At 43.0% G+C, this 71,649-nt stretch overlaps 3 protein-coding genes, 1 long non-coding RNA gene and 1 pseudogene across 5 annotated transcripts; 2 read left to right on the top strand and 3 right to left on the bottom strand.

Moving 5' to 3' along the window:
• Positions 1 to 13,515: 13,515 nt before the first annotated feature.
• Positions 13,516 to 22,213, bottom strand: LOC133901860 (protein ENDOSPERM DEFECTIVE 1-like). 2 transcript variants are annotated; one of them, XM_062343395.1, is made up of 6 exons: positions 21,113 to 22,211; positions 20,880 to 20,999; positions 15,713 to 15,829; positions 15,518 to 15,607; positions 14,050 to 14,157; positions 13,516 to 13,920 (listed from the first exon to the last, which is right to left on the bottom strand). In XM_062343395.1, the coding sequence occupies exons 1-6, from the start codon at positions 22,064 to 22,066 to the stop codon at positions 13,858 to 13,860; spliced, it is 1,452 nt and encodes a 483-aa protein (XP_062199379.1). In that variant the 5' UTR covers positions 22,067 to 22,211; the 3' UTR covers positions 13,516 to 13,857. The 2 variants fall into 2 exon arrangements, with proteins under 2 accessions (XP_062199379.1, XP_062199380.1); XM_062343396.1 differs by lacking the exons at positions 13,516 to 13,920; positions 14,050 to 14,157; positions 15,518 to 15,607 and adding an exon at positions 19,748 to 19,833 and having other exon boundaries at positions 15,712 to 15,829; positions 21,113 to 22,213.
• On the top strand, positions 17,173 to 17,900 carry LOC133901994 (uncharacterized). The gene is made up of 3 exons (XR_009906818.1): positions 17,173 to 17,299; positions 17,385 to 17,683; positions 17,789 to 17,900. It is a non-coding gene; the product is annotated as an uncharacterized LOC133901994 (long non-coding RNA).
• LOC133902258 (uncharacterized) lies at positions 18,034 to 19,255 on the top strand. Its single transcript, XM_062343874.1, has 4 exons — positions 18,034 to 18,369; positions 18,456 to 18,598; positions 18,686 to 18,838; positions 19,105 to 19,255. Exons 1-4 carry the CDS (start codon positions 18,034 to 18,036, stop codon positions 19,253 to 19,255), a joined length of 783 nt encoding a protein of 260 aa, XP_062199858.1.
• Positions 22,214 to 39,683: 17,470 nt separating the features above from the next.
• Positions 39,684 to 45,557, bottom strand: LOC133901497 (probable inactive purple acid phosphatase 27; annotated as a pseudogene).
• Positions 45,558 to 47,622: 2,065 nt separating this feature from the next.
• On the bottom strand, positions 47,623 to 57,040 carry LOC133901356 (sodium/hydrogen exchanger 6-like). The gene is made up of 22 exons (XM_062342706.1): positions 56,573 to 57,040; positions 55,118 to 55,169; positions 54,926 to 54,985; positions 54,750 to 54,774; positions 54,587 to 54,672; positions 54,398 to 54,509; positions 53,270 to 53,332; positions 53,156 to 53,175; positions 52,978 to 53,075; positions 52,107 to 52,135; positions 51,654 to 51,685; positions 51,510 to 51,557; positions 51,374 to 51,434; positions 51,192 to 51,289; positions 51,019 to 51,094; positions 50,901 to 50,920; positions 50,413 to 50,510; positions 50,221 to 50,330; positions 49,761 to 49,838; positions 48,657 to 48,754; positions 48,501 to 48,580; positions 47,623 to 48,016 (listed from the first exon to the last, which is right to left on the bottom strand). Exons 1-22 carry the CDS (start codon positions 56,781 to 56,783, stop codon positions 47,973 to 47,975), a joined length of 1,599 nt encoding a protein of 532 aa, XP_062198690.1. The 5' UTR covers positions 56,784 to 57,040; the 3' UTR covers positions 47,623 to 47,972.
• Positions 57,041 to 71,649: the final 14,609 nt, after the last annotated feature.

The following is a 71,649-nucleotide window of genomic DNA, read 5'->3' as shown; positions in this document are numbered from 1 at the left end:
AAGGATTTGAGCCGATTTGGATGTCTTTTGGTGATAGGGTTGAAAAGTGAAGAACGCCGGAATTCTTCGATTTCCCACCGTTTTCTTCATCACCCGGCGGCCACTAACCTTCACAAGTGTTGTGGGTAAGTCTCTTAGGCTCCCCATAGCAGGAATTCGTGATTCGATTGGTCGATTTTGCAAAAGAGTGAAATTCATGAGTTTTTGTGAGTTTAACCCTAAATTGAGGAATTGGATGAATTTGAGTTAGGAATGGAGTTTCTAAGTTGTTAAATGAGTTCTAGAACCCTTGAACTAGCTCAAACATGTTCCCTTTTGGTTTGGAGAAGATTGCAATTCGTTCCGGGCATTTTTCCCCTCAAAACAGCCCAGTTCTGGAGCTTCCCCGGAGTATCCGGCCTTCCCCGGAGTCTCCGGTGAGCTCCAGCCGAAAATAACAGAGAGGGTGCTGCCGGAGAGTCTCCCGGAGTCTCCGGTACCCCGGAGTATCCGGCCTTCACCGGAGTATCCGGGTGCACTGTTCATCAGTCTCTGCTGAAACTTGTAAAATTCATAATTAATTCATACGAACTCCAAAAATCATGAAACCAATTTTGTTGGTTTCATAATAAACTACTCTATCTATTAAAAATATCCCCAGCAATTTAATATCGAATTAAAATTTTGAGGCTAATTAATTAGGCTTAAGCTTCATTAATTCACCATTAATTCTTTACAGATCCAAAATGGATGAAACCAATTTTGCTAGTCTTCTTATGACTTGTTCTAGTTAGGAAAAATATTTTCCTACATTTTAAAGTACATTTTCATGATATTTCATCATTTGCACCTTGTGGCTTAGATTGTTGCATTTCATTTATGCTTATCATTGCACGCGTTATGTTTCTTAGAACGCGCTGATCCATCGATCCCGGAGACCGAGGTCGATCCCGAGGCGCCGCACCTTTGTGAACCAGTGCATCAAGGCAAGCAACCTATTATGTTTGCATATTGCACCCATTTAATCGAATTGAATGAAGTCTAAAATTGATAAATTATGCTTGTGTATGTTTGCATGTTTAGTGAGTTATTGTCGGGTATAAATGGGTAGATCCTATGTTGAATTGCATATCCTCTACCTTGATATGTTGTTTATCCATACCCTTGTTGCCTTGAATATGTTGTTGTCTAGATTACAAATTAATCGAAATGCTTAGCAATGCATAGGTCTTTCGGTAGAAGTCGAGCGGTGAATGGTTTCATCGTTCGCGAGCATAGGCATTATTTACTGTTGTTATGATCACAATGTTGGAGATTGGTTGGTGATGGTTGTATGAGTGGTGAGTATGAGACGAGATGTGGGCGGTGCTAGGATGGTGTTTTGTCCTGCCCGGATGTGGAGTTCCCCTGGGTAGGCCGGTAGAGGAAGACCGGACACCGTAGACCGCTTGCATCGTTTAAGGCCGATCGTCGGGGTAGTTGGCTTTAGCACTTACCTTACTCACCACATGCCGATCTAATGGTAAGGCGAGCCGAATACCTTCGCAGCTGTGGCTTTGTGGGCGTGGACATCGACGGTGTGAGCGGGCGGGCTTGTAAGCGGTACTAGTTTGCTCCGGGAGTAGTTCTAGTATCGCCGCGCCGAGCGATGCATGCCCCACACGGTTGGGGCTGGTTGGGAAAGGTTGACACGGGTACCCCCTTGTGTGCACTTTAGCGGGTGGCACAAGCCGTATGGTCCCCGAGTCGTGTGGGTCCAGGAGTATCCCCCTGCAGGGTGTATAAACAGTTCGAACTGCCGCGCTCTCGGTCATGAGCATGCTATTGTTTCATTTGCACCCGGTCGTAGAGTTTCGATTGTGGTTGTGGTTGGTTATGTGGGAGATGGGCGAGTTGGTTCTTGGTTACATATATACTCATGTTGGTTCTAGTTTTATGTTTATGTTGGTTACAGTTACCTTTATGTTCAGTTGGTATATGTAGGGTAGAATCATGTTGTTGGTTAAGTTAGTTGCTCACACATAGATGTTTAGATTGCTTACCGCTAATGTTTAACATAACCATATGGCTTTATCCTTGCTAATGGCTCAATGCATAATCCTTGGAGTCGAGCTATGTTTATGTGCTCTATATGGTTTAAGTCTTGCGAGTACCCTTCGTACTCATGCCTGCGTTTCAGGTGCTGCTGTTGAGGAAGAGGCGGTGTTTGGCTACTTTGTGCCTGCCGATCAGGGTGGCGGGCAGGAGTAGCACATTCTACTCCGAACTCGGTGTTCGGGTATGGAGCCTAAGGGCATGTGGCTCCATATCCTTTTGTTGTATAGCTTTTAGTCTTCCGCTGCTTAGTTCTTTTGCTGGTTAGGAGTTGAGCAGATTTTAGTCTCCTCCTAATTCTCTTTTGCTGTAAATTATGATAACTTATTGCATGCTTAAGAACTTGTAATATAATGTTAATTACTCGCTCTTTCTTAAGCTTTGTTGTGATGTACATGTTGGAAAGGCATGTGTTCCGATCTTGGGCACAAAACACGTGCCGGGACTACCGGGATGATATTTTGGTTAATCATCGAGGTTGTGATTATGAATAATGATCCTCCTGGTGATTAATTAGAATATTATTTGGACGGTTCCTCACAGCGTGGTATCAGAGCTTGGTTTAATTAAGTAGCCTAAACACAATTAGAACGTTGTTTAGTAAGTGTGTCAAACCCACTAAGCAACCAACTAAAGTTTACTTATACATTTTCCTGTCAATATGTATGAATCTGCTATATTATGCCCCTAAGTATAACTGCTTGTGAGTTTCGATGTTTGTTGTGGAGAGAAGTGCACGGGAAAGAAACGGTATCTAGGATCGAGCATAGCGTCATTCTCATACTGCATTCATGCATGCATGATCTATATACATGTATTATGGGGGGGCTAGTAAATGATATCCGGCGAATGCTTTTAGGTTATGTTGGAATTTGACGTTTCCCTTTTTTGTTTTGTCGGTACAGTATGGTGAGAACTCGTCGTGAGTCGGATGATCCCGAGGGCTCGAATGAGAATAACCCTCCCCCGCCGCCAACAATGGCGGAAGTGCTCATGCAGATTGAGCAGAACCGCCAGACTAATCAGGCGCTTCTGGAGGCTCTCGTGCGCAACACGACTCCTCATGGAGGGGGTGGAGCCGGGCGCCGAGATGATTTCTCGGATTTCCTGAGGACTCAGCCGCCGGTTTTCTCGCGGGTTGAGGATCCTCTGGATGCCGACCACTGGCTCCGGACTATCGAGCAGAAACTTGCTCTCCTCAGATGCGAGGATCACGAGAAGACGCTCTTCGCCGCCCACCAACTTCAGGGCCCGGCGGGCGCATGGTGGTCCAACTACTTGGCCATGCACCCTGCCAACCACCAGGTGTCTTGGGCGGAGTTCCGCCAGGCATTCCGGGATTTCCACATTCCCAAGGGTCTTATGGAGATCAAGCGACGGGAATTCATGGACCTCAAGCAGGGAGGCCGATCGGTGATGGAATATGTGCAGGTGTTCAACCACCTTGCACAATATGCTCAAGATGAAGTGAGCACTGACGAGCGGAAACAATACCGCTTCATTAACGGTCTCAATTCAAAGATGCAAGACCGGTTGTCGGCGCACGAGTTCGCCGATTTCAACAAACTTGTGAGCACCTCGCTCACGGTGGAGTTCAAGCTCAAGAACCACCAGGAGGAGAAGAAGCGCAAGAGGGGTCCCTCGCCTTCTGTGGGCGGGAGCTTGCAGCGCGCCCGCACGGAGAGTCTACCTCCACCATCTCGCGTGCCGGCATCAAGTGCTCCTCGTCCGATGTGGCTCGTGCAACGCCCGTCGTTCTCAGCTCCACAGGGACAGCCTCCACGACCGACCGCTTCGCAAGTGAGCGTGACTGGTGGCCCTGGCGGCCCATGCTACAACTGCGGCCGTGTCGGCCACTACGCGCGGGATTGCCCCTACCCGAGGTCGGGAGCCGTGGTGACCGCTCCAAGGCCACCACCGGCTCAATCTGGACCACAGTCCTCTCAGGCGACCCACGTCCCCAAGCGTGGCCGAGCACGCCACACCACCGCTGAAGACGTTCACGAGAGTGACACCGTCCTGATGGGTACGTTGATTGTGCATTCACATTCTGTCATAGCTCCAGCAGTTGTTCTTTTCGATTCTGGAGCTTCTCACTGCTTCATAGCGGCAAGTTATACTCAGCGTCATGGGTTGACAGTCAGCACCACCCCTACGCCCTATCTTATAGATGCACCTGGAGCCAAGGTCCTTATTAAGCAATGCGTGTCCAACGCCTCGATAATCATCAATGAGATATCTTTTGGGGCAAATTTGCTAGTGATGAACTCGAAGGGAATAGATATTATATTGGGGATGAACTGGCTCACCAAGAATGAGGCAGTCTTAGGTTGTGCTCAGCGGACAGTTACTCTAAATGGTCCGTCCAACACTCGTATTCAATTGAAGCTTGAGGGTGACAAATCTTGTCTTTTTGCCTTGAAGGCTATCCCCACCGTAGACATGATGAGTATTCCTGTGGTATGGGAATTCCCGGATGTCTTTCCGGATGAGTTGCCAGGAATGCCGCCCGACCGAGCAGTCGAGTTTTCTATTGATCTCGTGCCCGGTGCAGCTCCAATCTCAAAGAGGTCGTATCGGATGCCACCTAATGAATTAGTGGAACTGAAGAAACAATTGAAGGAGTTGCTGGAGAAGGGGTTCATTCGTCCGAGCTCCTCGCCTTGGGGATGCTCGGCACTCTTTGTGAAGAAGAAGGATGGTACCCTACGGATGTGTGTTGATTACCGTCCGTTGAATGAGGTCACTATCAAGAACAAATATCCTCTCCCTAGGATTGATATTCTGTTTGATCAATTGACTGGAGCCCGGGTTTTCTCAAAGATTGACTTAAGACTGGGCTATCATCAAATCAAAGTCCGACCGGAGGATATTCCGAAGACGGCTTTCTCGACTCGCTATGGCTTATATGAATTCACCGTCATGTCCTTCGGATTGACGAATGCACCGGCATTTTTCATGTACTTGATGAACACGGTGTTCATGGAGGAATTGGATAAGTTTGTCGTGGTTTTCATCGACGACATTCTTATATACTCTAAGACTGATGCAGAACATGTTGAGCACCTCCGTATTGTCCTTGGCCGACTCAGAGATCATCAACTTTATGCCAAGTTCAGCAAATGTGAGTTTTGGCTTAGGAAGGTAGCTTTTCTGGGTCATGTTCTATCAGAAAACGGTGTTGCAGTCGACCCGAGCAAGGTGCAGGATGTGCTCAATTGGGTGCAGCCCAAGAATGTCACTGACATCCGGAGTTTTCTCGGACTTGCGGGCTATTACCGCCGGTTCATCGAGAACTTCTCCAAGATTGCCAAGCCAATGACTGAGTTGTTGAAGCAGGGCAACCAGTTCGAGTGGTCAAGTGAGTGTGAGTCCGCCTTTCAGACTTTGAAGAAGTTGCTCACGACCGCTCCAGTTCTCGCTCAGCCCGATATGAGCAAGAGTTTCGATGTTTATTGCGATGCTTCTCGCATGGGCCTCGGATGTGTCCTTATGCAAGAAGGTAGGGTTGTCGCTTATGCCTCACGACAGTTGAAGCGCCACGAGGAGAATTATCCGACACATGACTTAGAGCTTGCTGCTGTCGTGCACGCTCTGAAGATTTGGCGTCATTACTTGTTGGGAAACTTGTGCCGTATCTATACGGATCACAAGAGTTTGAAGTACATCTTCACTCAAGCAGATTTGAATATGAGGCAGCGAAGATGGCTCGAGCTGATTAAGGACTACGAGCTGGAAGTTCATTATCACCCCGGCAAGGCGAATGTGGTCGCCGATGCCTTGAGCCGGAAAGCTCATTGCCATTGTCTTAGGGTCGAGCCCGGAAATTCCACACTTTGTGATGAGTTCCGACGGCTTGGGCTCGAGATGGTCACGGATGGATTCATTGCCAACCTGGAGATCAAATCCACTCTTCTGGATGAGATCAAGGCAGCTCAGAAGGATGACAAAGGCATGGCTCGAATCCGAGAGAAGATGAAGATCGGTCAAGCCTTATGCTTTTCTGGAGATGAGCAGGGCATTCTATGGTTTGGGAACCGTCTCGTGGTTCCGAAGGTTGAGGCTTTGAGAAAGAAGATTCTTGATGAGGCTCATGATTCATTGCTCTCTATTCATCCGGGAAGCACAAAAATGTATCAAGACCTCAAGCCGAGATTTTGGTGGACTCGCATGAAGCGAGAGATCGCTCGATATGTAGCTGAGTGTGATGTCTGCCGAAGAGTGAAGGCCGAGCATCTCAGGCCAGCCGGTACACTTCAGCCTTTGCCCATTCCTTCCTGGAAGTGGGAGGAAATTGGAATGGATTTCATTACCGGCTTGCCGAAGACCTCGAATGGGTACGACTCTATATGGGTGATTGTGGACCGATTTACGAAGTCCGCTCATTTCTTGCCCGTCAAGACCACATTTTCGGCCAAGCAATATGCGGAGTTGTACCTCACCAGGATAGTTTGCCTTCATGGTATTCCGAAGAAGATTGTCTCCGATCGAGGCACGCAATTCACTTCTCATTTCTGGAGGAGCTTCCAAGAGGCTATGGAAACCGAGCTTTTTCACAGCACGGCATATCATCCTCAGACAGACGGTCAAACCGAGAGGGTGAACCAAATTCTAGAAGACATGCTCCGAGCGTGTGTTCTCACTTATGGGAAGAAGTGGGACATATGCCTGCCATTCGCAGAATTCTCCTACAATAACAGCTTCCAAGCTAGTATTGAGATGGCGCCGTTTGAGGCTCTTTATGGCCGGAGATGTCGAACGCCGCTAAATTGGTCCGAATCCGGCGAACGTGCTTATCTAGGTCCGGATTTGGTCAAGGAGGCGGAAGATCATGTTCTAAATATCCGCAAGAGTCTTCTCACGGCTCAATCCCGGCAAAAGAGCTATGCGGATCGTCGTCGCCGAGACCTCGAGTTCGCAATTGGAGATTATGTATACCTCAAGGTTTCACCGCTCAAGGGTGTTCGCCGATTCCAAGTTCGAGGCAAGTTAGCGCCTCGATACGTGGGACCATTCCAGATTGTTGCTCGTCGTGGAGAGGTGGCATATCAACTGGACTTACCTCCGTCTCTCTCCGCCGTGCACAATGTGTTCCATGTGTCACAATTGAAGAAATGTCTCCGAGTCCCAACGGAAGTTGTCGATGTTGCACCCCAAGAGTTGCAACCGGACTTGACATATTGTGAGCGGCCACTCCGTATCTTGGACGAAGCCGAACGCCAGACACGGCGAAGTTCCATCAAATTCATCAAAGTCCAATGGAGCAACCACTCGGAAGACGAGGCAACTTGGGAGCGTGAGGATAAGATCCGCTCCGAGTATCCCGAGCTCTTTGCAGGCTTGGAAAAGTCGTTGTAAATTTTGCACAGTTGGAACATTTCGCATGTATGTGTTCATCACCGTGTTAAATGGAAATGTTCATTGGATCCTATCTCTCACAGCGTGGTTCCTAGACTCATCGTGCTCTTCCCCGACTCGTACCGAATCTCGGGGCGAGATTCCTTTTAAGGGGGGGAGGTTTGTCACGTCCCAAATTCCATAATCACATAATTAAGCATAATTATGCTTCTTAAGCATTATGTTTAATTTTGTGTAATTTTGTTTTATAACTCTAGCGCAATTCGTTTCTTGTCAATCGGATGAGAGAATCGAATTCGGGAGCGAAAAGAATGAATTTCGCAGTCAAAGCGGACTCTTTCCTTACCATGTGGGACCCACCAGCTGGCCGGCCCCACACCTCACTCTCTCTCCCTCACTCGGCTGCCAACTCCACAGCAGCCCCACCTCACTCCCGTGCCTCTCCCGTGCAAGCAAGGGAGCCACCTCCCTCTCTCACTCTCTCAAGCCCCTCTCCCTTTCTCCCTCAAATCCGTGCTCTAGGAGCCGAATCAAGGGTTGAAAAGTGAAGAACGCCGGAATTCTTCGATTTCCCACCGTTTTCTTCATCACCCGGCGGCCACTAACCTTCACAAGTGTTGTGGGTAAGTCTCTTAGGCTCCCCATAGCAGGAATTCGTGATTCGATTGGTCGATTTTGCAAAAGAGTGAAATTCATGAGTTTTTGTGAGTTTAACCCTAAATTGAGGAATTGGATGAATTTGAGTTAGGAATGGAGTTTCTAAGTTGTTAAATGAGTTCTAGAACCCTTGAACTAGCTCAAACATGTTCCCTTTTGGTTTGGAGAAGATTGCAATTCGTTCCGGGCATTTTTCCCCTCAAAACAGCCCAGTTCTGGAGCTTCCCCGGAGTATCCGGCCTTCCCCGGAGTCTCCGGTGAGCTCCAGCCGAAAATAACAGAGAGGGTGCTGCCGGAGAGTCTCCCGGAGTCTCCGGTACCCCGGAGTATCCGGCCTTCACCGGAGTATCCGGGTGCACTGTTCATCAGTCTCTGCTGAAACTTGTAAAATTCATAATTAATTCATACGAACTCCAAAAATCATGAAACCAATTTTGTTGGTTTCATAATAAACTACTCTATCTATTAAAAATATCCCCAGCAATTTAATATCGAATTAAAATTTTGAGGCTAATTAATTAGGCTTAAGCTTCATTAATTCACCATTAATTCTTTACAGATCCAAAATGGATGAAACCAATTTTGCTAGTCTTCTTATGACTTGTTCTAGTTAGGAAAAATATTTTCCTACATTTTAAAGTACATTTTCATGATATTTCATCATTTGCACCTTGTGGCTTAGATTGTTGCATTTCATTTATGCTTATCATTGCACGCGTTATGTTTCTTAGAACGCGCTGATCCATCGATCCCGGAGACCGAGGTCGATCCCGAGGCGCCGCACCTTTGTGAACCAGTGCATCAAGGCAAGCAACCTATTATGTTTGCATATTGCACCCATTTAATCGAATTGAATGAAGTCTAAAATTGATAAATTATGCTTGTGTATGTTTGCATGTTTAGTGAGTTATTGTCGGGTATAAATGGGTAGATCCTATGTTGAATTGCATATCCTCTACCTTGATATGTTGTTTATCCATACCCTTGTTGCCTTGAATATGTTGTTGTCTAGATTACAAATTAATCGAAATGCTTAGCAATGCATAGGTCTTTCGGTAGAAGTCGAGCGGTGAATGGTTTCATCGTTCGCGAGCATAGGCATTATTTACTGTTGTTATGATCACAATGTTGGAGATTGGTTGGTGATGGTTGTATGAGTGGTGAGTATGAGACGAGATGTGGGCGGTGCTAGGATGGTGTTTTGTCCTGCCCGGATGTGGAGTTCCCCTGGGTAGGCCGGTAGAGGAAGACCGGACACCGTAGACCGCTTGCATCGTTTAAGGCCGATCGTCGGGGTAGTTGGCTTTAGCACTTACCTTACTCACCACATGCCGATCTAATGGTAAGGCGAGCCGAATACCTTCGCAGCTGTGGCTTTGTGGGCGTGGACATCGACGGTGTGAGCGGGCGGGCTTGTAAGCGGTACTAGTTTGCTCCGGGAGTAGTTCTAGTATCGCCGCGCCGAGCGATGCATGCCCCACACGGTTGGGGCTGGTTGGGAAAGGTTGACACGGGTACCCCCTTGTGTGCACTTTAGCGGGTGGCACAAGCCGTATGGTCCCCGAGTCGTGTGGGTCCAGGAGTATCCCCCTGCAGGGTGTATAAACAGTTCGAACTGCCGCGCTCTCGGTCATGAGCATGCTATTGTTTCATTTGCACCCGGTCGTAGAGTTTCGATTGTGGTTGTGGTTGGTTATGTGGGAGATGGGCGAGTTGGTTCTTGGTTACATATATACTCATGTTGGTTCTAGTTTTATGTTTATGTTGGTTACAGTTACCTTTATGTTCAGTTGGTATATGTAGGGTAGAATCATGTTGTTGGTTAAGTTAGTTGCTCACACATAGATGTTTAGATTGCTTACCGCTAATGTTTAACATAACCATATGGCTTTATCCTTGCTAATGGCTCAATGCATAATCCTTGGAGTCGAGCTATGTTTATGTGCTCTATATGGTTTAAGTCTTGCGAGTACCCTTCGTACTCATGCCTGCGTTTCAGGTGCTGCTGTTGAGGAAGAGGCGGTGTTTGGCTACTTTGTGCCTGCCGATCAGGGTGGCGGGCAGGAGTAGCACATTCTACTCCGAACTCGGTGTTCGGGTATGGAGCCTAAGGGCATGTGGCTCCATATCCTTTTGTTGTATAGCTTTTAGTCTTCCGCTGCTTAGTTCTTTTGCTGGTTAGGAGTTGAGCAGATTTTAGTCTCCTCCTAATTCTCTTTTGCTGTAAATTATGATAACTTATTGCATGCTTAAGAACTTGTAATATAATGTTAATTACTCGCTCTTTCTTAAGCTTTGTTGTGATGTACATGTTGGAAAGGCATGTGTTCCGATCTTGGGCACAAAACACGTGCCGGGACTACCGGGATGATATTTTGGTTAATCATCGAGGTTGTGATTATGAATAATGATCCTCCTGGTGATTAATTAGAATATTATTTGGACGGTTCCTCACAGATGAGATGAAATTGTTTGGTTATGTTGTATGTTGAGATAACCATATTCATATATTAGTTATGATTATTTTCTTATTGTTAGGTTAGGATAGTTCAAGAGTTAGGATTTATAGGTGCTCACATGTCTAAGCCGTAAGTTGAATTGCCTTTCATATAATTCAATTTAACCTTATGACCCATTAATGAATTATCCTTGGAGTCGGGAATATATATACGCATATGAGTAAGATTTGCGAGTATTTTCGTACTTACCGTGCTTTGTTGATTATTTTGCAGAAAAAATTTAGAAACCGACTACTTGTGCCCCCATTGATAGCGGTGTGAGGATGAGCAGTTACCATATAAATGGAGCATTACAAATGAACTTATTTTTTCATCATATAACCTAGGACTAAAAATAATTTTAAAAATTAGTCCATCATATAAGAAGAATATTAGTGAATTTTATAAGATTTTTAAAATTTTATTTGAGGCTATAACAATTGTTAGAAGTTATAAAAATAGTCTTTACTTGAAGAATTTTAGTTTAAATTCTACACAAACTTTTTAGATGAATCTAATTAAAATATGTTGCACATGTATTATAGAATACGTAAAAAAAATTATAGAATTTTTAAAGAAATATAAGATCACTGATTTTTAAGAAACATGAGACCGATGTTGCAAACAGCACACATGAACAATACCATCTTCGTGAACAGTATCCATGAATAGTGGTTTCGACGGGAGTTCTACCGGATGGATGAAAAATATGGTAGATAAGGAAGTTCAAAATTTTTAATGATATAAAGGGAAGAGTTACTTTTTTTTTAATGACATAGAGGAAATTCGCCCTTCTACAATTTATATATGTATTTTGTCTCCCGACAAGTCTGTAATGATAAATCACAAATCCTCTGACTATTCTTCTTTTCTTCCAAACAACAGAAAAGTATGTAGATATATCAGTCTGTAATGAACACGAAAGCTCCCAGACTAGTTTTACGGGTATTTTCTACCATCTATATCAGATAAGTTGAGAAGAGTGATACTTCATTGGGAACTCTGAATCGTCTCAACAGATTGAACTCAATTCATCGAGGATCGCATCTTTTCGCGGTTCTGCATACGTTACTGTACAGTAATTTCACTGTCAATATTTTCATATCTTTAAAAACTGGAGGGAGAAAAGGCATCATGTGCAGGTGTGGGAGCAAGCCACAGCCGGAATCATGAAAAGCAAATCATCAACGGATACTACTAGTAGATGAACATCGCGTTTGCAACGCATCGTTCTTTAAAGGGAAAAATGCAAAAAAATCCCAAACGTTACTTGATTTTTGACTTTCCTCCCTAAAAATTATTTTGTTGAAAAAACCCTAAAGGTTTGGTTTTGTTTGAAAAACACCCCAAAAATTAAATATTTTTAAAAAAAATCACAAAAATTCTAAAAAACTAGAGACAATTCTAAGACCTTTTATGAAATTTGTTTTAAAAATTAATATCCTTTACATCATATTTCATGGAGAGTAAGTTTGAAAAAAAAGAAAAACATACAGCTCATTTATTAATTCGAGTTAAATACATAGTTAATTATTTACTAATCTAGAAATCATGAAACAATTTTTTTAGTCTTTTACATGATCCTCTATCTTGTAAAAATACATGAAATCTTGAAATAGTTATTGTAACGTGTAGGATTGAGTAAATGCGTCACAGATAGATTAATTCATAACTAATCTATACACCCCAAAATTAGTGAAACTACTTTTACTTAAAAAATTATTTGTGTAGAAAAAATAATGGTAGATATGACAAAGTTAAAATAATATAAGTTAATAAATGAGCTGCACAATTTTTTTTCAAACTTCATCTCTATGAAATATGATGAAAATGATATTATTTTTGAAAAACAATTTCGCAGAAGGTCTTAGAACTGTCTCTAGTGTTTTTAGAATTTTTTATGAATTTTTTATATTTTTGAATTTTTAGGATTTTTTCAACAAAGTCAAACTTTTGAGGTTTTTTTTAACTAAAAAACTTTTGGAGGGAAAGTCAAAATCCAATTGTTTTTTGGGGGAGTTTTTTGCATTTTTCCTTTTTTTAAAGGGAAAAATACAAAAATCCCTCTAAAAGTCACTTGGATTTTGACTTTCTTTCGTAGAAGTTGTTTAGTTGAAAAACCCCCCAAAAATTTGACTTTGTGCAAAAAAAAAAAGCCCCTCAAAAATTCAAAAAAATAAAAAATCACAAAAAATTCTGAAACAAACTAGAGATAATTCTAAGACCTTATGTAATTTTTTTTTCAAAAATAATATCCTTTGCATTATATTTCATGGAGAGGAAGTTTAAAAAAAAGAAAATGTGCAACTCATTTATCAACTCATGTTATTTTAATTTTGTCATGTCTACCATTATTTTTTCTACACAAATAATTTTTTAATTAAACTAATAAAAATGATTTCACTAATTTTCAGTGTTATGGATTAGTTATGAATTAATCTATCTGCAACACATTTACTTAATCCTACATGTTACAATAACTACTTCGAGATTTCATATATTTTTAGAAGATATAGAATCATGTAGAAGACTTAAAAAAATTGGTTTCATGATTTTTTATTAGTAAATAATTAACTATGCATTTAACTTGAATTAATAAATGAGCTGCATGTTTTTTTTTAATTTCCTCTCCATAAAATATGATGCAAATGATATTATTTTTGAATTTTTTTTTAAAAAGTCTTAGAATTGTCTCTAGTTTTTTTTTTAAATTCTTTGTGATTTTTGTGATTTTTTTTAATTTTTGAGGGTATTTTTGCAACAAAACCAAACCTTTAGGAGTTTTTTTTGCAACAAAACAACTTCAGGGGTGGAAAGTCAAAATCCAAATGACTCTTGAGGGTTTTTTGCATTTTTCCCTTCATCAAACCAACATCTTAGGATTTTTCTTCCAGAAGCAATAAAAAAGCAGCAGAATTTGAGCATGCCGTAAATAATCAACATATTTTGATTTGTAAAACGATGCTTATATCCGTTCTTATCATAGCTAGACAACAAAAATGCTTCCTCGACAACAGAGAAATTACAGAAAACAACATATGTACGGAAAGAATCAGCAATTCTTGATTTGCAGAACGGTGGAGCACAACGGTGGAGCACACCTCTTTTCACTTGGATGTCCAACGGGAAGAATCAACAAAAATACTTCTCCCTTTTATTATGTATGAGACCACCTCTTTTCACTTGGATGTCCAACGGTGGAGCACAGTTAGCTCCATCACTCGAATGAATGACTTGACCACGTTTTTTTTTTTTTTTTTATCTCTTCCTTCTATTTTGTGTTGCTTCCTTTTTTCAGCTGCATCAGTTGACTCCTTAAACTGGACTCTCTCATCTATGCCATTAGATATTGTCAATGCATCAGTTAGATATTTTGTGGCAAAGTTATGGGTAACATGCCAGCCAAGGGACAAGTGAACGTATGCTGACTGAAGTAATATAGTTTACCAATTTAGACGCATACCTGAAGGTTTTGTGCTTGGCATAGAAGGTTACCACACTCTTCTATTAATGTTCTTTCGTTGGAGATAACTTGGGCGAGACTGGAGGCCACGTCATCAATCTTTTCCACCTACAAGACAAGATCAAAAGTTTGTTGCATAAATATAACAAAAGAATAACCCCAAGTCCAAAACACTGTCTTGTTCTATTAGTGAAATTTCCAGATATCACTATTTCCTTCCTGTAGCAATCAAGGTTATTTTTATTTGAAAACCGGAAAACTTGGTTCTGGAAGAAGCATTCTGTTTTCTTTCTTCTGCTTTCTCAAACCCCCATTTATCACCAATTCCTTAGATTTACTCAAATTTGGAGAATACTTCAGCTACCAAGAAGTTCTAGCTTTCCGAGAACAAATCATCTAGTTGTGAACACCGAAAGAGGCAGTAGACATTGTAGAACTGATCGTGATAAATGGATATTTCTTATAATTACATAAGTCAAGGGGTCATCAATGCGATTACTTTGATGCATGTCCTGTAGCGATGTATCTAGTTTGAACTTTTCAATTTACAAATCAAACGGCCAACCAGTTTTCAAATGTAACATTATCAATCAGTATCTTGAAAATTTTCAAACACAAGCTACATCAATATTAGTATAAACAATAAGAATAAATTATAGTGTTTATGAATTAAATTTGGTCTTTTCTTTCCTTTCCCCTACTGTTCTTAGAATTGGAACTCAGAAGATGGAAATCACATGGTGGCAAAACTTCGATACTCTCATCCACTATTTTTCTAAAAGTCCTTTTATAATCATTTAATAGATTATTTGAAAAGGTTCACTTGCTCTGCTACAGCTATATCAGATGCAGTAAATTTGTGAACACACTTAAAGATGGCCGTTATTAAGTACAATCCAATGGTTCACTTGCTTTGCTACCGCTAAGCATTCTAGTGCTTTGATGGATCTGCATTGTTAGAGATATATTTTGAGTATGTGAAATATCCCCGTGTTATAGGGGTTCTTTGCATATTACTCACATGTATATGTATATATACTGGCCATATGGCCTCCATGTTATTGCCACTGCTAAGCATTCTAGTGTTTTGATGGATCTACATTTTGTTAGAGATATATTTTGAGTCTGTGTATCCCCGTGTTATAAGGGATTCTTTGCATATTACTCACGTGTATATGTATATATATTATATATACTGACCTATGACCTCCATGTTGTTGCTATTCTTAACATGGTATTAGAGGTAGATTTTTTTGGGATGTAGAACTCGTCCACATCTTAGCCAAATCTCCTTTTCCCTTCCCCATCGTCTCTCTCTCTCTACCCGCCACCGGCCAGATCCACCACCCCGCCGTTGGTTGGAGATCTCCTTGCCCGTCCCCGGCCAGATCCGCCACTCCGCCCACCCCGGCTGCACCACACCGTCCTCCCTCGAGTCGCGCCACATTTCATGATCATTAGGTCTCACCTTCGGCAGGAAATTCTCGACACAAGGCAACAATGGTTCAAGCAGTTGCACTGCTGAGTTAAGAACTCCTGTGATTTCACCGTGGTCAGCCTGCAAAACATTTTCATAAATACTTTTATAACATGATACTTGATCTGCGTTATGTACAAGAATCACACAACTCATACATGGAACTAAATTAAATTGAAAACTTACCCTAACATTCCCAATGATTGGTAGCCGTAGTGAGGCATCATGCAGCGCTGTTGTTGCCCGTCTAAGACAACTTGAATGATCCCTCTCGATATCACTCCAGTAATCCAAATACGTCACCTGGTGGTTTCACAAATTTTAGAGTCACACATCGGAAATTCATATTGACCATATATATACACCCTTTTCACCATACATTGCAAGCAAATCTAATTCAGAGAATGATACCCACTTTGATACAAGCAACCTCACACAGTACACTACAAGAGACTTTCAAGTTCCAAGAGCTTCATTTATATATTTGTATATTCTATACAGAAAAGTGAAAAGGAGAGTACCACATAAGTTATATATATTGTTGAGAATACATTAATCGATTTTCCAAAATAACACAAAAGGATTTAATTCTGAATACCCTACCACTCTGTTGCACGGATACGCACGAGAGGCACCGTATCCCCGTCCAGGACGCGTACGGAACGGGGATACGCCGCGTATCCCTTTTTTTTATTTAAAAAAAACGAAATTAAAGGGATACGCAGGGGACACGCGGGGATACGCGGGGGATACGGCCCGAAATACGGCCCGGCCCATGTACGAGAGGATGCTACTAACCTTTCTCCTCTACGCCGCCACTGCACACACCGACTGGAACTTTCTGCTCTCCGCCGCCGGAAGACAAGCCATCCATCCGCCGGCGCCCCTCCTCCTCTCCGCCGGCGCCGCCTCCCCTTCTCTCCGCCGGCGCCTCCCCTCATCTCCGCCGCCGCCGCCTCCCCTCCTCTCCGCCGGCGCCGCCTCCCCTCCTGTCTGCCGGCGCTGCCCCTCCTCTCCGCCGGCGCCGCCTCCCCTCCTGTCGCTGCAGCTGCTGCGTGCTTCATCCAGTACGCGCGCGGGCTTCATCCAGTATAGCAGCCAGCGCCCAGCAGTCCGTGCAACAGAGGCCAGCAGGTAAGGCGCGCCCCCCTCATCCAGTGCTCAAATTGTCTGATTTGAGAACGCTTAATGCTACAGTCAGGAAGTTTAATATCTTAAGCAATGAGTTTAATATCTTAAGCAATGAAATTTTGGAACTGATGAATAGAAGCTGAGGCATTGTAATGGCATCAAGTGGAAGTGGAAGTGGAACAAGAACACGATCCTCTGTTGGTAGTCATGAAACAGAAAATGAAGAAACTGAGTACAGGAACCCCAAATATCCATTGTGGGTTCATGTTACCAGATATGTGACACCCGGCCGTGGAGGCAATGCGAGATTTAGGTGTCATTTTTGTGAAAAAGATTATCCGGGCAGCTATTCAAGAGTGAGGTCTCATCTTCTAAAGGTGAGAAATACGGGTGTTGCGATTTGTGAGAAGATTTCATACCCTATCCTTGAGCAACTTCGCAAGGAAAATCATGAAGCTACAGAGGTTGCAACGACTAGTGCCCCTAGGAATAAGCTACTTCGTTTACCCCCTTTTGAAGATTCAGGCTTGCCACCATCATCAAAGAAAAGAAAAGGGAAGCAATCAGAGATTTCAGAAAGTTTTAATGCTGAAACCCGACACATTGCCGATGGTCATATTGCAAGATTGTTTTACACTGCAGGTTTGCAGAATTGCAATTAATTATGTTGTACTTGTATTTTGCATTTCTCATTTCGTTTGAAGCATGCTAGTACTTTATTTTGCAGGGCTACCTTTCAATGTGGCAAGGAACCCCAATTATCAGGCTTCTTACAATTTTGTTGCAAACAACAAAATGGGTGGTTATGTGCCTCCGGGATATAATGCATTGAGGATAACTCTTCTCCAAAAAGAGAAGGCACATGTTGCGAGGATGCTTCAACCTATCAAATCCACGTGGCCCTTCAAAGGAGTGACTATTGCAGCTGATGGGTGGATTGATCCACAAAGACGCCCAATTTTAAATTTTATAGCTGTGACAGAGGATGCTCCAATTTTTCTAAAATCAATTGACTCCGAAGGAGAGGTACAAAATCAATTTGAGCTTGTCTTTTTGATCTTTTTTGGTACTTTATGGTCTTCCTGTCTTGAACTCTTGATAGGTGAAAAGCAAGGAATATATCTTCGATAGATTGAAGGAGGTGATAGAGGAAGTTGGATCAAAGAATGTGGTCCAAGTGATCACTGACAATGCGGCAAATTGCAAAGCCGCCGGATTGATGATTGAATCAAAGTACAAGAACATCTTTTGGACTCCTTGCATTGAAGAATATTTGTGCTCCAAAGGACGATGAAGGCGACAATAAAGAACTTGTTTGGATCAAACACATCTCAGAAGATGCCTCCTATATCAAGAATTACATCATGAATCATGGCATGAGGTTGTCCATGTTCAATGAGTTTACCAAACTCAAGTTTCTTGCAGTTGCGGAAACAAGATTTGCTAGTGTCATTGTCATGTTGAAGAGGTTCTTGCTTCTCAAGGAAGCATTGGTGCTCATGGTTGTTGGTGACAAGTGGATGGCTTATAGGGAGGACGATCCAACCAAAACTCAAGCGGTGAAGGAAAAGATTCTCAATGATATATGGTGGGATCAAGTTCAATACATTGTTGATTTCACCGATCCCATTTATTCAATGCTACGGGCAGCTGACACGGACAAGCCATGTCTCCATTTGGTCTATGAGATGTGGGACTCTATGATAGAGAAGGTGATGTGCTGATTTTGACATTTAGTTGTATATGCTTGCTGATTTTGTTGTCCTATGCTTGCTGATTTTTTTTTTATATATCTTAGGTGAGAGTTTGTATCTATCGGAAGGAGGGAATTGTGGATGGTGGTACAAGTGTCTTTTTTGATGTTGTTCAAAGCATTTTACTATCTAGGTGGGGCAAGAGTAATACTCCTCTCCAGTGTTTGGCACACTCACTAAATCCAAGGTAACAAAATATCAACCTTACATTGTCATTTAAATGTTTTGAATTGCACAATCTTGATGATTCTTTTTGTTATTGTGGTGATGATAGATACTATAATCCAGCTTGGCTTAATGAAGTATCTGGTCGTGTCAGCCCAAATAATGATGTTGAAATTAATACTGAGAGGAACAAATATTTTAGAAAGTTCTTTCCGGATCCAGATGACTTAAGGAAAATCAAGACACAATTTGCTGATTCTCAGTATTTTTGGGTGCCTTTGATGACCCTGATTCAGTTGAGGATAGAGCTCATTTTGACACAAAGCAATGGTGGGGCACTTATGGAGTTCACACCCCAGAGTTGAAAGATTTAGCCTTGAAGCTACTTGGGCAGCCAGCATCTTCCTCTTGCTGTGAGAGGAATTGGAGCACATATGCTTTTATACATAGCATGAAGAGGAATAAGCTCACTCCTGAGAGAGCTGAGGATTTGGTGTTTGTGCATAACAACTTGCGTCTTCTTTCAAGGAAGTCCAATGATTATCAAAGTGGACCAAGCCGAATGTGGGATGTCAGGGGAGATGGCACCGAGAGCTTTGTTGGTGTTGGCTTTTTAGAAGGTGCTGATCTGACACTTGATGAGCTAGAATTTGAGGAGATATTAGGAGAGAAAGATTGAGTTCTTATCAGTTCTTGAAGAGCTTAGCATGTTTCTTTATCTTATATTTCTATGATATATTGATATTATTATGTAATGCACAATATTCGAGTATAGTTGTAATTTTGTATTTGGGGTTTACCGTATCCCCGTATTGCTGTTTTTGGAAAATGTTGTATCCCCGTATCCGTATCCCCGTACTGTGTAACATAGCCCTACCAATGATTTAAATTGGCGTTTTCTCCATGTCTCTTCTTTTGGTTTAGTACTGATGCTGAGTGATGTTCCCCACATCCAAGTGGCTAATTCCCTTCACATGAAATGAACACCACAGCTCCCCCTCCCATGCAAGTCAAGAAATAAATTTGCTCATGTGACTTATCCGGTTCAAGCATTTTGGTCACTCAGATTCAATAATCATGCATTTTGTTGGCATCAATTATGAAGACATGCACATTGCACATCTTAACAATTCAAAATTCAGAACACGAAAGGATCCCAAATTTGCCTTACTGAGCGTTTCCACGTGGTAGAACCTCTTCAGGGAATATAAGATTTTCATGAGGCTGATCATGAGCTGCCATCCATGCATGAATACCCTTTTATCAAGTAGTGGGAAGACTATAAGTTCTCTTTTAGCTGCCCATCGGCGCTCTAACAAAATACTTGTATGCACCAAAAACATTGGATACCGTGGGGTAAATCCATTAAAAAGGGCAAATTTTAGTGGAGAGAGCAGCTACAGTTGGTGGGAACTTGCTTGAGGGAAAAAAGAACATTTTAGTAGCTTATATGCCTTGGGAGGGTTACAATTTTGAAGACGCAGTACTAATTAGCGAATGTTTGGTATATGAGGATATTTATACTTCTTTTCACATCTGAAAATATGAAATTCAGACGGATACGACAAGCCAAGGCTCCGCTCAAAAATCACTAAAGAAATACCACATCTAGAAGAACATTTACTCCGCAATTTGGACAGAAATGGAGTTGTGAGGACTCACTATGAAACTAAAACTCTGCTCCCTCTTCATCTTGTCCACCTCAGCAAACAAATCTAAATCAGAGCATGATACCCACTTTGATACAAGCAACCTCACACAGTACACTACAAGAGACTTTCAAGTTCCAAGAGCTTCATTCATATATTTTGTATATTCTATACAGAAAAGTGAAAAGAAGAGTATCACATAAGTTAATATATTATTGAGAATACATTAATCCATTTTCCAAAACAGCACTAAAGAAATGCCAACTGAATGGGGGATATTGAATTTAATTCTGGATATCCTATCAATGATTTAAATTGGCGTTTTTCTGCTTCAAACTTCAGTTGATAGTAGACAAACATATCCATTCAGTGACATTCTCCATGTCTCCTACTTGTTTTGGTTTAGTAGTGATGCTGAGTGACGTTTCCCACATCCAAGTGGCTAATTCCCTTCACATGAAATGAACACCGCAGCTCCCCCTCCCATGTGAGTCAAGAAATAAATTTGTTCATGTGACTTATCCGGTTCAAGCATTTTGGTCGCTCAGATTCAATAATCACACATTTTGGTTGGCACCAATTATGAAGACATGCACATTGCACATCTGAACAATTCAAAATTCAGAACGCGAAAGGATCCCAAATTTGCCTTACCTGAGCACTCACTACGAAACTCAATCTCTGCTCCCTCTTCATCCTGTCCACCTCCGCCCTCTTCTCAGCGACAGATTCCCGGAGTTCCGTGATCCTCTCTTCAAGCCCGTACACGGATTTCTTCGCACCCAAATAACAAAGAAAAAACAAAAATAGTCATCAGCATCTTAACTCACACTTCCTTCATCAACACAACGAGACAGCCACCACTAATACATTAACAAAACCCTCACCTCCGCCGACGCGTTCTTTGCCCTGGCCGCTGCCTCCGCCCGGGTGTTGAGGAACGTGTACTGGAGGTACCGGTTGTCCATCAGCCGCAGCTGGTACACGTCCTCCTGCTTCCCCGCGACCTTCCTGCCCCCCACGACCGCCGCCTTCTTCAACTCCACAGCCGCCTTCGCCCCCTGCGGCTGCGGTGGCCTCGGCGCTGCCGCTTTCCCTGCTGTTGCGGTTGAGATCGACAGGGCTGAGTTGAGCGAGCGGTAGCAGAGCGGATTGGACGCCCGTGCGGATCCGCCAGACTCCGGCACCGACGCCCGGAGCTCCGAGGACAGGCGACCGCCGCGGCAGGATGCTGGGCCGAGCAGTGGCGGGCTCTCGCACGGCGCGGCGGTTGCCACCCCGAGCCCACCCTCTGCCTCGGAGAAGTCGGTCACCGTGGATGCCGTGTCTGACGACGAGCAGCACGACGCGGCGTCGGATTCCGCGGCGGCGGATGCGGCAGCGGAATGGCGCGAGCCGGCGCGCGCGGGGGTCGGAAGGCGCGAGTACGCCCTCCGCGCGGTGGAAACAGCCGGCCCGCTGGACGAGCACGGTAGCGGCCGTGGAGTGGCCGCGGCGACGGAGCTCACGGACGAGCGCGGGTTGTTGGTACCCATTTCGTCGAACAGCTTCTGCACAGCCCGCCTGCGCGCGACCGTGCCTGTGGGAGGCGGCGGCGGGGGATGGTTCTCGTTTGCGAAGGGCGTGCCAGCGCGCTGGGTCCGGGCGCGCGGGGACGGGGTCGGGGAGCGCGACCGCATGGACGAGGAGGAGGAGGAGGAGGAGGCGGTGGAGAGGCATGGGGTGGCGGGGACCGGGGTGGAGAGGTACCGGGAGCTGACCTCTCGCACGCGGGGCCGCGGCCGGCGAGCGGTCTTCGGGACGGGGGGCGGGGGCAGGGCCGGCGGGGTGGCGGCGGCCATGCCTGGGGGATCGGAGCGGATGAGCCGGGGAAGGGGAGGAATTAGCCGTTGAGAAATGGGATGGATTTCAGGGGGAGACGGCCGCAACGGCTAGTTCGAGGAAAGGGAACGGCCGGCGAGAAAGAAGGCAACGATACGGGAGGGGACTAAGCCCACTGACGTGTGGGCCCGTTGGCTTGTCATCTGCGTTCGACAGTAGTTTTTCTGTTTTTAGAGCGAAGTATAAACAGTAGATGGTTCATGATAGAGCTGAGACATGGGCCAGATCTTTTCTGGGAGGCCCATCGCACGGCCCATGCACAACGGCACAAAGAATGTACTGTTTCTAGGCTGGCTTGGAACAAAAAGGGTCCGAAGAGTATACTAGCCCACCAAATATAAGCAATTTATCTTTGGACCTTGGTTACTTGGTTAGTAGTAGTGGTGAAAACGGCTCTTATAATTTCTGGGCGATAGAGGTGAAATCAGAAATGGATAGATTTTTTGAAATCGGTATCGGATATTTTAAATCGTAATTGCTATACATTAGTCAGCTAAAATAATTCATGTTCTTAGTCAAATTTCTCTCCGTCCCATTGGTGCCACGATTCGTGCTCGCGGCCACTGCCTCCGGCTCTCGCGGGTCTCTCTGCCCGTCGTGAACTGATTATGTTTGTTATTTTTGTTGGGTTTTGATCTTAGTTATTTTAGTTAGTTTTGCGAAGCGGGCTATGTTGTGGAGACCCAGTTAGGGAGGCCATGTAAGATGAGAAAAAAAAGATAAATTTTAGCGATGTTGAAATATGTATCTTTTTTTTATTATATAAGCAATTGTTGAAGTTGATATTTCGTGAAGTGCTAGATTATAGCATCCTTTATACCACAAATATTTTTCTAATTTTTTTCATGACTATTTCGATGGTATTTTAAAGGTTGAGAGTATTTGAACGCAATATTTTTATGATTTTTAAATTTATTGTCCGTTGGATAGGTAACAACTTTAGCGAAACTTATATACACGTGTCAGCGGTTTTATTTTGTGTTTACAATCAAATTCTCATCCACACGATTAGCTAGAAGATTCGTGCAGTAGGCTTCTCAGACGCGCCGCATTTGTGGCTTGTTTGTTCTTTTATGTTGTGCTGATTTTTATGTTTTAGTGTCTGTTTGGGCCCACCTAACAAATCAAAACGGGTTACAAACCCATTATGAGAGATGGGAAAGACGATCGAGTGTCTGTTAAGGGAGAGAGAAAGGTGAATCACCGAGTCAATTTGTTTCACCATTGACGTGTCTTCGTGTGAGAGTGGAACCACTGCTGGTGTCACTTTAAATCCCTACGCTTTTTTTTGTCACGTCGGTTACTGCAACTCACCTCTATTCAATTATTTTTGTATTTTCCTCGAGCCGCTCGCCCTTTTTTATTTTCCTTTATGTTGTGTTATTTTTTTATTAGCCCTTGAAATTGACACTTCAATAATTTTGCAAGTAAAATGAAACCTTGATTCTGTTGATGCCAATCCCTGGTTAATTCTTTTGTTGTATTTGATATTTGTTTATATATTTCATATGGTTTTTTTTCTGTTTTCAATTCATTGTTTGTTTGTTGCAACTCCTATTCACCCAATTAATAAGAAATTCAAATCAATATGTAGAAACACTTCGTCCACGAATTTGTTTGAACCCAATAATTTATTTCAATAATTAGATCTGAAGACAAATATTGCAACAATAATTCTCAAAATAGTTCTCCCCTATGAAAACAAAGGACACTTTATGGATAACAATGCCATACTGTTGTTATCTCCCAAAGTATAAATAATACTTTCATTAAACAAGCTAAGTTACAAAATGAGGTACATATGTTTTTAAACTGTATCTCATGTCAATGTTTTTTATCTGTACCTTTGTCTCATAGTGTTAATCATCCTGCTCAGATAATTAATGTTGACTTGTAATTTGATCATCTTTCTAAGAAGCAAGACTCTCAGGTATGTTATTCCAAATGGTACATTCTTGTATTACATTAGAACTATGTTTCTAGAATTTATGTTGTACACTTTGTATTTTCGTGTATTCTAAAATTGAAACCACTATATGATCTTTTATTTCAGCATTCTGGTCAACACATGATTCACTCCAAAGTCCCTGCAAATTTATTTGATGGGAAAAAAGTTTCACTACTATCAATTTCATTTTTTTACCCCATCAAGTGGCATCCTATTGCTTTGGCTACCAAATATTTCTGATGCCATTTCATCTACTCTGCTTGCTGTTATATACATTGAGTTCTATACACATATTTTACAAAATAAATTACAGTTTTACTACAAGCTTTAAGCACTTAACAAAGATCAATCTGTAATCATGTGCACTGCAGTAATCAATATTTGCATTAGATATATTTTTTCTAAACTTTCTTACCTCAATATTTGAAGCTCCTTGTAGAGCTCTGTGAAGCTGCATTGCATCCCTGGAAAGACAATATATAAGTAAGTTAAATTTGTTTTTTTGTTTTTGTATTGTTAATTTTTTTAAAATAAACTTACTTGTAATCGATTCTTTGCAAAAAAAAAAATTGACTGAAAACAAACAAAAAATTGTCACATTAAAAAAACTATTACTTGCAATCGATTCTTTGCGCAAAAACAAAAACTAACTGAAAACAAAAAAATAGTCACATTTCTGATTCATGATGTGTCGCTTTTTCACTTGTTTAAAATCTGACTATAATCAAAAAGAAAAATAGCTAGCTATCAAATACTCATTCCTTTAAAAAAAATCAGCGTATCAATTTTCGACGAAATCTATATCGATCTCGGATATTCAGAGTGTCTGAGTTTGGATATTACCCAAAGTATGTGCCAGCAGCCCATTCTAGTCCATGGCATGATAGCATATTGGCAATAGCCCAGCCCGTGGCACTTCTACTCCCATGGCTCAGCTGAAGAAGGTAATGCATTTTCTGCTCTGCGCATCGCAGATTGCAAATGTGCAGCGGTTCTGCACGCATGCATGCTGTTTGTCTGCCTGCTGAAATTAACAAGGTGCTTCTCTCTTGATTTTTAGCTGCCGTACGGTACGCCCATCAAGGGTAGGAATGTCGTCGTCTATTGGTCCTCACCTGACCACACAATGGTGCTAGGGGGCGTTGTCCACGCTCGCCGCGGCATGCAGCGCGGTTGTAACACTCTGAATTTTAGCATATAAAAATATAGCAAAATTCACTCCAAATTAAAAAAATTTCTAATTATTAAATCAGTATAAAATCAAAAAAGTATATATTTGATGTATATATACTCGTATATATATATATATTCAAATATATTATTTTGGGCTAAGTATTTCAAAAAACGCCAAGTTAATTTCTAAATAAATCATTGCAATGAATTGATCATATGCATTTTGGTTTATTAGTTCTTCTGGTTCTTTGCGTGGTGATTCGAATTGAATGTCTCTCGAATTCAAATCCGTTTAAGTTATTTGGGTAACTTCCTTTTCCAAATCAATCCATAAAAATCAATCTTCCAATTCAACCCAAATCTATAATTCAATTACTCAATTGAATAATCCCCAATTAATTTTGATCTACACTAATTTGAATGTCTCTTGAATTCAAATCTATTTTTTAGATTCTTTTCAACTGAAATTCCATTTGAATTCAATTCCTTTGAATTCAAACCTCTCTCGAATATCGAGGTTTCCAGTTCAAACCTTTTTCCTGATTCAAACACCCTTGTTGAAATTAAGGTCACATTCAATCTCTAATTAAGACCTAAATTTAAACACTCTTAATTGAATTTAATCCCAAATAATTGAAATCCAGTTTCAATCAGATCTTCGTCGATTCCATACTCGAATGATCTCCAGTTCAACCACTTCGCAAATTCATTCGATTCGAATCGAGTTCAAGTTTTAATTTCATATTCGAATCCTCAATCCAAATGTCATGACAACTTTCAATTCAAATCCAAATTGAATTGCCTACCGATAGATTCAATCTCAAGTTATTCATTGAATCATCATGCAATCCAAATTCAAATTCGAATACCATTATTCGAATTATCATGAATCCTTTCCTAATTCAAACTCATTTTGAATTACACAATTCAATTCAATTCAATCATTCAAATTGAATTGCTATAAATCTATTTCGAATCCAAGTACAATCATCGAATCATCACACATTCTATTTACACATTCAAATACATCCATTTGAATATTTCCAAATCCAATTACCAACTCACATTGTTCTACAAGTCCATCTCAATTCAACTTCATTTACAAATTCAAATACATCTTTTTGCAATTCAAATACACAAATATCTCCCTATCCTCTCTAATCTCTCTCACATCTCTCTCTCTCTCATCTCTCTAATCTCTCTCTCTCTCTTTTCTCTCTCTGCATCTCTCTCAACCCATCCCCCTCTCTGATATTTCACTGAGCGTGGCAAAATTCATTTGCTCTCCTTCTCGCCCGTTCCTTCCTCTTCCCATTGCTCGGCCGCCACCCAGCGCAGCCACCGTGCGCACTGCACCCCTAGTTGCGCCGCGCCCGTGCACTGTCCCGGCCGGCCTATGCTGACCGTCCAGTGCTCGACCGCCCGCGCGCTCCTCTGCCCACCACGCCGCCGGCCTCCACTCTTCTCCCTCGGCCGCGCTGCCCGTGCTGCTGACCTCCGCGTCGCTCGGCCACCGTCCGCGCACCACGCCATCTCTCTGCGTGTCGCTCCGCCGACCACTCCCCTCTGCTCACTCACCTCCTCTGCTCACTTCACCACCCCGGCCGACCTCCTCCCTTCCGGGCGCACCACCCTCTCCAGCTCCCTCCTCCCCTTGCTCGGCCGCCGCCCAGCGCAGCCGCCGTGCGCGCCGCACTCCTGGTCGTGTCACGCCGTGTCACCGCCGCCCGCAGCCGGCCCGCCGCCAGGTCGCCGCGCACACCATCTCTCCCTCAACCTCTCTGGCCGCTCCCCTCACTCCGGCGCCTCTCCTCCCTTTCCTCTCTCTCTCCGCCGCGTCCCTGCTCTTGCTCGGTCGAGAAGCCCCGACCGACCATCCTCTCTCCGGCCGGCCATCTCCACCGCCTCCCGGCCGTCTTCCGTCCCGAGAACCCCACTGCGCCACTGCTTCTTCTCCGCCGGCCACCTCCAGTGAGCTCCGGCTCCCCTTCCCTTTTCCGGCGCCCACGCCTCTCCTCCCCTCCCTCCGGTCTCTCTTTCCTCTCAGCGCCGCACGCCCAGAAGCCGGCCAAGCCTTATCCTTTGGCCAGTGTAGCTGTTAAATAAATAAATATTAGTCATTAGAATATGATAGAATAATTTAACATTGGTAATTAATTAATTGAATAACCTTTTGATAATTAATTAATTAGATTCAAAGAATAGCCTAATTATTAATTAGTGTGGCAATTAAACAACACTAAGTAATTAAGATTAATTACTAAATAACCATATTTAGTGCTATAGATTAGAATAATTAATCTCCACACTAAGCACAGATAATCGTCTAGAGTTATACTTATGTATATATGTATACATGCTCACATACATATAAACATAAGTATTACACATACGTTTATATCAGTACACGTGCACTCACCTACACGTAGAATCTCTAGCTGTCACTTTTCGACAGTTAATCTAATAAGAGTTTACCTAGTTAATCATGATTTATTCAGATTTTCTCTTAAGTTGATAAAACAACTAGGTTAATAGCCTAGCCTTGCTTTGCTAGATTGTCCCGTTTTTCTCTGTATACTAGCTTCGTGTTGCTTAGAGTTACCAATTGTCTTTTCGCTAGGTTTAGCTTTCGTCATTTTCTCCGTCGTTCTTTTTTCGTTTTGGTATTTCTTGGTTTTGTTCTGGTGTTTATTTGCTTAGTCGTTGTGCGCTTTTTGTCGTTAATATGTGTAGACTTGAAGTCAAGGTTCTAAGTAAGAGCGTGAGGAAGGAACTGAAGGTGAGGCCTAACGATGAAGAAGAACCCCGGATGACTCAAGCGACAAGACCAATCTCGAATTAACCCTTCAGGAAGGCAAGTCCTATTTTCTTAATCATATTGAACCTATATTTTCGAATAATACACATGATCAACTAAAATCGGACTTATTATCGCATGTGCTATATATTGCATTTTCTCTCAAACCACTTGTAGTGGTTAATCCTATCAACACTACCATACCATACATGTCATCATCCAGAATACATATCACCCTAGGAATACCTGTTGTTACATATATTAACAATAGACGACACATTGATATCTATAATGCTTAGGATTGAATACATCTCCTCAAAGATGTCGCTTTTAAAATACGTCTCCTCGGAGATATCGCTGTTAAAACACTTCTCTTCGGAGAAAAGATTTACTATTATCAATGATAACTCATATACCATGATTCCTTGATGGTTGTGAATTCCGTGATGGTCGAGAAATCCTTGATGTCATGTGGGACATGGAAGGTGATGTGTAAAAATGGGTGAAAACTGTTTTAGCACGGGCAGGTAGAGTAATCCTTCGGGGAGGATGCTCTTGGGGGCTTGAGTTACATGATGGTATTTATGAAAGTGCCTAGAGGGGGGTGAATAGGCTTTTCTGAAAATTAAAACTAAAAACAGCGGATTAAACTGCCGGATATTCCGGTGAAGTCCGGATACTCCGGACCATACCGGAGTATCCGGTCTAGTCCGGAGTCTCCGGCCTGACAGGAAATTTCAGAATAAATGTGAACTAAAGACAACAGCTAGAGTCTAAGAATTACACTAGGTCAACTAGATATCACAAGGCTAGAATAACACTTAATACTAGCAAGATTGTCACTATAGCAATTTAAATGACAAATTACCAAACTCACACGATAAAGTAAATTTCGCAAATAAGAACACGTGAATGTATCCCGGAGTTCGGCCACCTCACAAAGAAGTGCCTACGTTTCCGTTGAGGAGCTCACAAAGAGCCGGGTCTTCTCCAACCCTATCCTCTTCTGGCGACCACAAAGATCAAGCTAGAAATTCTTACTCAATATGAAGATGCTTACAAACTTCCCGAGGCACACCACAAGTTTTGGGTGCTCTTCGGGCGACTCCTTTCCTTCTAGAAGCCCAAAGCTTCAAGAGAGATGATCGCAGTAGATGCTCGATGAAGAACTCAATGCTCAAGTGGCTTGAACCCTCTCCAAACACACACTCTCAAATTTGTGCAAACTTTGCTCTAGAGATGATCGGAGGGGCTTTGAATGCTCTTAAAGTGCTCAAGAGGTCTCAAGAATACCAGCCACAGCAAGCTCTAAATGCTATGGAGAGAGGGGGCATTTATAGCACTCTCTCACAGACTAGCCGTTACTGTTTTTGTCAGAGCTTACCGGAGTATCCGGTGTACACCGGAGTCTCCGGTCCTAATTCCAAAAACGGCGTCAGAACGGTCACGAACGTGTCAGAACTAGCCGTTACAGTTCTGTTTAATTACCGGAGTCTCCGGTGAACACCGGAGTCTCTGGTCCTGACAGATTTTCCAAAAAGACTAAGTCCGGAGACTAGCCGGATCCTCCGGCATCTCCAGGTACCGGAGTATCTGGTGAACACCAGAGACTCCGGTCTTTATTTTCTTTTATCAAAAAGATTAAATGCTAACTGAAAGCCTCTGCCGGAGTCTACCTCGGAGACTCCGACTGCACACTAAACATTTTACCGGAGTATCCGGTGAACACCGGAGACTCCGGTCCCCCTTTTTTTTTTCTTAAAAAGAATAAACCGTAACCGATACTCTCTGCCGGAGGCTATCTCGGAGACTCCGGCTGAACACTAAGTACCGAAGTATCCGGTGAACACCGGAGACTCCGGACTCTGAAGATTTTTCAGAAAGAGTTTCGTGTCCGTGAGTGAATGTGTCTCTCAACTGGGTGGTTCTAAAGGATCTCTTGAGCATTGAGACACTAATCAAGCAATCAAATACATCCATCTAAAAAAATGTCTATCCTAGCCTCAATTTCAAAAGTAAAATGAATGTAAACCCTATCTTGTACCCTTCGTTGATTCTTCATTTATTTCGGCGGGCGTCAAACGTCATTTACCTTCACAACTAATGTTTATACCTGTTCAATACTCGAAAAGCATGTTAGTTCTTTAATCGTTTTGTCATCAATAAGCCAAAACCCACTTAGGGGGCCTAGATGCACTTTCAATTTATTGCCCATGAAGATGCCTGACCCGGCCGCTTAAGGACCGAGTCATTTCGCCGACATGCCTTAGCGACCCCGTGCAACCATACGTCCTGAATGGGCAGGACTTGACTTTTCCTTCACCGGACTGAGTTGGGCATCATACCAGGAGGCTGAGAGCAACGAGCGGCCAAGGGTCTATCTGTCCCGCTGTTTGGAGGTTTCAGGGACCGGCTTAGGCTTAAAAAGGGAGGGTAGCCTTCGGAACATGCAGCTCTGGAACTTGACATGTCTCGTGAAAAAGCCCGACAGGAAAGGTGTTTGGAGAATCTCGGTATGATTCGTTCCTCCGCTTGCAACAGTTGGAGGCTGAGCATATCATATGGGTAAAGCTGTACAACCTCTACAGAGTGTAAACCTATTCGAATAGCTATGTCCACGGTCATGTACATGCGAAGACAGAACCTTTTTGACTAGACTTCGGGTGCGTGTATTTTGATGAGTGAGTGTGTGGACTAGATGTCCGTGTGATGAGGTTCCTGGCTCGATCCGCCAGAAGCTGTGTGGTACTAGAGGTACACCAGATGTGATAAAAGAGACTGCAGAGTGAGGTATAGCCCCTCCCAGGACCGAAACCCCCCCAGATATAAATTGTTACCCTGATTTTGGTTTTAAAACTGTTTTGAAAACTTTGTTACCGGGTCACCTTCTAATACGTTGGGGACTTGAGGTGATACTCAGTACCAACAGAAGATACCTGCCTTTGTTTTTTAAAAGCTTTGTTACATTTATTTCAAAAGGTTAACAGTGGAGAATATAACTGGATACCTGCATAAAAATCTGCTTTACGTACAAAACTATGCCGTAAAGCCTTATCCTCGAAATATCCATTATGCATCTATCAACCCCCTTGAAGTAGTATAGGACTTGTTGAGTACCTTCCGTACTCAGTCTTGTTGCTTTCAGATTGTTGAGTTGGAGATCAACCTCAACCCAGATGAAGTCAAAGAGAAGAAGTCTAAGGTCGTGTCCGCACCCGAGTTGCCTGTGGCATTGGGTTGCATCGTCGTTTCGCTCCGCTGCGCTGTAGGCTCTTCTGCCTGGCTAGTCTACTGTGGATTCTTGTCCACTAGACCATCTTTTCGCTTTTCAGGTATTTATTTTACTTATTTGTATTCGAAGTATGTATTTGATATCATTCTGTTGAATTCTGTGCGTATCAGCTACTTGATCTAGGGACTGATATAGGAGGCACAGGGGAACCCAGGTTCGGGGTCCTGACAGTGGTCTTCTTCCCGCCCCAAGGAAGACTCTCTATTACATTTGTGTATATAGTATCTTTAGTATTTTACTAGCTTTGTGATTTTATAATGAACTAAGTTTAAATATATGTATCAAGTCTAAGTACTATATGAACTTGTACCATGCATAATATGTGAGCTTGAATTTGTGATGAACTATATAAGTTATGTTGTTTATTATCCAAGTGATCAAGTGTTTAGACTATATTATCTCAGCTATTGCATAGTAACTTCCTAGTATGAATATATTCTTTGCTTTTGTTATAGTTTTACATATAATTTGAGTGGTATTTCATGTTCTGATAAATATTCATCGGCCGTAATAGTTTTGGACCATATTTGGTTTTATATTCATTTTGGATATTATCCATGATCATATTCATATCTTAACTATCCATATTTGAATCTATTTCTGGCAAAAAAAAATGTGGTTTCAAATATAGTGAAGCCTTATTTCGACCGATTTCGAGCCATTTTCATCCCTAGTTAGTAGCAACCCAATAGAGGCCCATCCCATGAAGGCATTAGTACTTTTAGCATTGCCTCCACCCAATAAAGGGCGACGACATCCTAGCATGTTTGGTGCCGTTGTCGAGAGGGACCCCCCCTCTCGTACAAGAAGTTACTTGGGACCGAAACGCATGGACTTAGCAATATGTTTATGCTCCAGTTCGTGATACATTACTGATTTTGTCTCTACGTGCTTAATGTTATTCCTTTTCTAACTAACAAATGGATTACATCCACCCTGGGAGGACGACGACACCATTTCTAGGAATTTGGAGGACTACTTGTTGTGGCTTTTCGGATGGTTCATATTCAACACCACCCATGACAACTTAATCTCGAAGATCTTGATCATGTACACCATGGAGATAGCTGAAGTCAGACTAGAAGACGTCCCCTGGTACAGTTGGGCTGCCGCTATGCTAGCCGCACCATCTTCACCGGTTGCTCGCCTCTCCAGCAGTGGCTGTACGTGCGGTTCACCATTGGCTGACCGGTAGTGGACCACACCCCCTATGACACGGCGTCAAATGATGTGGATGGACCTACCCTGGGTTCATTGTGGTCCCAACGACGAGTAAGATCTCTGTAGCGCATACGTTGAATCTATTAATTTATTTGTCTAACGAGCATTCTGTACACAACCGACATGGGCCAGTGCCCAAACGCACAAGGTGTACCCAAACTTCACAGCCTAGTTTGATGACCTCATGGATAGTGATGTGATGGACCCCGCACACCTATGAGGTCATAGCCAAACGTGCCCCTTATGGACTATCTTCATTGTGCACACGGGGTAGGAAGTACTGGTCGACAAGAAAGGCTATTGTCTTTGACATCTTCATCGAGGACTACATGGCACATCGGGTGATGCATTAGTTTGGTCGGTATCATCAGTTCCCCCACCCCGATTGAGATCATGCCTGCTCACATGTAGAGGTAAATTTTACTATTAACTATTTTCAATCTTCAGTCATGCATCTTATCTCATGTATTAACTTATCTTGTAGGATGTCGCACAAGGGTATGTCGTCTACTGCCCTGTGGGCGTCACATATTCAGTTGTGTATAGTGCGCTGTGACAACGCCGCGAAGGACGTTCTTAACGAGGACTGGCTACACTGTGAGCAGGCATTCACAGAGTACCTCGCTTGGTTTCTATCTCGGACATGGACACGAGTAACATACACACTGTCTGAGGTGCTGACTCATGCTGTGCACATGTGGGACACTTACTCGGTGCACAGTGACCATACTCGGTTATTGGCGGTACATTTCTTCGACACAAACATCATTTGTACCCTTAATTTAACTAACAAAGAATTAATAGATTCTCTTGGAGGCCACCGTTTCATAAATGGCTTGGTGGTGGATTGCCGACGATCTTCTCAAGTGAAGATTGTGTGGAGTCCCTGAAGTAGTAGCAAAACTCACCATCTCTAGAGTGGAGGAAGAGATGGACATGGTGGAGACGAGAAGTGCATGTGTGTAACCTTGTGAGGAAAAAAGGTTGAAAGTGACCCAGCTCAAGTGTGACCGAGCTTACTAAACAAAGACGTAGGATACCGGTGAATATCCGAACTTCGATAACAAATTATTTATCTCCGTATCTCTTTACTCTTATTATTACTTTGATATTTCTGCTTGTATGCTTATATGTATGTACATTGAGTTAAATTCGTAATATTCAATTTAGCTATTTTTACCTGCATCGGAACTTCTGATGAATATTATCAGAATATCTGATGAATAGTGTCAGACCTTCCGATTAGAGTTTTCTTGCATATCTTACTAGATTTAAATAATCTTTGTCTTTCTAAGATTGTAACGTTTACATTTATCTTAGGTGATTGTGCACTAGTTGAGTCTAACAGATTTAGGTTTTTCGCTGTAAGTTTAGGCCAACTACTGAATAAGGGTACGAGGTTTTCAAAAACGCATATTCACCCCCTCTAGACAACATATTGTCCTTTCAGTAAGAAATGTTTTGAAATTTCTAGGATTTAGAAAGATTCAAATTTGAATAGGATCCAAATCTGAACAAGCAATCATACAACTCAAAAATCCAGAAAAACTCCAAAATGCACTATGAATTATTTCATACAAGTTTACAAAATTCAAAACTTAAAATTGGCTAATATTTGGGATACTTTGCCTGTAGTTGATCAAATATGTTCGAGTTTGTTTTAAATTTGAAAACCTCAAAATTTAAGTTGTTTTTAAGGAATGACAATACATAGGGTGCTACACTGCACATAAAGAGACACAATTTTGCAATACTGGAACCATAGTGCCAGTTCCATGAGCTTTGACGAAGCTGGATTTCTGAAGCGCCTCATGCCCAGTGGCCGACATATGCTTGTTGACTCGCATTTTGATTGGCATTGGCCAGCCTTCCCTAGATAAAGCACCTTGTCGGTTTTGTGCCACATGCCATCCCTTTGGTTCCAGTTTCTTATTATACAATAAATTTTATATGCCGTATTATGGACAGATAATTCACGGGTCCTGGCTAGCTTTGCTTAATTGGGCATATTGGATTGATAGGTTGTTGTTCATGTGACAGAAAAAGAACGAAGGTTTTCTCCTCCCCTCTTTTGTATTGTCACTGCTGCTCAACTACAGATTGGTTGTTTCTTGTTCTCAAAGGAACTGAACACAACTGCAGTTTTGGCCAACTAGCTAGGGCCTGTTCAGATGGATTAAAACGCTTACCCATCCAGACATAATTTCTACCATTTTTTGGTAATGTATATGAGCAACTAGGCCGGGCATGAGCAGATGGATGACAACGCTTGTTGGCAACGGTTGTCTCTTAGGTGTTTGTGGAGCAATTTGCAATTGTTCAAGTTGCATGATTTTGGCGGAATGGACCAAAAACTCTGCATAGATCCGGTGGTATCACATTGCACAAAGCCACATAATGCCACGGGAGCCGGATTTTATATCCAAAGGGAAAGCGACCAACCATGTAGCACCCGGATTAAAATCCTCTAACTTCAGCACATGAAGTCATGAATGAACAGTACCACGACTTCAAATATTATAGCAAAATGAGCTGTAGGATTGTACTGTAGCCATAAATACTGCAGCACTAATATAGCGGTAGTGTAGAATTATATCTGATGCGTTCGTCTCAAATCCAACGGTTCACCTTCAAACTTCACCGAGGGGATCCATTCCGTAGCACCCATCAGATGGTTCTTGAGATTCGCGCACAGGTGAGCAGATGAAAAACTGCCGCTAGCGGACGCTCCAGATGAAAAATTGCTTGTAGCTACCCCTTTGGGTAGCAGGATATTATCGTAATGCCATATTAGTACATTACCAACAAACTATGTTCATGCGCACGATTAGGAAGGCTGGACGCCTAGCGAGCTTTGTGACGATGAATAGCTAAGTTCCTGACTCCTTCCAATCATACCTAAGAAAACCCGACAATTGCTTGGAAGGATTTCTATTAACTGGTCTGAAGGTCGAGAACTAGGTTTCTAGTCTTCAAACAATGGCGTCCTACCCCTGGGTGACTGAATTTATATTGTAGTGGTTGCTTAGCCATCAAGTACAAGGACGTGCATGCGTTATCATTGCTACTTCCCTGCAGTGCCATTTGACAGGAACCTTCATTGGCCACCAGCCAAAGGCCCAAGGCAGGCGTTTAATAGGAAGCGGTAATGTATGAGTAACTAAAGGCCGATTTCGTTTATGTCTCCAGACTTGTGTGTAATGTTGCTTTGGCCGCGACACCTCTTTTAGGTTAATTTTTAAAATTAGTATATAAGTTTCACTTTTCATAGCTCCTAAAATGCCCAATATGTTTGTAACACTCCGAGATATTAGTGTTATAGTTTTGGCATGTACGGCTCAAATATGCTGATACGGTGGGACTAATTCCACTTAGTAGTCTAAATAGGTTCGTAATAGTTCATTAGTCTTATCGCTCTAAACATTGTAAAGAAACGAGTGTAGCAAAAATAATTCTATTATGTTATGATTATGATTTTGATGATTAATGATAATATAGTCATTGAAATTAACATGTTTGTTAAGAATATATATTAGTAGGTCTTATAGATGCAATACATAAAGAAACTATCGTAACCGGGACAAAGTTTGATTAAATTGGAGAAGTCTCAGAGAAATTATTCTCACCGGATAATCCAGTGCAGAGAAGTTTACACTCATCAAAACATTTTATCCAAAGACTGTTGAACTCATCAGATGTTCCGATGATAAAACCTTTGGCAACGTTGGAGTATTTTGTCAGTAAAGTTCAGTGAAGTTGCACTCACCGGAAGGTCCGGTGACGCCCCGGTGAACATACTTGAGTATTTCCGACGGATGGTGAGGTTCACTCACCGGATCGCTCGGTGTTAGAAGAGTAAGAGCACTGGAGTAATTAACCGAACATTAGATTATTTTTCAAGGAATTGAAGATCAACACACCGGAAGTTTCGACGATAAAGAAATGACAACACCAGAGTATTTTTCAAAAGTGAAGAGATTGGCTCGATTAGGCTCAAGTCAACTCACCGGATAGTCCGGTGATGGAGTTGCAGAAATACACTGGAATGTTCAGTGTTCACAGTAGTTCTGAGTGGGGTTATACGGCTAGTTTCTGAGGTTGTACTTACCGGATGGTCCGGTGCTTGAACTACTGTTGATTTGAAGTGGCTGGCTAGAGTCCAGAGAAAACTCATACACACTTAAGAAGATATCCAAGTGCTTAAACTGTTCATCCAAGGTGATTAAGTACACCAATAGAAAGTAATTAGTGCTTATAGGCTTAGAGAGAAGTATTGTTATGTGCTGCAACCTAGAGATTGAATAAAGGAATGATCCAACTATGTATGGAGAGATATATCGATGTCTTAGAGTCTTAGTGACATGCCAATAATTTATTGACCCTCTAACTTAGTGTGGAGTAGTGGCAAGAAGATTGTGCAGGGATATGAATGCCATTATCTTTGTGACTAAAGCTTCGAAGTGAAGACGATGTACAAGTGACCGAAAGAGAGATTAGTGGTGAGATCTCGGCTTGGTGGCATGATGGCTCATCGTGCTTGAGGTCTTTTCTTGATGACTTGGTAGCTCGAGAGCCGTGGCCAGAAAAGACTTGACGACTGAGAGCATGTCCTTTGTGAAGTTGCAACGTGGATTAGGGGTGACTTATGTGCCACTGATACCACAGGATAAAAATTTCTTATGCCGAATTTGTCTCTCTACCTTATTTACATTTCCGCATTTACATACTTACCTTACTAGAGTATGTTGAAATCCTCTGAACGGTAAAGTAGATACACTAGATAAACATATAACACATTTAGATAGATATTAAGATAGATTTATCTTGTAAAGTTTTTAGAACTATTAATTTTTAAATATCCTAATTTAACATCGTCTCTTAAGATGTCACTGACCCCTGTAGCGAGAGCAAAATATAAGAGGTATGCTATACGAATGCGAGCTCTTCCACATGAGAGCTGGACTGTATAGAGTTGACTGAAAAAGAAGTTCTGTATAGAGTTAGTAAGGATTGCATGTGTGCTACTATATTATTAGGGACGTTGTACCCATGCAAAATTGAGTCAGTAAACTCATAGTGAACTAAGTTCGTCTATTTAAATTGTTCGCCTTGAGTATTGGAAGCACTCACTATCTCTAGCTGAAGTCGGTAAACGCATACTTGGATGTGCCAATACAACTGTACGGTATTTCTTGATCCTGACAGAGGATGTTATATGCAAGTGCATAACAAGCTAGATAGGTTTGCAGAACAACATTCAGAAGTACCAGAATTATGTCAGCAGCCCAGTAATTAGTTGTCTTGCAACATCACATATTCCGGTTCCCATGGGCGAAGTACCTTGGGCTGGTAATATAGGAGGTTGGCAACACAGAATCAACTAGGTGGAACAACACCTAGGAACTTTTCCTGTAACATTGTAGGACATTAGGGCATTAGAGGCACTGACAGTGGAAGCACACAGCGAAAGTAACATTTTGATGGTACTTACACTGCACTCAGCTCTGACGAATGGATAAGTTCCCAATGACTCTCATACCTAAAAACTCGGGAAATGCTTGGAAGGATTCTAATTAACTGGTTGAGGATAGATCCACAGATTCTGCGCTCGAAATGCAGTTCGCCTCCTCAGTGACTGAATTTATATTGCGATGGTTCTTGAATCATCAAGCTGATCAAAGGCTGTGGCTTTATGATCTATGGAACTGCCCTCCAAAGCTAGACTTTTACTGAAAGCTTCATTTCTCAGTAGACAATGAAGGGCATCTGATAGAAAGCATTAATATATGAGTAATGTAAAGATTGAGGAGGACGGTTTCTGACGTAACAAGATACACACTATTTTCCTTCGTCAACTAGGCATAGCTAAGTAACTTAGACTACTCCCAATCTATGATATCGTGTATTCGTGTGATATATCAAAACCATGCCACATCAGATTGATACAACGCTCGATACAACACCCACAATGCATCACCTCTAATGCGGGCCTACCTGATAAATGTTCAATTTTTTCTATTCTCCCCTGGTTTGCGGTATTATAGTCGCTGCTGCTAAAAGGTCTTGTTCTCAGTGGCAGCCCAACTGCAATTTATGCCTGCTAGGGCATGTGTATCAGTGCATGTGAGCAACTAGAGTTTAGGCAGATGAATGACAACGCTAGTCATCAATTGCTTGTGGTTTATTTGCTGTTTTTTTAGTGTTTGTGGTACTCTTGCACTAGTTCATGTTTCACAATTTAGGCAGAGTCGACCACACAATGCACAGATTTGATGGCTTATATTGTGTTGACGCAAAAAGATGTCCCATCAAATACCGAACATCTCATGTGCAATATCCGGCGAGCAGTGTCCAATATATTATGGTCATGACGCTGCGTTGTTAGACATTCATCATCACTCACGCTCGGGAGGGACCCGTTGGAGCGCGGATGACTGGTGGCTTATTCTTAGTCATCGATATGAAGAATATTTAGCAATATAGACTGAAAACGAGAACGAAACTATAAGAACTAGGTAAAAGAGATAAAAACGAAAGGTAATATAAATTGTGTTTGATCGATTAGGTTAATGTCTCTCAATCGGCTAGGATCCTCTCATATTTAAAAGGTGGCAGATCTTAGTCGTACAAGATTAAGACTCCTAATTAAAACCGAAGACAACTAATGAATATGATTCGGCTATGCCTTCTGATCTTTAAACTTTCTATAACTAGCATATCTTTCATAGTTGGTCACGTAAATTTCTGTATATCTACCCGAGTATCCTTTATTGCAATTCGGCTTCCCTAGATTCAACTACGCATTTGATCCGAACATCTGTTTGAAGAACAAATGCTCGGTTCAATTACGTGCTCAAATTCGACCAGTCATTGTTTGGTCCGAACAGCTTCCCAGACTTGACTAGCTACTCGGTTCAACCACCTTGTCGAAAATCACCGTGGTCAAAAATCACATGATCGGAGATCACCGTGATCAAAGATCATTGTGGTCGAAAATCACATGGTTAAAAACCACCTTAGTCAGAGATCACATTCATGTATTCAATCAGATCCAACAATATCCCATTAAATCAATTATCACTGTCATTACCACTATAGATATTGAATCTTCTCATTAACATATTGCACACCAAATGATTAGCCAGTTACAATTATATTCAGAACCGAGCATTCAAGGCAACTCTCCGCATCATTTCGCCGATGTCGTCGGAGGGCAGCTATCCTTGACGCACGCCAGCACGTCCCTGTACTCCCTGTGCACGGTGAAGCTGTCGTACACCTTGCCCTCGCTGGATCGCTTGTACTCGTAGAGAAGGGACGAGTAGTTGAACGCTGTGAGCTTGACGAAGCCATACTCATCTCCCTGTAGATGCTCCACGCCGGGGCCACGGTGGTGAAGTTGCTCAGGTGGCTGCCGCTGCCCCCGACGACGACGTTGATGGTGCCGTTAAGAGTGCCCGAGTAGTGAGACTTCTCCGAACTCACGCATTGTTTCTGCACAGGTTAGCATTAGCATGCACGCACGCAAGTAATTAAGCTTCTTGTTGGAGGAGTTGGCACTTGGCAGTACCTCAATAGACAGGGCAAATCCTCTCGTAGTCGTAGCTGTGGACATGGCTGTAGAACGCGATGTCCACCGTATACTTCTGCCGAAGCTTCTGGAGGCTTTCCCGGGCCATCGGCTCGGCAAATGATCCTTCCTTTCCGTAGAAGAAATCGGAAGAGTAACCAAGAACGCGATGAGCGATCAATATCAGCCATGGCTGCTTCTTCCGGTCAACTGTGGCGAGGCAGTTCTCGATGAACTTGTACTGCTCCGTGCCTTCCTGCCAGTCGTGCTCGCTGTCTGCGACACAGAACCGGAAATCTGTTGAATACCTGTTTAACAAGAACAAAGTGTCTTATGCATGGTAAATACTGTCACTGTTGGTGATCTGACAATACTGAGATATGGTGAATTGAGCTAGCTACTAACACTTTTTTCATTTCGAGAACCAAGCTACTGCCACTTACCAGTAGTTTGCTCTGTTTTCTGTTGGCGTATAGTACATGGTTTCAGCTAACACCCCACACTCTCCTCCTGAATCCGTTCCATTGTAGAAAGACCCACTGTTGGGCAAATCTCGTTCATGATTCCCACTGCATCAGACAAAACAAGTTATATCGAAACACCGATGATTTCTGAAAGTGTTCTCGAGGCACTGGGTTTCAGGAAAGATTAGAAACCTCGCAATCATCTAAGGGACTCGTGAAGTAATCGCTTCGACTTGTTGCGTGAACTGATCCCATTGTGAAACGTACCCATTGGCGTAGGTAATATCGCCAATGTGAAATACTATGCCTATGTTGTCAAGGTCCTTGATTAGTGTATCAGTAGTGTTAAGTGATCAAGGCTGGTAGTTGCTGTACTCATTGCTTCCATCCCTTTCAGCCTATAATTGACAACACTGTGTGAGTCCACAAGGACAACGGCTTTGAAATATATAATTTGTAGAAGACGATCATGTAACATACATCGATAGCGGAATGCAATTGGAAACAGCTACATGATAATTTTGCTTCAGAAGGACTGAGGTAGTTGCGAACTCCAATTTTTTGAGGGGAATACAGTAGGGGAAATCCCCACAGTAGGCGAATATAACGATGGAGATGCTTTCTTCTCTGTTCTTCTGTGAGGGTCATATTCACCTGCTTCTTAGATTCAAACTAAGTAGGGACAGCAAGTTAGTAATTTTTTTTGAGGGGAATACAGTATGGGAAACCCCCACTGTCATAGCCACTTGTCCATGTGACAGTCATCTAGCAGAACACAAGAAATTCTTGAGAGTGTCGTTGCAGTTCGAACTTTTAAGATACGATGCATCTCAAATTAGATCAGTATGGCATTAGCTACGACTAGATTTGCCGGTGTTGGACAGAGAGGAGAGAACAACCAACCTCGTTCCAGGATCTTCCCTGTGCTAGGCGTGGATAAACTGGGGCTTTCGGGTTCGCAAAAGCTATCCTATTTGATACTGCAATAAGTTTCGGCTGTGAAAGAAATGGATGAAGTCAGTGCTTTTCCATCGAATGACAGAAAATAGATAGCATGACACTGCGACGTCTTATGCAGTAACTGACATTTGAGAGTCCACCAGTGAACACCGCAAAGGAAAAATCTTGCCGCTGATTGATCAACTGGAACTTCAGAATCCCTTTCCCGGACTTGCCATAATCCGATGAATAAATCGCAAACTGATACTGAAACCACCACAAAAAGATTTTTATGTCAGGTGTTCATCTTAAGAATGCGAAGATTAATCACTGTTTCCTCTGACCTTTATCGGTGCTGAGCATATCACAGGACCTGGGCCTGACCCATGAGAACCAGGGCATGTGGATGCACTGCAGGAAAGTGCAGGAACATATCGGACCATGATTGCGATCACACAAATCTCACAATATGAAAATGAATATCCTGTAGCCCCAAACTAAATGTTCAGATGATGTGAGCAAGTAACTGTACTTGAAGTTTGAAGGAGAGAATACGCCGACCCAATCGCCGTCGCTTGGATGGGGAACAAGAAACTCTACCGTTACCCAGGCAGTATCTTCACCCTGCATCCACAACGCTATGTCAGATATCTTTTTCATGCAGCAAAATGAAGGACCAAACAGTAGTAAATTCTCGAAGTTTCCATGGTATCATCCCTTGATTCGGATGTCCATGCATGGTCCACCGTTGAATTTGGACATCAATAACTGGGTAGAATTCCCATTTCCAAAGATATCCTATATAGTGATTCGTGTTAGTTTATCTTCTCCCAGCAAAAGATTGTCTCCATTGGCTCTGGTCCACTATCCCTCTCTCTCTAACCACACCTTGGCCTATATGCTTTGCGCAGCTCACCACCCGGGCACAACAGTTCTCCCATACGACAAAGCACAAGAACGAAGCAGAGCAACCAAATTGATAGGCCATCCAAGTCAGAATCATGTACGTATGGCATGCCTGGATGTCGTGGTCATGGAGTTCTTCGCCAAGCATGGCATCAATTTAATAATCGGCTATGTGTTGGTTGGAATTTCAAACAGTATGTTGCTTATTATTTTATTTCAATTCAATGATATTTCAGTCTTCAACTGAAACAATGTAATAAGGCCCAAGACTACGTGCATTCATGATGTAGAAGCCATAATATTTTTCCTTTATCTAATAGATCTATGTCAGAATGGCGATGTTTTGCGTTTTATGGGGAGGTCGTGGATTCTTGGGAAATCTTGTTACATTGATCACGATGATTCAAGTGTCACTAGCGCATATTTAACAATACATCGCAGCTAGCTATAAACATTCCAGTTAGATTTTTGCCTCTATAGAGAAGAGAGGATACAAGAAAAAGATACTTATTGACTATCATGTCATGTACCCTGTTCACAAGCTATCTGATGGGCCATTCAGCTAGCTATCCCCTTTCTCTTTTCTCTTCCTCCTCCCATTTACTATCTCACCTCTATTTAGACCAAGCTTCCCTTTCCTGTACTTCACTGAATTAAACACCCAGGTCCGGAAACTTGTATCCCTTTCCTGTACTTCACTGAATCAAACACCCAGGTTCGTAACATACCAGTGTCTATTCATGCACTCGAACACGCTCACAGCTTGTAGAGCCCTATGAATATGACATATAATACCATATTAAGTTTGGAGATCTTGCTATAGTCGGACTATTGAAATTGCTATCATATATCAGATATGCACTCTTATGGATAGGAGTTGACTCTACTTGTAGAGATACCAGCAATGCCACCTCTATTTTCTATTGCAAAGGTACAATCAGGAAACAAACTAGAGGCAATAGTACAAATATGTCTTTCCTTATAAACTCTGCTTCTCGCTCCAGGAACTCTTTTTTTTTTTTTTTTTAAAAAGCCTTCTCTTGGTACATATGAACACACGAAGCTTCAGCGGCGAGATGCAATCTTCTCTGAATATTCTCTGAGACTTCGGGACACACAGGTGGAGGTCACATGACTGAAGATTGCGTCATTTGGTTCGTGTTGTCTGCTCATCCATTCCATTGGCGTGATAGTAGGGCATCAAAATGCTTTGCCTGCACGAACTCCTCTCCGAGATCAAGCAAGTTTTGTTGTCTCGATATAACGATGAGATTTAATAAAGCTTCTATTATAAAAAAAAAAGATGAATTTATGTTCCAGTTTCCTGTGTTGCCAGAATCGGGAACTACATATGTTAGATATATGATTTCCATAGGATTCATCCTGTAACGACTGATTATTTTGGTCGTTCGATTTTCAGTTTTTTAGATTGATTAATTGAAGGAAGCAGGACTCTGTATCATTATGAGTAACAACAGAGGTCGAGCAGGCGATGGGCGAAGCGAGCAAAGAAAATGCCCAGTACAGAGTCCTGCCTAGAAGAGGGGCGACAAGCTCGCCAAGCGAGGGTACATACGTACCTTCGCGCCGAGCAGCGCCAGCGACGCTCGCACTGCGGCGGACGTGTTCAGCGCGACAGCGGCTGCACGCCGTGCCCCGCGGCGACGGCGACGGCGGCGAGCGGGAGGAGGAGCAGGCAGGCCAGCCGCACGCCACCGTCCCTCATGCTTTGAATCCCACGAGTACGAGCTACTGCTTTCTTTACCCTGTTGTGGGGTTACTACGGAACGGAACGGACAGCACTGGGTGGAATTTATCAGGAAACGGAACGGAACCCGACGGGTCATACAAAATTTGACTGCACCTATCTATTTTGGCTAACTCCATCTAGATTCTATACGTCCAATCAAACGAAAAATTAGATCACCCTATCTATAATATCAAACAAAAAGATTAGATCATCTCATCCAATAAAACATGGATCGTCATATTCCACTTAACTTTATCCTCCAACCAAACGCACCCTAAATAGATTGGCTCGCCACATAAGCGGTGCCTGCTCTCGGTGTGACCTTTGTAATGATATTTTCTAAAATAGGCAAAATTTTAATAGTATAGATATGATTGACCAAACCTATCTAGCTTGTTAATGAGATATTTCATATTGTATCTTTCATATCTTTATATAGAGTACTTTTAAAAAAGATTTCTTCTATATATCTCTTCGCACTCCAACAGATTATTCATATTCCATCCTCCTATATTTTAATAATATTTTACTTTCATTTTTGAAGCATGTCCCTAAGGTATCCTGGTGTATTTTCTTTGTGATTTTAGGTACAAACTGTAATAGTCTTTCCAGTTGTCTATCCTGAAGTTACAACTATGGAGTGCAGTTTTTGTATCTCTGTAAACGCACCATGTAATTTGTTTACTCATTTCGATAAATGAAATGGAATCAAGTCTTTTCGTCCAATTGAGAAGTATAATCCCATTGCAATTTCTGCAGCTTATATGCCCTGTCTCACTCAGCTATAGCATGCATTGGTTGATTAATTTACTTGTGCTGCCAGTGTGTCATGGCCATTTCCATTATTCGTTTGGAGACGTGTGATATCAGACTAAATGGTGCCCAAATGTTTTGAGGAGATGAAATTTATCGAATTTTAGAAATTGCATATACAACAACAACCTCATTGGTAAGTATGTCTGACAAAGAAGATGCAATTCTACACCAAATTAGTATTTTTCAACAAAAGAATCACACAGTCATATTCCAAGTAGATCTAACAGAATGTAAAGATATGCTGAGAGTTTATAGTAAAATGAATTAAATGAACTAAGGCAAAGTTTTCACATAGGTTGCACTAATCAAATGACAACACATCCATCACCCTCTTGCGGGACCCTCCGAAGCTTGTAAAGAATTCAATGAAAACAGAGAAGCCCCAAGAATTGAAGAGAAATGTGAACGCAATAGAAAGCAAGAATAGAGAAAAAGAATTGTGAGGGCCCCCATGCATCACGGGTCGACTGCGTCCACGAGTTTTGCATCGCCACACCACTCAGACCTGTAGATCTACGCATGGAGCTTGGTGAGGATGAGCGAATCATGGGCCTCAGCATGTTGCCGCACGACATTGCCGCCAGGCACTCAGTGCACCTGCACAACGACCGATGGAAATGCGCTTGGAGCTCGACAAGGACGCACGCTGCTAGATCCACATAGTCCCCACACGGATCCACCGCGGGATGGGACTCCCTCTGTAGCATTGGGGTGGAGGTGAGCCTACAACCTAAGGGGCGACCGGAGGTGTCGGGGGCTCAGGACAGAGCCACAAAGGTTGGAGGAGAGCTACGGAGGCCGGCAGCGTCGAGGGCGTTGATATGGGCGAGGAGGTCATCGACGATGTTGTTGGCATGCTTGAGGACGCTGTAGGCGAGGATGGGGAGGCCAGTGGAATACTTCTGGGAGGTGGGGAGCGGGGCATGACCAGAGGAAGGGGAGGCCTTGGCGAAGATCCTCTCGAAGCCAGATGCCGGATGGTGGTGGGAGTGCACAGGGGTGAGCACAGTTGGAGGATGGCATGGGGGGAGAGACGCCAAGTTTGGTGTGCGGAAGGGCCGGGATAGCGTGCCCGTCAAAATAGCGTGGACGATGGAGGCTCTCTTAAAAACTGGCTTTTTATTTGTTTTAGCTATTCGCTCGCATGGAGAGTGCGATGGCGAGGCTTTTAGAGATGCTCTTATGCACTTACATATGCACGCTAAAACATAGGTAGCATCCTCGATAAGGATCAAGAATTACGAAAATAGTTGTATTGATGCATCCACTTATGTGTTTGTCGACGTAAGCTAGAGATAGTGCTTCAAATACTCAAGGCGAATGATTTAAATGCGCAAATAGTCCAACTCGGTTCAGTATGGGTTTACCGAGTCAATTTTGCATACGTACGTATGAATGTGCCTAATAATACTGTAGCGCACAAGCAATCCTTAGTACTATGCAAACCTTTTTCTGTGCAATCAACGGTGGGTGAAGTACTATTACCCACTTAAACTCGATTAATTAGTCAACAGAAGAGTGTTTTTCCGGTCCTCGAAAGGTGCCATCAAATTATACCATTGGAGGTACCGAAATTTAGTACTAGATACCAAATGTTAGTAACTCCATAGTTATAATTATTGGTACCTCCGATGGATGGTAAAAAAGCTATGTTTGACATTATCATTACACACTTAGAAATACAATTTTGCAAATAGTGACCAAGGTCATAAATGCCATGTACCATCCGGTTCCAGAAACAATGAGAATTGGGTTCTCGGTGTTCCTCGGGCCCAATAAGTAGTTATCGGTCGATCCAATGATAAAAAAAAAAGAAACCTTGTATTCCTAATCATCATGGTATTTTATTGGCACTGGCAAGCTATCCTACAGAAAGCACCTCGTCTGCCTTATGCCATATTTCATAGCCAGTCCCAGTTATTTCTTGAATCTCCATGTAAACTGTTGTAAGGCGCACTGCCTAATTTATATGCCATGTGATGTCTGCAATTTAAGCCTGCTAGGGCATGTGCAGATGGATGACAACGCTAAGCCATCCAGACAACTCAAATTTTCGGCATTGTCTGTTAGTAACAAAGGGCGTGAGCAGATGAATGACAATGCTAGTCGTCAATCGCCTATGGTTTTCTTGCTGTTTTTTAGGTGGTGTTTGTGCAACTCTTGTAGTTCATGTCAGACGATTTAGGTAGAATGGACCGCACACTGCGTGGAATTGGTGGCATCGTACTGTAAATCATACCATATGGTCCATATTACCACCACACTATGCGCATGTCTAACATGAAGCACCTCTGTTGTATCGAAGTCGGATTTAGCTGACCTACTGGAGCACAGCTTTCCTCAGCCTCCATCATCAGCTCTAGTTCACATGCAAGGTCAATTGTAACACACTGACGCCGTCAATGCTTTACATGAACTAACATTTGTGCTTGGACCACGTCGGCGTTTTCAATAAAGGCGTCATATCTAAAAATCAAAGTTCCCTTCTCCCTTGGTGATAATTTTTATTTGCGATTATTGGAGTGATCTTCTATAACACCCCCAATGGTCCCATTTGATGGCTGACGCTGTACTTTGGGAACAGCCAGTGAGACTGCTGCTGATGTATCACTTTGCAACTAGTCTCCCAACAGCATAGTAGACCACAATGGTAAGATCTGGGTTATTACAATTAACCTAGCACAGGGCAAGTGCTATCCTCAGTCCTCAGACAGTTTCAACAATACTTTGCTTTTCAATTGGAGGAGCTTCACCATGTCCTCAAGGAGACCTACAGATACATATACATGCGGCACAGCAATCCTCATCCCGGAAGAGTTGATTTGAGCCTTATGATTTCTATCCTATAGCACACAGGCATCCTCTGCCATATGCTACTCAACTAAGACAAACCGTATGCTTGTATATTTGGTTCAACTGAATCACACACGCTATGATGCCGTCAAGTCTGCACCGTGTAGTTAGCTTGACAAGCAGAAGCTCAAATTCTGCTATTGATCATAGAATCCTCGCCTTTGGTTTTGGGGCTGTTCACCTGCCAATAGACCAATCAGAGTGCAAAGAACAATTTCAGAAAGTGAGGAACTGGATGAGTCGGTATTTAAATAGAATTAATTGCACACCATGAAGTGCAAACTAAATTGACAAAATATAGTAGAGATTAGAGAAAGAAGATAATGATGCCATATACTCCATGTTTTGGATATGCCATTGTATTCAATGTGTACCTGACTGGACCATTATTTTCCACTAGAATATATTTATAAAATTCAGTAATTTTATGAGATTGTGGAAGTTTTTTCAAGCATAATCTACACATATGACTTTCATGTTTCCAAAATAAATATTTTAAATGTCATTGATAGTAAAATTTCATAAGTTTGACCGGGTCTTGTCCAAGACGTCAAGTATTTGTGATTGGAGGGAGTAGGTAACAAGCTGCACATGAATAATTAATTTTACAGTTTGATGTGAGTCCTCATGTACTACACATTTGTTCAAGGGAACAAGTTACTCACTGAACTCATCGTCATCATCGGTCTGACTGGTGAAAAATGGAGTCAGATAGTTCTTGTCAAGGGCAGTGAATGACGTCGTGCTGTGTCATCATTTGAAAAAGGTTAAGAAATAGTTTGCATAATTATGACTTCTAAGCAAATGGAAACACAGAATACCTTTTGTGGAACTCCTTGAGTTTCATTCTCAATCCTCCCCCAGATGATGTACCTTCGTCATAACTCGGAGGAATGTAACCATTGTTGTCCTCATAATTCTAAGAATGGTGGAACATAGAAATGTTAACTTAGTAAATTATTCTCAGAAATATCAAAAGCAAGCAATAGCATGACAATACAGAGCATATATCCTCCAATCATGTAGTAACTGAAACCATACGTGACTAATCAACCAGAGTTTCAATAGATAAAAAGATATGGGGAAAGGAAATAAGATGATCCACTGTAGTCACTTTTGATGCTAAAATACAAGAATTTGCTAACAAGACAAGAGTCCAGATCTGCCACAATTCAAAACCTTATACAAAGATTAAATAATTTTTGGTAGAGTATTGGAGAGAATATAGAAATACCAAATACTCATTATCTTCTTCCTCTGCTCTATCCCTCCTCCCATCAGCGGCAGGGATGCAAGCTGGCACCCAATGGGTATTTCTAGGTCACTATTTTAGCTCATTTACTTTCTCAGCTTAAGTAGGTCGGAGTGCATCTTTAGTTCAACTGAGTGATATCTGGGTCGGCCCAATGACCCAAAAAAAAAAAGGAAAATTTGCATCCCTCAGCCACTACGATAGTAAAAGAAAGTGAGAAGAGAAGAGGGAGGGAGGACTTTGATAGGTAAGGCCTATCAATTGCAGAGGATAAATATGACATTTTGGACCCCCTTTGGTTCCCTGAATTGCAAGATGATAGTATTATAATGGACAGAGTGAGCAAATGCAGACAATTTTCCAGAGTCCAACAGCTGAATAATAATTAAAGATGTGTTTTGGCAAATATAATCCAAGTGGAAAGTCTTAGAGCCAACTGGGAATCTAGAGTAGACATGTACAATTGTCATATAAAAAATACATTAGCTACCAAGCTAGAATAAACACAATGTTTATGAGCACATATCAAAATATGAATTTCAGTACATATTCCTAATATTATATACCAGTTGTAAGGCTAGCCACATGTGCCAGACAAATAACCTAAAATTAAATGCATTAGAAGGTAGCTTCTTTGAAGAAACAAGAAGAAATTGAGTTAAGAAAGGCTTACTTCTATTGATGTGTTCTCATCGCCAACAACATCCAAAGCTTCTAGCATTGTTCCCGTTGACCCTCCAATAAGAAGTACCTGCATAATTCAAAGTAATCGATCAAAGCTGTTGTGTGGACTTGTAAGGATATTACGGTGATTTTTCTGATGGTATCAATTATCCCACAATACAGTAATTCAGGAAGGCCATATCTGCAACCTTTAGCAAAGAAAAAATGCATTTGCCTGACACAACAGTTTGATTTATTGCTACCAAACCTGTAACCTTGTAACTTTGTGTTACAAAAGTCATAATGCTTGTAATTTTGTGCACTTCACTCCAAAGACTATTAGCAGAGTATGTTTAATCACATAACAACATCTGAAGGAAAAAATGGCACACCAATCCATAGCTTCATTACATCTTGTGTTAATGGCCAAAAAATTTTGTTTAGAAAAAAATAGAGAAAGAAGCAATTACCGTCAAAACAACAATCGCTGTGGTTGTGGTGAATATTGTTTTTCCATGTCCTCCAGGAAGTTCATTCAAAGATTGGAGAGCAAGGGCAAAAGCCATTGCCCCTCTAAGCCCTGTTTGTCCAAAGAATAACAGTGAGCTTCATAAAGTTGTCAGTCATATACAGTAGCAAATCATAACTGTAGCAGCACTCACCACTAAACCAAAGTGCTTTCTGATGCTTTAGAGGTATACGGCGATGTTCTGGCCGAGACATATTAACCAAGTATGCACAAGAAAAGACATTTGCTGCCCTATAAAGTAGAAAGTGCATCAGTTTATCTTGAAACAAAGCAAATACAAATGATCACTCTAAATATTGGATAGAAATTGCTTGGTAAATGAAAGTGGAAAGAAAGAGGCAGAGTTTTTGTTCAATGAATTGAGGCTTAACTCCATACAATGGATTAAGTATTTGGAGTAGAATCATTTCTCTAGTGTATACTGTAGGGTCATAGATGCACAATGATAAAGCATCAGCCTTTCATACAAATCCGGGTATGAGCATTGCAAAATGATAAAGCATGAGTCTTTCATACAAATTCCAATACATGTGTTCCTACAGACTACGCAGAAATAAATATAGTCACGTAGCTATGCTTTCTAGTAACTACTATATTTATAAAATGAGGTCGTAGCAGTACCTTGCGACAATTATGAAAATCTGTTTTTGAGTAAGTCAAGGAACAAAACTTAAACAATTGAAAGGCCACCAGCCGGTGATTATTTTTTATAAAAAAAGAAAGGGAGTTTTAAGGATACAATTGAGAAGAAGATGAAGCCAACATGTGACCAGCTATGTTCTTCCATGGCAATATCAAAGCCCATATAAATGAAGCTGGAAAAAAAAACAGGGACAGTCAATAAGGAACAAAGAGCACGGTTATATCTTCCAATTAGGCAATTACTCAACTATTAGTGGTCTTAATGCTTACACAAATGTTTCAGCCAAAGACGAGAGTAAGTGAAAAAAGGCGGAAACAAAGCGCTGTGAGTTGTCTGAAAGATTTGAGTATGTATAATGCTTCATAACCTGAGAATAAATAAGAAATATATGTCAGGCATAGCCACAGTACAAACATGAATGATATAATATGATAAATTGCATAGTGCTTACCATCCCCGTGAATAAAATAGAAACAATCCCTGACAAGCCAAGTCCTTCTGCTAACATATACCTATAAATAATGAGCAAAGTGTCAATGAAACAAATCTCTCAAAAAGAAAAAATTGAAGTTTAAAAATGTTCTTACGAGAAGTATGGAAAGAGAACGAAAAGGCAGCACTCCAAGTTCTGCAAACTGAAATAGTAAACAAATCACCAAATTAAGCATTAGCAACATATATCAATCATAAATGAAATGAAAACTGAAAATAGCCAGCATGATATAACTTACTTGTCGACGTCCAATCCAGCATATTTGAATAGGTACTGATTGGTCAAGGGGTCACAAGATCATATAGTAACTCAATGCGCAGGAGAGCAAGTAATTGGTAGTTTGGTACACAATATTGCCTAAACGCTTCATATGTTAGATCAAGCTTACTGCTGACTCACCAACCACTCAAAAGCATCAGGCAAGAAGAACAATAACAGCATGTTACATTAAGAAAAAAATAGATAGCATGCCAATAAGGAGAAAGGAAATAATTGGAAAAACATAATTTTTGCCATGAAAGTTGCCCAAACCATATAGCATATTCAATAGATATATAAAAAATATGCTCCAAAATGCATCTGGTGCAAAAACAAATGCAAATTTCACTACAACAGATCAATCATAACAAGTGTGTGTAGCATTCATATGTTCGAAACAAAGTTTCGCATTTTAAACTTTGGAAAAGGATATCAGAGCAGAGATAAATCCAACTCCCACACCTGCAAATCAGGAAATGAAATGGTTATATAAGCTGATTGAATGAATAATGATAGGAAAAACCACTAGATCAGAGAATTCATAATGAGAAACATGTTAATGCCCAGAAAAAAATCCATCACTAAATCAAAAGAGACCAACATCAGATTTGATTTTAGCCTTGAAAGAGTTTATTTTAGTCTGTCGTTAACAAAAGGAAAAGTTAAGAAACAATATGCATTTGTTGTAGTTACAATAACTGATTGCCAAAGATTTGAACCATTAAACAACTGCTCCCGTGAAACTGCAAAGTTCAGCAGTTCAGCGCAATACCATTGTAATTCAAACCAACTGCTGTTTCCAAAAGTGATTGAGGTGCAGATAAAGATAGAACAGAAAGCAAAAAAAAAAAAAAAGGATTTTATCTGACTAAGAACAATTTAAAGAAACTAGACAGGAACTATGTGCTCTTTTATGTCTTGAAACATGATAACGTGAGCATCTACCTTCTGGACAACAGTAACCCAATATTCGATTATATATTTTGTTGGCAACATGGTACTGTACCTATATCCAGTGTAATATGGTAATCATAAAAAAAAATAGACAAATGCTGCAGCAGATTCAGTTGAAACGAAATTTGCACTTAGACCATTCGTATATTGCCTACTTTTTGGTTCAATCAGGGCACCAAGCCATATATTTTAAACCGTGTAGAAATGGAGATTTGACAGTACTAAAACTTTCAAGCATTAGTTTCAAAATGCCATGGGTACATGCGATCATGAATGGCGCAATCTCATAAACTTAGAGCCATGAGGCAAAGTATCAATTGAACAGATTGTATTTTGAGCAGAGGTGCAACCTGATGACATTGAACCAACAAAGATCTCAAGGAACTGGAGAATCATCATAAAAAAGTTATCACCAGCTGCCGCATTACTTCTAACTGATGACATTGTCCTGAAGAAAAGTACAGACATAAGCAAGAAATGCATGGCTTGTAAAAAGAATAGTGCATCAGCTCATTGCCAGAAGCAAACCTGTAAAGAGAAATTGCCATCTGCCCTTGCCAAATAGGAAGATGCATAAGTTAGTCACAAGCACGAGGAAGCAGTGACAATTCTTGCATGCAATGGAAAGAAGTAAAAACATACCGCATCATTCAAAACAGATTCTCCAAACACCAAAGCATACAAGTTAACATCACTGCCCAGTTCCTGCACAGAAACAAGTCAAGAATTGTGTATTATTAGTCCACATGGCAACACCCTCAGGATCACACATTTGCCTTACCTTCCTCAAGAAATGTGCCATTAAATTCTAAGTAATGGGTACCACTGGAACAACAGAATCTAATTAATGAAAAACTAAGGACATCTACTGGAGCATGTAAATGGCTGTTTCGCACAACTTCACTATGTTAAACGACATAAAAAATAAATTTACCACTAAATAAAACTTTTGTTTTGCTGAAACATCAGTATGTACTGATTATCATGGATTTTCAAGTTGAGACTGACAACTAACTACAGAAAATGGGTATGACGCTGTATGATAAAACAGTATTACTCAGATTTTAAAGCATCCTATACCAGATAGTTGGGATATGAGCCTTTTCCTTTCCAGGAGAATTTTAACGTTCAATATAGGATATGCAGTGTTCAAGCCGTTTCTTGTTTATTGAACACTGCAGCTCAGGTCCATCTGAGATGCAATTGCATAAACTGACATTTTATTTTCAGTACCTCAGGGTGATTTTCTACAAACTTCGCAATGCCATGTTCTAAAGGTCTAGTAGAACTATCTAGGACACATATTAGGAACAGGTGCCCCTACCTCTTACAGTGTTATCATATAATCACTAATGAGGCCACAAAATTGGTCTAGTTATAGTTAGGCCACATAATCGCTACAAGGTGGGGGTGATCAAGTAAATAACGCATGCCTCCTATTTGAACCTTGAATCAATGTGTAAGGAATGATCCATTGGTAGTTACAATAAAGCTAGCATGTAGAGCATACTTAAAAAACCACTACAAATGTAAATAAACCATGACACTCATGTTTCAGAAAGAAGGAAATTGGGAAATATGAACATCGGAACTTCTTCAAACAACAGAGAATATTTAGTTATTTACAGGAAAATTCCTGACTAAAATTTGCATTAACTCCTTAGCAAAATCATAAGAAAGAAATAAGGTCAGAAAATTTCAATAAAACAGGCTTTGAGATGATGGCTAACTATAGGTTCAAGAATGACATAAGAAAACAAATACAGGCACCTGGAATATTGATAGCACTGTGACAGGATCAGTTGCAGATATAAGAGAACCGAACATAAGACATTCAACCAGTGGAAGTTTATACATTAGAAATGTCAGTCCACCAAGATAGCTGCAGTATGATAAAGAATAGACTCAGAAGATAATATTTCAGCAAAAACTAGCAAACAGAGTTTGTAAATTGCTTACACAAGAACTCCTGTTACAACAGAAGCAATGAATGTCCCCAGAATGGCAAAAGTTACAATAGCCCCAAAGTTCGCAAAGAATGGTTTCTGTAAATCAATTAAGAGATTTTTTTTAAAAAAAGTAGCTTGGATAAACAAAAATGTGGCCTTTGTGAAGTACTTACAGGAGATAAGCTGAATCCTGATTGGGTATATTGAAGTCAAGGAATCCAAATTTAATATTCGAAAAGAAGTATTCCAGTAAGGATGTTTATGAGTAAGCATTAGGAGGGGTTGTAAACCTTTTTCCCATCAAGAAAATTAAAAATGTTGAAAGAAAGGAAATTTGAAAAAAGGATATAATATTATCGGAGGTAATAAGAACAAGAAGAAAAATTCTTCATGAAAGTTGAACCACGTCCTGCAAATTGAAGGGAACAAGACATAATCAATGGGAACATGATCACATCGTGTGTAAGATCTATATTATAACAAACACCAAACAGATATTGAAGATGTATAAAGTAAATCAAATTACAAATAAACTACAAACCTAGTGTTGGTCTCCGTATTTGAAATATTAGCGAGGCCACCAACAACTAGACCTGCAATACAGGCATGAAAAAAATCCATAATTAAAGAATTCCCACCATATGCATGAGATAAATGATGAAAGCTCTTATGAAAGCAATCTAAAGTGAATCATAAATTTAAGAAGATACAATAAGAACAATGGAATAACTCAATTCATTCATGTCTACATATCATTTAACTAATTCAGCTGAGCTGACTGCACAGAAACACAGTTTCTATTCAAGAAAACATACTTTCCAGTGGTTCTAATTGATCAAACAACAACAGCTATTGCTAACCACCACTTGGAAATTGTGCATTAATCCTGGAACCTGGTTTGATCAAAACTTTCATGTTTAATTCGCATACTGCTATCTTTTATAAAATTAAGCATGATTCTGAGTGTTGAATTTTGCACAGAGTTAATAAGGACTACCCAAAAATATAAATTTGACTTCATCCTTTGTGAAGATTTTGGAGTTGCAGGGGTCACATGAATGCCTGACTGCAACAGATGTAACATATTCCTAACAGCTACAAATGTGCAGTTGTTCAAATGAGAACATAGGAATCCGGATGATTGCGATTAAAGCTACTTATGCATGTGCCACTTGGAACAAGTTACCAAGTCATTTTATGATATGATTTGGAGGAGACCCTGAAATAAACTTACAGCTCTAAACATCTAAACATTTTTGCTCGTTCCCAGAAACATGACAATGCAAGGAGATTAAAACTCAACAAGATAGCAACAAAACATAACTTGCCATTATCCTGGTCAAAAGTACCCACAAATACAATTGACCTTGTCCTAGCTTATGGCCATTGCCCATCAGGACATGAATTTGAGATCTATGTCTAACAATTAGCAACACAGAAAAGTTATAAATAAGTATTTACCTAAGGAGGGCATAAGGAGTTAACATTAAGCAGTTATTTGTACTTGGAGTGTAAAGCAGACTTAAGATGTAGAACAGAAAATAGGCATTGCGTCCTGAGGGACACAGAACACTGACTTATAAGCTCATCAGACAAGTACTGATGAATTGATAAGCGTGTTAAGAAAAGTACTGGTAAGCTAATCAGCACATTAACGAACAATTTTACCAGAGTTCACTCCAATTCTGCAGAAAACTAAATGAAGCGTACTACACAAACTTTGAAAGTCAGACTGCTATTATGTAAAATTATCATCCTAAATGAATCAATCGCATGTGTTTGACGGTTTGCACCTACTATTTTTAACATTTCAGCCTGGAATACCCCTGAATTCCAACCCCTGCTTACAAGTGATCACACCCGTATTGGTCCATTCGACCATCTTAGTTCCCTAAAATCCTTCCCCGTGTTGATCCATTCGAACTCCTTACTTCCGAAATCGCGCCACAGGAAAGCGGCTTGGGAACTAGGGTATCAAGCGCAGGCGCGTACGTACCGATGAGGAGCGAGGCGCTGGCCTCGGGGAGGTAGTAGAAGCGGTGGCGGCGGAGGACGTGTCCGAGCACGAAGGAGAGCACGAGCATGGATATCTGCAGCAGGATGCCGACGCCGGCCACCTGCTGCTCCTTCCCTGGCGGGGGCGGGGGCGGCACCAGCCCCGCCGCCGGCGGCGGCGCCACCGCGGCCAGGCTCAGCTCCAGCGCCATCCTCCCCGCAGGCGCCGGCGCCGCGAATAAGTAACCCTAGCCTCCCCCGGGCGCGGCGGCGCGGTGCGGTCAAGGGCGGAGCAGCTTCTAGAGGGTGCGGGTCAGGGGGAATCGGAGGTGGCGCGGCGCGGGTCGGGGAGAAATGCGAGGGCGTCGTGGTGGACCCGCGATTGATGCGTACAATACAAAGCTAGTAGTGCTTCGTGCGGCGGTTTGACGTTCTAGTACCAGCTTGGAGCCTAAATAAAAAAGAGTTTAGTAGGAGAACGGGTGGGAGATTTGGCGTATGTGATGTTTTACAGTTCGATGCACATGTTTTGCAGTAGTAACGTGGAAACACGTATGGTCAACGAGCGACGGGCGACGGTACGTGAGATGCGAGCTCACCTGGGAGGACGCGGGAGCGCGCGATGTGGGTCCATACGGGGAGCGGAGCGGAACACAGGGATGAATGGAATTTTCGGAGCAAAACACCGAGTGAGCGGAAAAAAACCCGTAGACGTTTTTAATAGTACAGATTTATATTTATTTCGGAAAAAATCTATCTTCGAGGTTTGAATTTGAATAGTATTTGAGGATGGGTAGCCAGCCAGGCGTCTCCCTGGGATTGGGGAGAAGTTGTTTTTGTTGTTGGCTGTGGTAGGAGGATGGAAGTTGTCACGTCATGGTTTTATTTTTTAAGGAAGTTGCTATTATTCATATGCCTGATTTTTAAGCTGTGTTCAGCGACAAGATTAAGACTAGAAAATATTGTAGTTGTTTTTTTAAACGAGCCCGCATAAAATACTCACTAGTTTGTTTAAATTGTTAGCAAGTCCGCCAAAACAATCTGTTACTCTTTTTCTGTACATAACGAGCGTGCAATAAACCGTTTTTTGTGTTTCAATTAAACCACCTCTTTTATGAGACCCTTTTACAGTCTAATACCAAAGCAAGTTTGTACCGAGCTCATTCAGAAGAACAATAACTCTACAATAAAAAGCTAAAGACAATATATCTATATTGGGCTATATAGATAGGTTGAGCTACATAAATCTGAATGAACCAGATTTTTAACTTTTGTACAAATAATAAATATAGAAATATAACATAAGAAAAATAAAAAGAACAGCCAAAATTACGAAATCATATAGATACACAAAACCAGGCTGATAATCATGTAAAAATTGCACAATAATTGATTTTCAAGCACATAAATTAATACAGAGCTGATAATTAAATATAACACATAAACGTCAAACTAAATAAAGATAGAGATCCATTACATGAAGTAATTACACAGATAGAACCAAGTTCTTGAAATAAAGCAGATACTTAAGCTGATAGATACTAAGGATGAACCTAAACCGGTAGATACTAAGATGAATTAATAGACTAAAATCTTATAGATTACTAATATCTGACATAGAAACATTCAGACAAGCCTCCTAATCTTCAGGTTGTTTGAAATATCAATATTAGGATCATACACATCGATGTTCAAGATACTGGAAAAGAATCACTGAATCAATCCTACAAGTGTAGCTAGTTCCCTAGACGTACCTGGCATGTGCAACATAGGAGACCTGAGCAAAAAAAAACAGATGAGCTAGAAGGATCAACAGCGGCCTTGAAATCAGCATTGGGTCAAGGGCAGGCTGCACATAAGCACTTATCGAATATCTAACTATAATATATATATATATATATATATAATATATAAGAAATATATCATATAGAGATGGGGTATGTCGTGTGCATACTTGACAACTTCGGATATTACGGAATTGAATCTATGGTACCTGATACTTCCGAAATCTAAAAGGTGTATATTAGAAAGACCTCGATTGCTTACTCAACTTGAGAAGACTAGTATCCATAACAGATTTATCTACTTAAAGGACAAGAAAGACTCACTATTGACTACGGATGGATAGAAGATGGTACATCACCCCTATATAAGGTGGGGACCTAGATCCCTAGGGGAGGCTCTCTTTTTTGGCTACTTGAGGCAAGCATCAGGACTTGACACAGAAGGAACTTGTTGACTTTAGCCCTAGATTAGACTAGATCTGATATACTCCTTGTAATAGGTCAGCCACATTGCTTGTACTCGCGTGAATATATATGCATTGTTGAATATCTAATTATGGGGTATATACATATAAAGAATATATTATATACGGATAAGGTATGCCATGTGCATGCTTAATAACTTCGGATATTACAGAACTGAATATGTGATACCTGATACTCCCGGAGATGCAGAAGGCGTATACTAGGAAGGTCTCGATTGGTTACCCAACTCGAGAATAACTAGTATCCCAACCGAATTTATCTGATTTTTCTTGATGGATAAGATGAACTCCCCATAGACTATAGCGAGATAGGTGGCGGTACAAGACCCCTATATAAGGTGGGGACCCAGACCCTCGAATGAGACCTTTTTTTAAGGAACACAACTTATCTGCAACTCTACACAAGCACTAGGGCCACATGAGATACTCGATGACTTCGTCATTAGTCTAGTTTAGATCACATCTACTCCTTGTAATAGATCTAGACACATTATCTGTACTTGAGTGAATACAGATATATCATCAACCACACAGGATGTAGGGTATTACTCCAATCGGGGGCCCGAACCTGTATACATCGCATGTGCCTCGTCTCTTGTTCGATTCCTGGATCATGAAGACACCCCTGTTATTCTCACGGATATATTGTCAAGGGAAAACCCTTGACAGTTGGCGCGCCAGGTAGGGGTCTTTTGCTTTTCAGGATAAACTATGTTTTGAGTGCACATTCGTACTGAATTCTCCGACGTCGTCTTCTACGACTGCTTCGAGTTGCCAGCGATCGCTCTTGAATCGCCTTTGGCTGGATCGAAGATCACGTTTGGAACTATAATTTTCTGTTGGGACGATCCCAAAGAGCTCAATGTTCTGCAGTTCATAGACAACGACAACGACGCAAGTGGTGATGACGGCTCCGTTGACAGCCAGAGCAGCCGAACAGATTGATTCATATTTATGGCTAGAGGAATCAAGGTCCCACCTACCGATCCGATGGTGGTAGATTCGAACACTGTGGTGAATAACTGCATGACAATCCCTAAGGATCTAGCAGCGGTGGCTGCCAATGTCGACATCATTGGAGATATACCACTGGGGACATCTGCAGCTGAAACTCTATACATTCCTAATACCATCGATCATCGACGAACCACAGGATGTGTCGGTGATATGGGAACCAGGGGTTTCCGAGTCTCGAGGCCAGGACAGCGCAGTGCCACGTGGTGTCCTCCCTCAGGGGCCACCTCCCCGAGGGCCCGAGAAAAGCCAGATCCGGGAGGGGGTACTCGGGGCCAAGAACAGTTGGTCCCCGAGTACCCAGAGTTCCCCGAGGACCCAAGAAGAGCCAGATCCGGGAGGGGGTGCTCGGGGCCAAAAACAGTTGGTCCCTGAGTACCCAGAGTTCCCCGAGGACCCAAGAAGGGCCAGGCCGGGGGGGCTCGGGGCCAGGAACAGTTGGTCCCTGAGTACCCAGAGTTCCTCGAGGACCTGAGAAGCCCTTTACCGGTGGATTCCGCAAGGGTTCCACGATCAGGTGTCGATTGGCGGGAGGCCCGATGCTGCATTTAAGGGGGAGCGTGAATGGTCACATCCAACCACTCCCCCCACGCCTGCCGTACTAATTACGCCAGCCCCTGCCACTGCCTGGCAGGGAGGCGTGGGCACAATTAATGCGACGGGTCCCATCGCATGTCCCTTCGCGGGGCCCAAGGAGGAAGACGGCTTGAAGATATCATCGACGGGCTCGAGGCGTATCGCCTGTCGCCCTGCTACATCAGACCGTGTCAGATCTACTCTGACCGGACGGGCGTGAGAGGATACTCAGTGGCTGACCGTGGGCCCCCCTGTACCTGCAAAAGTTGGGCCGTAAAGACTGACAGGACTGTCCGAGGGGCGCCTTTTCAACCCCCTGTAACATCAAACTGTAGACCCATGATGGTTATTTTCCATTTATGATTTACGGGAACTTGTGCCCTCGTTATGGGCATGCCCTGAAGAGCCTCCCTCCGGTAGGATAAAAGGGGGGGGGAGCACTTCATAGAAGACATGCCAATTGGATAGAGTTGAGGGTTAATCGAAGCTCACCCTCACACAAGTTCAGAAGTTCGGACACATCGGACTAGACTTGTAGAAGGAAGCTCAAGACTTAGAATAGCAGCAGCTTGTAACACAGAGATCCAGAGAAAGGTATTCTAAGAGCATTAATAACACATCAGACACACAGGAGTAGGGTGTTATGCCTCCGTGCGGCCCGAACATGTCAAATCCCTTGTGCATTTACTCCTACTAGCCGACAATCATTCATCCCGCCTAAGTCCCACACATTCGCATTAACCCCATGTACGAGGTAAATCCAAAATCAGCCCCCCGGCCGAATCTCAAAGGGGGTCCCTCTGGATCCCCGCTTGTGGTGTTCATCCACCGACAGCTGGCGCGCCAGGTAGGGGGGTTGCATCCCTGAATCCGCCTCATTTTTTGCAGGAAAAATGGTAGGCGGACATCGTCTTCAACGCACTGGCTCAAACTCGAGTGAAGAAGTGGAAAACGAGGCCCAGGGGGCCCCGGCTCCTGCTGGTCCTCAGCAGCGTCAGCAGTCGGCCCATATGGCGCCCCTTACATCTGGGACAACGGCGCCGGGCCCAGCAGGGCCACTGCCGCCACGGGTGGGCTGCCAAACCCGCAGCAAGCGATAATCATCCCTGCTGTAAGGTCGGCATCCGGACAATGCCGAGCGCCATTACGGCGTAAACTTAACTTCGGTGACGCCAGCCCTAGGAGTGCTTTGCTTGCGGCACAAGCACTCCTTAGGCACCTGCCTGTCTAGGCGAAGAGGGCGCGCTCCCTCAGGGGGGCCAGCTGGCGGCGCAAGAAGTCGGAGACCACCATGACTGAGGTAAGCCCCGCCCGATGCAGGTCTTCGATACGGTTCAGTACTGGGCGCAGGCGGGTATCCTTCGCGGGGGCGGACTCCCAGACCGGTTTGTTGGGCTCCGCCGGCGATTGGGGTAGTGAAAGGTGGTCGTGGGGGCTGACGTCGACGTAGACCCAGTCCCGGTGCTAGTTGTCCCACTTGCCGCGCAACACCTGCGGGATGTAGGCATCGCCGAATCCCTCCCGCAGGCGAAAATTGTAGCAGCCTGCGACCTCCACGTCGTTCGACCCCTCCTTCTTCCTGGCCGCTCGAAGAATGAAGAAATGCCGAAAGAGCGGGACTGACGGCGGCACCCCCACGAACATCTCACAGAGGTGGGTGAAGACCGCCAGGATGACCACTGAGTTTGGGCTCAGGTGGGCCAGCTGGACGCCGAAGGTGTCCAACACTTGTAGGAAAAACGCCGAAAACAGCGGCACCAGGCTAGCAGCGACGAAGGAGGCGAAGATTACAATCTGCCCGGGCCTATGCGGGGTGGGCGGATGGGTGGCCGGCGTCACCACTGACGCTCCCCGCTGGCCAACGGGGACCATCAGCTTCCGAACCTTCTCCGCACCCTCCTCGTTCAGGAGGCGGGACTTCGGCAGAATGCCGCTGGCACTCGATGCTTCCCGACGGCCGCTTCTTGCCATTGGCATTTTCGGGGGTGGGAAGTGCGCTGGAGGAGACTAGAGACAAGGTGCGCTGAGAGCTGGAGAGAAGGCTCCCAGTGCGCAAGAAAGACGAAGGCAAGAAATGGCAACTGCAAGAATGGCGAATGAGGGGGTAACAGTTCGTTGCCCCTCCCCTTTTCTATCGCCACGAGTTCAAACGCCTCATTCCTCGGCACAATAAGCGAAGCGCATCTTCCTTGATCCGCACAGTTGCCAAGGGCGACACCCGCCTCATCATCACCTTCCTCGAAAGTCAGAAGGGCACGTGCCCTTTCGGCTCCTCCGTGGGCTATACCAAGGGCCTGGGCCAAAAACCCACAAGGCCCGCAAAGATTTGGCACCGGGTGACAGAAAAGCCACATGGCACCAATGCTATGATCGGCCTTGAAGAAATAGGGCTCCATCCGCAGTCTTTGGGCCATCGCCTGCCAATGGGCCCAAGGGCTGCTATCGGTGATATGGGAATCGGGGGTTCCCGAGTCCCGAGGCCAGGAAAGCGCAGTGCCACCTCCCCGAGGGCCCGAGAAAAGTCAGATCCGGGAGGGGGTGCTCGGGGCTAAGAACAGTTGGTCCCCGAGTACCCAGAGTTCCCCGAGAACCTGAGAAGAGCCAGATCCAGGAGGGGGTGCTCGGGGCCAAGAACAATTGGTCCCCGAGTACCTAGAGTTCCCTGAGGACCTAAGAAGGGCCAGGCCGGGGGGGGGGGTGCTCGGGGCCAGGAACAGTTGGTCCCCGAGTACCCAGAGTTCCCCGAGGACCTGAGAAGCCCCTTGCCGGTGGACCCCGCAAGGGTTCCACGATGAGGTGTCGATCGACGGGAAGCTCAATGCTGCATTTAAGGGGGAGCATGGCCGGTCACATCCAACCACTCCCCCCACCCTTGCCGTACTGATTACGCCAGCCCCTGCCGCCGCCTGGCAGGGAGGTGTGGGCACAATTAATGCAACGAGTCCCATCGCATGTCCCTTCGCGGGGCCCAAGGAGGAAGACGGCTTGAAGATATTGTCAATGGGCTCGAGGCGTATCGCCTGTCGCCCTGCTACATCAGACCGTGTCAGATCTACTCTGACCTGACGGGCGTGAGAGGATACTCAGTGGCTGGCCGGTGGGCCCCCTGCGCCTGCTAAAGATGGGGCGTAAAGACCGACGGGGCTGTTCGAGGGACGCCTTTTCAACCCCCCGTAATATCAAACTGTAGACCCATGATGGTTGTTTTCTATTTATGGTTTATGGGAACTTGTGCCCTCGTTCTGGGCACGCCCTGAAGAGCCTCCCTCCGGTAGGATAAAAGGGGGGGGGGAGCACTTCATAGAAGACAGGCCAATTGGATAGAGTTGAGGGTTAATCGAAGCTCACCCTCACACAAGTTCAAAAGTTCGGACACACCTAGGGCTGGAAACAAGCCGAGCCAAGCCTAGCTCGGGTCGTAAAAGCTCGGTGATGTACTGGCTCGGCTCAGTTCGCGAACCGAGCTAAAATATCGGCTCGGCTCGGCTCAATTTCTGGCTCGAGCCAGCTCCCGAGGGCTCGCGAGCCTCGCAACAACAGCAGAAAAGTGCTAAACCTTAATATATAAACAAGTCGGCACAACAAGAAATGTGCTAAACCTTGCTGTATAAACAAGAAAAGTGCTAATGGACTGCTGTTTTGCTGGTTCCAGAATCCAAAATGGCATAACACGTGCTAAACATTTCTGTATAAACAAGTCGGCACAACAAGAAAAGTGCTAAACCTTGCTGTATAAACAAGAAAAGTGCTAATGGACTGTTGTTTTGTTGGTTCCAGAATTCAAAATGGCACAACACAAGCACAACTATGCTGTATAAACAAGTCGGCACAAATATGCACAAGCCAAATCTGGACTTGACTGATCTTCCAAACTTAACTAGTCCAATTCACACTGCATAACACACCCATTTAGCTAGTCCAATTAATACACAGAAGCAACAACCTTGTCCAAGTAACAGTGTAACATTGGACATAGTCACACAGTCACGTAACATAAACAAGCTAGAACAAAAGATGGACACAGCCAAAAACATTGCTACACACCTTCAGGCTTCACCAATCAAAATTCACAAACAAGTTGTCCCATTTTTCAACCAAAATCACAAGACTCCAGTCTCAACTCTCCACTAGTTACTTTGCACTTCACTTTTAGGAAATGAGATGCTCTCAACTTCATCTTCATTGTCATCTTCCTGAAAAACACAAATATTAATGGTGTCATTTGTGTGTTGAAAAGAGAGAACAATATATCATATATTCAAATTATAATATAGCATACCGTAAGCATGGGAGCTCCTCTAATCCAGCTAGAAGAACAAATCAAAGCCTCAACCAAAGATGGGAGTAGAGAACTGCGATAATCATCTAGTGCAGCACTAAAAGTAGATTCAGAAGACATTGAGCTAGCTGGTATAGTCAAGAAATTCCTTGCCATCTGCGAAACTATTGGGTATCTGTGTTCATTTAACTTCCACCACTGAAGCAAATTGAAAGCTTTGTTTCCTAAGTTCTCATTCCGTTCATCAAGATAAATGGATAACTCTGACTTTGATGCATCTTGACTAGATGATTGCAAGAAGGACTGAAAATGGCTAGAACATGGGCAAGGTAATATTTGAATATGCATTCGAATCTGAGCAGCTAACACCTTTGCCTTTGGTAGCAGCCATTGTCTTGCATCGATGCTTCTCTTCACATTTTTCATACAACTTTTCCAACTCATTCCGAACTTCACCTGGCTCCTTGTTAGCTACATCGGATCCATAAATTTGCTTAAAACACCACTCAACAAATCTCATCTTGTACCTTGGGTCTAGAATAGTGGCCAGAACCATGACATTATTCTTTTCTTCCCAATACTTGTCAAATTTATCCAACATTGCAATGCCCATAGTTTGCAAATTGATATCACTAGAATAACGAGCAGCTCTTAATGCAATCTTGACATTTACTATGTGTGGATAAAAAACATTTGCAGTGGGATATTTCGAAGCTGAAAATGCAGTTGTTATTTCAGCCAAAGACCCAAGCATTGGTTGAATTGATGAATACAATGCCCATTCATGATCTGTTGGCTGCCACTTATAATTTGCATCAGTTTCAGCATAAGAGATTAGTGCTTCCTTATAAGCAATAGACACTTTCAACATGTGGTAAGTGGAACTCCACCTTGTTGAGACATCAAGTTTTAATCCTTCTCCAATATCAAATGCAAGAGATCTACAAATTTCTACAAACTTGTGCATGCGAGATGGAGACCTTTTGATGTACTTGACAGTTTGCCTTAAATTATCTATCAAATGTCCTAAGGGTTCTATGCCATCATTCACCACCAAATTGATAATGTGAGCACAGCAGCGAACATGGAAGTATTTAGCAATGAAACAAGTTGATTTTCTAGCTAAAAGCTTAGCCTTCAATTCCGAACAACAACATCATTGTTGGAAGCATTATCAAGAGTAATTGTTATAACCTTGTCTTCAATTTTCCATTCAGCTATGCATTCAAAGACAGCTTGTCCTATCACAATTCCAGTGTGTGGAGGATCCAATTCTACAAAATTCAGCACACGACATTGCATATTCTAATTACTATCTATGTAATGTGCAACCAAACACATGTAGCAAAGGTTTTGATTGGATGTCCACAAATCACAAGTCAAACTAATCATGTCCACATTTCTAAGACTCTTCATAAGAGCATCTCTTTCAGATTGGAAAACCTTCAAACATTCACTTCTTATTGTCTTTCTACCAATAAACTGGTATGCAGGATTTAAATACCTCAAGAAAATATTGAACCAAGTGTGCTCAACCATCCTAAATGGATACTCATGGACAATTATCATCTTAGCTATCAGTTTACGAGTTTCTTCATGATTATACTCACTAGGAGTGACAATAATAGGGAGATTTGAGTGACCTGACTTTTCTGGAGCATAATTGAGAAGAGCTTGAGACCTCTTCTTAGCCAATTTGTTCAAGTAGGGTGTGCACTTCTTTATATGCCTCATAAGATGTGATGTAGCTACCCCGGATCTGTAAGCATACAATGTATAGCAAAACATGCACTTTGCCTTTATTACTATCGCCCCTTTCACTGTGGATGGAACTTTGACCTCCTTAAAGTTTTTCCAAACACCCGAGTGCTTCCTCCCCTTAACCTTCAGCTTACTCCCCTTGACCTTCAGCTTCTTGCCCAATTTTGTTCCACCAGAAATCTCTGTCCCTTCCTCATCATCGCTAGGATTTGATATTGACATGTCATCATTGAAGTCATAAGAGTTATCCTCTGAATTGTCATCAGAAACCACCTACAAATAAAAGAAACATAAGGTTGACCAGCGAGCCAAGTGTGAACGAATGATAATGGTACACAAATATTTTGAGACATACACTATCCTGTATTCACGTATCGTTCTAGAGATTACTTGTTGATCAGATTGATGTCCCTGTCCACCACAATCTTCGAGATTACTTGGCGATGGCGCTTCCAACAGTGGAGAGATGGGACAAATAGAGGAGGAAGCGAATGCGACGGATCGCTTAACTGGATGTTGCTCCATGGAGTTGCTGTTGCATCAGCATCACACAAAAAAGTCCAAATTAACTATGACACAATATTGTAAAATCTATTCTCTATTCTATAATCTGTACAAGATATATAAGCATCCAAAACCTATTCTGTAATCTATACACAGAGAAGACCATTTTCTCTAATTTTCTCTAATTGTACACAGAGAAAGCCTATTCTCTAATATCTAATTTCCAACCTAAAATTTCTAGTCAGTGTTCCTCAATCGTACCTAGGGCCACGGCTAGGCTGCTGCCTGCGAGACATGGCGACGTGGGGAGGGAGAGGCTAGAGAGGGGTAGTCGCCAGCGTGGGGAGGGGCCGGAGAGGGTGGCGTGGGGAGGGCCAGCGCTCCTTCCCCTGGCGCCCTGGAGCCTGGAGGTGGCGGAGACTGGAGAGGGCGGCATCTCCGGCGTGGGGAGGGGCCAGGCTCCGGAGGCGTGGGGAGTCCGGAGGGGCGGCCCTCCTAGGTCCTGGCATGGGGAGGGGCTAGACTCCGGAGAGGGTGGCGTGGGGAGGCCGGAGGGGCGGTGTCTCCAGCATGGGGAGGGGCCAGACTCCGGAGTGGGTGGCGTGGGGAGGCCGGAGGGGCGGCGCTCCTGGGTCCTGGCTGCTGGTGCCCTAGCCCCTGGCGCCCTGGAGCTTGGAGGTGGGCAGGTGGAGGTGGCGCCTGGAGTGGGGTAATGGGAGGCCTGGAGGAAGACCTAGCGTGGAGTACTGGAGGTCTGGACTTTGGAGCGTGGCTGCGTGGGCTCTGTGGCCTGTGGGCCTGTGTAGGCAACACTGGATTGGAGATTTGGAGGCCTCGTCGTCCAGCAGCTCGCGAGCTGGCTCGGCACAGCTTGGATTCACAAATGAGCTAGGGAGTAGGCTCGAGCTCGGCTCGTTTGTATAATGAGCCGATCCGAGCCGAGCCGAGCTTCCACGAGCCCGAGCTAGCTCACGTGCCTCGAGCTTTTTGTCCAACCTTAGACACACCGGACTGGACTTGAAGAAGGAAACTCAAGACTTAGAATAGCAGCAGCTTGTAACACAGAGATCCAGAGAAAGGCATTCTAAGAGCATTAATAACACATTAGACACACAGGAGTAGGGTGTTACGCCTCTGTGCGGCCCGAACCTGTCTAAATCCCTTGTGCATTTACTCCTACTAGCCGACGATCATTCGTTCCGCCTAAGTCCAACACATTCGCATTAACCCCACGTACGAGGTAGATCCAGAATCAGCCCCCCAGCCGAATCTCAAAGGGGGTCCCTCAGGATCCCCGCTTGCGGTGTTCATCCACCGATAGGATGATCTTCAACAATGGCTTCCAGTCGGCATGCCTCCACCAGTACCGATCCTGAAATCGAGGAACGAACTCCCTCAGGGCAGCCATCATGAGGCTTCATCGGCTCGACCGCAGTCGAGCCTCGGTAATGATGTTTTTGGCACTCCAGATGCTAATGTCTAGAGAGCCCATATGATTCTAAGATCTCTTCTAGAGTTGGATCCAGCAAATTCTTGAACCCCTATGGTTAATCAGGTTAGGACCCTACTCGATGCGGCTTAGATCTAAGTTGCTTGAGCGAATAATTCTGGCGCATATAGGTCCCCCAGCCGGCAGGGTGCTAGTTCGAGAAGCCATGGACGTGGACGCTCTTGAGTAGAAAGGTCGCAAGTAGGCAACTTGGGAGGTCGACCCCGAGTACAACCCTGCAGGTGAATTGCAATTGTCTCGTCCTTGAGCGCAAAAATCAAGGAGACCTAAGGAACCTCATCCCTCACAATAGATGTGACTTACGAGAGGTTATCAATAACAAACATGAGGAGCGCCGTGAGGATGATTGGTGCTACAACGATCGCAGATCTTCAGGATGGAACGGTCTACGTGACTCCCTTGTTTAAAGGGATAGGCGTGACAGTCCTCCTCCTCCGCCTCTTGAGGAATTCGACGGAGGTTGCGAAGCCTTCGTCCTAGAGCTCTGCTCAATACGGTGGCTTGAGAAGTTCAGGGCGGGCCTGATCCAGAAGTACGACGGGAAGCTCAACCCCAACAAGTGGTTATAGATCTATACCACCATTATTCGAGCAGCAGATGGTGATAACAAGGTAATAGCCAATTACCTGCTAACCACGTTTGATGGACCGATAAGATCCTGGTTGTTGAACCTACCTCCCAACTCGATCCTATCATGGGTAGAGTTGAAGGCTCAGTTCATAGCCAACTTTCAAGGTACTTTCGAGCACCCAGGAAAGGAGAACGATCTCCATCAACTTAACCAAGGAAAGGACGAGCCCCTCTGAGACTTCATCTAATGATTCAATGACATACGAAACACAATTCCGGATATTTTCAATGAATCGGTCATCATTGCCTTCAAGAGAGGCGTCAAGAATACAGATCTGGTCGGGAAGCTTGTTACCTTGAAGATCCAGATGGTCAAGGAGCTCTTTGAGTTGGTCGACAAATCTACAAAGAAAGTTGAAGCTCGGGCACATACTAAAAACCCTCAGCTTTGCAAGGACAATCCCAAGTTCTCAAAGAATGAGGGGAAGAAGGGCATGCCTGGTGACAAGCGCAAGGGTCCGGACACGACCATAGCCACGGCCGATAGGAGCAAGTCGCGCAATATCGGGGATAGTAAAGGTCTGAGTGGAGGTGGCAAGAAGTGGTGCCCGCTCATCAGACCAATCAGTATGACTTCGACGAATGCTACATCCTAAAAAATAAGATTGAAGAAAAGCTCAAAGCTATTGCTGTCGAGCACCATGACAAACAGGCTAAGCCAGACACTAAAGGTGACGAGCTCGAGTTCCATGAGCCTGACCAACGTTTGGCACACATCTTCGGAGGATCCGCTGCGTATGAGTCCAAAAGACAATACAAGGCGGTCGAATGAGAAGTCAACATGTCTCTCATCGGGCCTACTCAGTACCTTAGATGGTCGAAAGTTCTGATTACCTTCAACCAAGTCGACCATCCACCTGTAGTCCCACATCCTGGTCGATATCCAGTCGTGGTACAGCCGATTATCCTCAACATCAAAGTTTCTCGAACCTTGGTTGATAGGTGTAGTTTTCTTAACCTCATCTTCACCAAGACTTTAGATAAGATGGGGATTGAGAGGTCAGAGCTCAAGAAGGGAGTTGAGCCTTTCCACGGCATAACCCCCAATTCATCGACGATGCCCCTTGGCTAGATCGAGTTGCCGGTCATGTTTGGCATGCCCGACAACTTCCGCACAGAGAAGCTTACCTTCAACATCGTGGATTTTGATACAGCATACAATGTGATCCTAGGCCGACCAATACTGGGTAAGTTCATTGCCGTCGTGCACTATGCATACTAGACATTTAAGGACACTTAAGATCCTGATCCCTAAAGGGGTCATAACTGTTAAAGGAGATCAACGAGCAACAATCAAGTGCGACAAGCAGAGCCTGGATATGGTCGAACACTTCAGTCGATTGTCAACTACTTCAAAAGGTGCAGAGTCCAAGCGCTAGAAGCGTCAAGCCACTGGTGACTCCAGACTCATAAGCCTTGCTAATACATCCTAGTTCGATGATGCTGCAAAGGAAGAGACCAACGACGGCACTAAGGACAAACGAACTGATAGTGGTGTCAAGAAAGTGCCCCTCGACCCGTCTGAACCAGCCAAGATTGTCAAGGTCAGGGCTGGTCTCGACCCCAAATAGGAACTTGAGCTCGTTGCTTTCCTCCGGGCAAACAAAGATGTGTTTGCATGGCAACTATTCAATATGTCCTTGGCCCTAGGGAAGTAATGGGGCATCGACTAGCTGTTAAATTCAACACCAAACCTGTGGTGCAGAAGCAGTGAAGATATACTGAGGGTAGGAAGCAAGCCATCTAGAAGGAGGTCAACAAACTCCTAAAGACGGGCTTTATTCGAGAAGTTTGTCATCCTACATGGCTTGCGAATCATGTCCTCATTAAGAAGGCTAATGGCATGTGGAGAATGTGTGTCGACTTTATCGACCTCAACGAAGCCTACCCCAATGATCCTTTTCCTCTCTCGTGCATCGACCAGATAGTCGACTCTATGGCACGTTGTGCATTGCTGTGTTTTCTATATTCCTATTCGGGGTATCACTAAATGAGCATGGAAGTTGAGGATGAGGAGAAAACTGCTTTTACTACTCTTTTAGATGTATTTTGTTATGTAAATATGCCTTTTGGTTTGAAGAATGCCGATGCTATGTATCAAAGATATATTCAGAATTGTCTACAACCCCGGATTAGGAGCGATGTAGAAGTTTATATCGATGATATTGTATTCAAGTCTAGAACCAAAGATGCATTGATTATCGACCTCAAAGAAACATTCGACAACCTCAGGAAGTATCGCATGATGCTCAACCCTGAAAAGTATATGTTCGGCATGCTGTCTGGTAAGCTTCTCGGCCTCCTAGTGTCAAGTTGATGCATTGAGGGTAATCCATGCAAAATTGAGGCTATTCACCAGATGCGGTCATCTCGAACATGGAAGTAGGTTCATAAACTAACAGAATGTATAGTAGCCCTTAGTCGATTCATTTCCAGAATGGGTGAACGAGGGATGCCATTCTTCAAGCTGCTGAAGAAACACGACCGGTTCGAGTGGACGGAAGAAGCGGAGAATGTCTTCAAGGACTTAAAAAG

This window comes from Phragmites australis, chromosome 20, assembly GCF_958298935.1.
Source record: "Phragmites australis chromosome 20, lpPhrAust1.1, whole genome shotgun sequence".
In the NCBI taxonomy this organism is placed as follows: Eukaryota; Viridiplantae; Streptophyta; class Magnoliopsida; order Poales; family Poaceae; genus Phragmites; species Phragmites australis.
Note: the sequence above shows the minus strand (reverse complement) of the source record. Positions and strands in the feature narration are given on the sequence as shown.

Excerpts from the sequence above, each read along its gene's own strand:
- LOC133902258 (XM_062343874.1), top strand. The coding sequence starts at position 18,034 with ATGAGGTTGTCCATGTTCAATGAGTTTACCAAACTCAAGTTTCTTGCA. Across the intron at positions 18,370-18,455 it reads GGGACTCTATGATAGAGAAG|GTGAGAGTTTGTATCTATCG; the intron begins GTGATGTGCTGA and ends TATATATCTTAG. Across the intron at positions 18,839-19,104 it reads ACACAATTTGCTGATTCTCA|GAAGTCCAATGATTATCAAA; the intron begins GTATTTTTGGGT and ends TCTTCTTTCAAG.
- LOC133901860 (XM_062343395.1), bottom strand. The coding sequence starts at position 22,066 with ATGGCCGCCGCCACCCCGCCGGCCCTGCCCCCGCCCCCCGTCCCGAAG. Across the intron at positions 21,000-21,112 it reads CAAAGAACGCGTCGGCGGAG|AAATCCGTGTACGGGCTTGA; the intron begins GTGAGGGTTTTG and ends TTGGGTGCGAAG. Across the intron at positions 14,158-15,517 it reads TCGAGAATTTCCTGCCGAAG|GTGGAAAAGATTGATGACGT; the intron begins GTGAGACCTAAT and ends CTTGTCTTGTAG.
- LOC133901356 (XM_062342706.1), bottom strand. The coding sequence starts at position 56,783 with ATGGCGCTGGAGCTGAGCCTGGCCGCGGTGGCGCCGCCGCCGGCGGCG. Across the intron at positions 53,076-53,155 it reads ATGGCAATTTCTCTTTACAG|GACAATGTCATCAGTTAGAA; the intron begins GTTTGCTTCTGG and ends ACTTTTCTTCAG. Across the intron at positions 48,017-48,500 it reads CGATGATGACGATGAGTTCA|GTGAACAGCCCCAAAACCAA; the intron begins GTGAGTAACTTG and ends GTCTATTGGCAG.